The sequence below is a fragment of the Ochotona curzoniae genome, unplaced genomic scaffold, assembly GCF_017591425.1.
Source record: "Ochotona curzoniae isolate NIBS_2020 unplaced genomic scaffold, NIBS_Ocur_1.0 contig_3819, whole genome shotgun sequence".
NCBI classification, from domain to species: Eukaryota; Metazoa; Chordata; class Mammalia; order Lagomorpha; family Ochotonidae; genus Ochotona; species Ochotona curzoniae.
Window position 1 is genome coordinate 53,282,596 of NW_024466004.1, and position 72,089 is coordinate 53,354,684.

Sequence of the window (72,089 nt, forward strand, 5' to 3'; positions counted from 1 at the left end):
GTGCACATGTATGTGTGTTCTAAAATTATGAAAACTTTTGTGAAGATATACGCTGCTTTTTGAAGGTCAAAGGCTTCTACTTTCATTTAATTTCCAAGCTGCTCGGCATCTGTGATTCTCTGCCTGCTGGGCTTCCAGCTCACGAAGTGGTTTGTGCTCCTTTGTCGAGAGGAGTGGAGGGGCTGGACTCCCAGGTCCCCGTAACGGGAGGGGCAGAGCTACAAAGAGAGGATGATTCCACACTTGGGGAGCAGAGGCCATTTACAGGGGGCTTCGTTCCCACATGCTCTTATAGGGTGGTCCTTATTTTTACTGCTTTTCCAGCTTCCTTCACAAGTGTGGCCTCACCCTCCCTGACAAGCGTATTTCAAGGGCCACATGCCACCACCTTTGTGGGGATCAGCCTGTCACGTGGTCAAGCTCTTACAGTTCTGTTCCTGTTCTTCAAACCCTCTCATTCCTTCAGGAAGATAACTCTTTTAAATTAGTTTTCATGAGATAGTCCAGATATTAAGTTAGCTGGATTAGATGGTGGCTTCTGCCACTCTCACCCAAAGGAATCCATTTAACACAGTACAAGACTGTAATGGTGAACATCGTCAGTTTGCTCCAGATTTGGAAAGTTAGGAAAGCAGAGGAGCTCTGAAGTGAGACACTTCTGGAGAAGTTCTGGAGAAGATGTGTCGTGCCTCACTCTATTTCCTTCAGGGCAAAGGTCTCGTGTGTTAATACTCCGCACCCTTAAAGGGGAAACTTAGCGGATTGCTGGGGCTGTGTCAGTGTCGAGCGAAGTGGTTGGAAGTTACCCAGGAATGGCATCTGGTTCAACACCCTGTCACCAAGTAGGTTCACGCCTGAGCATCCCAGGTGGTAACTTCAAAACCTGCCCGAGAAGATCAGCAAGTTCTTAGGAATGTCACTGCAGTGTCTACATGTCCCATCACAACCCCCAAACAGTGTCCTCACCCACACCATATGTTCTGAAAACCTTCATAGTATTTATTAGAACCTATATAAAATACCACATGGACAACCTACAGTGTTTTCTAATAGTAAAACTGTATGTATATTTCTGGATGGATGATCCCTCTAACATTTTCTTCTGGTTTATGTAAAAGATGAACCAATATGACACAGCATAAACAGTGTGTTCTAATGTAGTCCATTGTACAATGGCCCTTTGGAAATGTAAGCTTTTCCTTTTGGTCAAGGTGAATGTCTGACTTCTAGATAATAGAAACAGTTCCTCAGAATGATGTGTGTCAGTTTCCTCGTGGCGCCGGCAGAGGGCACTCTTCACTTGCTCTCAGAAACTAATACCTCTTATTTAAAAGTTTTGACTAGAAAGCTATGTTAATATAAGCAGTGCTGGCATAGAATCTTACACAGAGCACAGGCTGCTGAAGGGATACTGTTACTGATTTCTTGTCTAAATCATCTTATAGTAAGAAACTTCAAAATTGTAAAATTCATCTCGTATGACGTACTCGTTTGCAGGGCTGCTCTACGCATTTCCTGGCCACCTTTCAAGCTATATAACAAGCACAGAACTTCTCAAAAGCTTGGTTGTGTTTTTCCTAGTGAAGATGGTAAGGTTGTTCTTTTCACTTAGATGTCCTCCTGGGTCGCTCATGCTCCGGTTGACAATACCTTGTTGAAATGTTAACACTATCATATCCCAGTGTGTACTCCTAGAGGCAAAGAAAATTAGTACAGGTTCCAGAAGCAATTTCATGTATAATTTAGTAAAGAGATATTTATGTGTACTAAGATAATATCTTTCACTCTTACAGTGAAATTTTGCAAAAAAAAAAAAAAAAATTGGTTTTGCAAGGCTCTCCTATGGTAAAAACAACAGATCACACCATCTCTCTCTTAGAAAGGAATTTGTGACCTGGATCATGGAGATTCCATTAACCGCTCGGGTCCCATAAACAGGCTTGGAGAAAGAAAACAACACCCCTGAATTCCGATTCTGATGTTCTCAGAGACACCACAACCAGGACATAATGATTTAGGCTCTGCAGGCAGCTAGAGAAACCCAAAGAAAGTGATCGACAGAGTTGAAGAACTCAAGATCTCACATCAGGGAAAAATGCTAACATTTGCTTTGATCTGAGTCTGTTCATGCTGTCCACTCTGCTCCTTCTGCAACCCAGCCTTGCACTGCCTCTGCCGCTCCTCCCCCACCCTCACACACACCTTTCCTTCTAAGGCAGAAAGCAAGACTAGGGCTGCCCCAGCCTGCCAAGGCCAGGGCTGCACCAGCTCCCCGGTAGCCACCGGACAGACATGCCCAAGGGAGGGTGTGTGGGACCTTCCCGCAGACCAGGGACTCTCAGAGGTGCTGGCTACTGGGATCTCCTGGGGAGCTTTGCAGTGCTGGTCCCCTGAATCTCTGATCAGGGTGCAGCCAAGGGCTAAGGATCACTATCAACAGCTCCTTGTGCCTGTGAGGCTGGGTTCATATGCTGTAATTGTAACTGGTTCCTGTGTAACTCTTATATTTTTTTTTAAAAAAAAGCTTGAGACCTGGAAATGCAGCTGACAAATGGAAGAAGGTTGGCAGTGAAAGCTGCTGAGCCGTGAACAAGTTCACTTGAGTTCTAGTTTCTCTTGACTTCCATTTTCTCCAACCAAAATGTCTTCGTTTGCCAGCTATGGGTGTTGAACCGACTGGCCAAGGCAACCTCAGCGTGCAACCATCTTAACATTAGCATTAGCATTATTTCAGGTCTATAGGCCCTACCCCAGAGGTTCTGAGTTCAGACTCAGTTTTAAAGAGTTTCTTGTAATTCTGGTGGACACTCAGATTTCGTGCTCTCTGGTCTAGTGTGGTCTCAGAAAGCCCATCGGTCATGTCTACCCCAGGGGAAAACATCAACAAACACCATTCTCTAAGGGTATTTTTAAGCAAGCTGACTGCTTCGAGCAAAACTCCAAATGCCCACAGCAGCCAAGACTGGACCAGGCTGAAGCTTGGAGCTGGGAATTCAAGCCAGACCTTGAACATGGAAAACGGGAGCTGTCCTTTGCTGTTCCCAGAGTCCGCATTAGCAGGAATCTGATTCAGGAGTCAAACTGGGACTCAAACCTAGTGACTCTGATGAAAGTCCTGAGCAGTGTCTTCACCACTGAGCCACAAGCCCACCCCAAGAGGATGACCCAAGAGGCCCTTTCCACAGCAGACAAGGAAGCACTGATGACTGACCGATGACAGGACCTGATTCAGTGCTTCGCCATGACAGTGAGAATGCTAGGATTCCAAATGAACACAGGACCACAATGGGACAGCTGTGATGGGATGGGCTAGCCAGAGGCGGTAACTCTGGTGACTATGGGTAACTTTGCCTAACAGCAGAATTTGTTCTCAAACACACAAAACAATCCTGACTTGAGCCACAAAGCACACACACAGCAAGGAGATCCCTTCCTAGCCCTACGGACCCACAGCCACAAGATCTCTCACCTGTGCTCACCTCCCCACATAGCTAAAGCTGTTGCTTAATGAATGAAAGGATTTGATGAGGCTAATCGAGTTCAGAATACAAGTCTCCTGAGGGGTTTTGAGACCTCCTTTCCCACACTTTTTGGGGTCTCCATCAACTTCTACCCTTCTCACCATCAAAGCATTGAGGTTGCATACAGGTCCATCCCAGCTGAGATGTGGCTGCCACAGGGAGATAAGTAACAGGACCAGATCACCAGAGACTGGCCCCAGGCTAACACAGCCTTCCGTCTCTCCACCTGGGAATCACCGTTTAGCCTAATGTCGCCTTTCTTTGCCCAAGGTTTTCTGGATCCGCTAGGCTAAGTCCTGATTGACTCTTTTTCTCTGTCCTTGACCCACCTGTCCAGAAGGGTTACAGCCTATGAGTGGAAGCAGGGGGGAGTCTTGGGAACATCTTCCTCCCTGCCCCCCAACATGTTCCTTATGACCCCACACTGACTCCGCAGGAGTTTTCCAAATACTGGGATCACCAGGATTCCAGAAGCCCGAGAGGATTGGGATGGGAACCCACAGGGGAGGAGGGCAAAGACGCACCTCGACCGTGTGCCAACCACATGCCAGGGAAAGTTTCAGTGCACAGCTGAGGGCCCAGAGGCGCTCAGAAGTTTAACACCTGCCTGAGACCACATCACAGGAGCCAGGGTTCAGACTGACCTCACGGCCTTGCCCACGGCAGTTCTGCCTGCTTCCTTCATGAGAACTCAACAGCTGCCGCACTAAGAGGGGCAGGCTGAGCTGAATGGTAGACCCCAGGAGAGTGTGATGGGTGGAGGATGAGTAGGACCCCACATTTTCACATGTGTAAATGTGCAAGCATTTCAGTATGGAAAGTTGAGAAGTGAAGCAGAGAAGCTGAGATGGAGGCCTATCCTGGGGGCTTCATAGCTGCCATCCCCAAGGCCCGTGCCACTCCTTTTTGACTAGCTTACTGTCTGGACAAAACCGGTCTGTTGGAGCTTCAGTTTCCTGATTTCTAAAAGGGCGATAATAACGCCCACCGTACAGGATTGCTGTGAAAACAAATCGTGTGCTTTAAACACAGCCTTCACTCAGCAGCAGTCATTCAGTAGATATTACCTGGCATGACAGCTCTTCTTAGCAACGTGTGGCAGCACTCAGGAGGTGAGGAAGTTCTGAGAGATCAGATGAGAACAACGAAAGCAATAGGAAGCACCCTGGAAGAGGGGTCCCCAACATGCCTGGAATTCTTTGAAGAGAAATGAATTCTGAGCAGATAGGTGGCATGGCAGCTCCGTGTGATGTGCAGTTGTCATTGATCTGCCCTTCTGAGTTTCCACCTCAGCCACCCTCATCACAGAGTGATTGGAAGTGGCTACCAATGAGACCTGGATGCGTCTATCCTTTGCAGGTAAACACCAAGAATTAAGGGGCTCCAGGTGTGGGCTTTTGACTATCACCAGAGCCTGGGCTTCTGTCCAGGCTCTACTCCTGAGTCCAGCTCCCTTCTGATATGGTCCCTGGATGGCAGCAGGTACTGTTGGTCCCCAGACCATGTGGGAAGCCCAAGTTGATTTCCTGTCTCCCACCTTTAGCTTGACCCAAGCCCTGGCTGTTACTGTCACTTGGTGGAGTGAATCAGTGGTTAGGAAATCTCTCAATCAATAAAATGAAAAAAAGAACTAAGAGGCTAAAAGTCATTTCCCTTCTAAAGGTATCCCTGCTTATGAGAGCAGTTTTAAGGTTATGGCATTCCCACTCATTGTGAGAGAGTTCAGCTTAAATCAAACCACATTTGGGTCTTTGGACTTGAAATTCCAAAAGCAGTGAAAGTAAATCATTTCACCATGGTACTCTGTAACCTGGGACTGGCCCAAGAGATGTACGTCCTTGTAGAAAAGGAGAAAGGCATGAATGCATGCTGCAAAGAGGCGAATTCTGTCATCATAGGACAAAGAAGGAAGCTGGGAGAATTTGACCGTCAGTGGGGAGGTATTTGCTCCCAGGAAGTAGCAAGTAAACAGCAGCAAGGCAAAACTTCATATAAGGTAGTAGTCCTCTACCTACTCAAGACTTTAATTCCTGAAATTTAAGTTACCTTTAGTCTGAAATATCGTGTATTGTTAATAATTCGTCTATTTTATTGATAGTCATTGTTGTTAATATGCTACTGTGCCTAATTTATGGATGAAACTTCATCCTAGGAGCTATGTATATATAGGAAAGTGTGGTACTCATAGGGGTCAGTACTGCCCGCAATAGCAGGCACCCACTGTGGTCTTAGAACAAATCCCCCAGCGTTAGAGATCCAGTGGTACAGAAACTAAGTGGAGGTTGATACAGACAATGCTGAAACTACCCGGTGCATCTGAAGCAGAAGGAGAACAAAGACTAAGTGGCAGGAGGAGAGTAAGAATGTGTTTCTCATGGTGAGATGCCCACATCAGAGTACTTGAGTTGGTTCCTGGCACTAACTCCCAGTTCCAGCTTCCTGCATTGTAGACCCTGGGAGGCAGCGGCACAGGCTCCAGTGATGGGGTCCCTGCTGCCCACAGGGGAGACCTGGATCAAGTTCCACTGCTGGCTCTGGCCTTTGCCCTGGTCATTGCAAACATCTGAGGACTCAATCAGGGAATGCAAAGTAGCTCTGCCTTCCTGCCTTTAAAAAAGAGAATGGAGAAGGAAAGGAGAGGGGAGGGGGAAGGGGAAAACATGCTTGAGAACGGGTGGGTTTCTCAGAGTTCTGGTGGAACTAGGAAAGTGCCCAGGTCCCCCACTTGGGTCCTCGTTTTGTCTCCTCTTGTCCATCACTAGGCCTGGCCACATATCCTGTTTGTACTACACTCTCCCTCTAAAAAAGGGACATACACCATGCATACCTAACCTGCCACCTTCACATTACTGTTTTCAAAAAACTGATGGTTAGAGAACTTTGCTAAATTCAGCAATGACCTGAAGGGACTTGGAGAATCTAAATCAACTCCCTTCCCTGGCTATGGTACCACCAGCTATGCAATGAACATAAACCTGTGGCAGTAGAGGGCAGTGTGTGAAAGAGCGTTGATGTCACAGAGGATTTGGCACCAAGGTATCTTGGGGGAAGATGCACGGGTAATGCAGGCAAACAGAGGCTCCGTGTGATGGATGCAGTTTGGTGAAGTCCCTGCCTTGGCTGAGGTGCAGGGAGAGGGACGACAGGCCACGGGCAGGGTTTCCTCTCTATTGGCCAGTTTTCAGATGACTGTCGTAGCTGCACTAAGATCGACTGGAAAACCCAAGGCTCCAGGTAGAGAAGCAAGTTGCAGTTGGTTTTACCTCAGGGATCGGGGGAAAGCTGCAGAGATCAGAAAGAGAGCGCAAGAGAATGACAATACTTACCATTCACTTGAAAATGTCACAATTATTTCATGCTAATGTAATTATTTCTCTTGAGGCATGAAAATCACTTTTTAAAAAAGTAAATGGAGTGACACTGTTTTGCATTTTTACAAGCCTTTGAAAGTTGAGCTTCTTAAAAGGCACGGCTGGGTTCTCACCTTTCTGTATTGAGAACGTTCCAATAATAATTTTGGTTGAAGCGTATGGAGGCATTCTGCCCCCTCCCACCCAGATTTGGTAAAAATGGAGTATTTGAATAGCCTTTTGACATAATTGTGATTATTCTTGATATTTCAAAACCTTACATGTAATAGTTTCTTAAAGGTTCGTTGAAATGTGGAATCTGCAACAATGTGAGTAATCTCTGGATCTTACATTTTGGATCAGATCCTTATACATGAAGCAATACGTGCTTGCCACTTTTAAAAACATACTGAGTTATGCACATCTCTCAGTTAGCACATTTTAAATTAAAATATAAAAAGTCACTCATTCATTGGAAGAAATTACAAAAAAAAAAAGGTATTAGCTGTCAAACTCACAGTCATCTTCAACTGAAAAATCTGTCTTCAGCTCACATTCTTCCATGGTTCCAGACTTAGGTACCTGATTGCCCACTTGGTTCTGTCTACTCTGGAAGACCCATTGAAGGCAGCTTGAAGAAAACATGACCAAGTTTTCCACTCCCACCTGGAGCTCCACTGCTTTCCAAAGCCAAGAATAATAGCAATAATGTGAACCAGAAGGCCCCCATGTGGCCAACAATGGAAACCAACGTCTAACAGAACAGGCTTGGCTACGGTGGGTTGTGGGGGCAGGGGGATTGCTCTGCTTAGGTATCAAGAATTTGCTACTAAAAGCCCAGGGAGGGGCTGTCAGGTTCCCATTCTGATACCTAGGACATGTGATAGGATGTGGGTTTCTTCGAGAACAGAAACCATTCCCCCTTGCCCACTATAGGACAAACCAGAGGCCAGGGCTAGTTTCTGACTTCTTCATGTGTCTCTTCATGTTGTTGAACCTCATGAATGACAGATGTTCAGCTGTGGTGAGAAAAAGAGCTGAAATCCCTGCATCCTTACAGTGAAACAGAAGGCTTCTCCATTACTGCACCCAGTCAGCACTGTCACACAGCTTGTGACCCCTTCTTGCCATGGCCAACAACAGCCAAAGTGGCAAACCAGGGCATTTGAAATCAAATGAAAGGGACCCAAGAGCACCACCTTGCCAGGCTGTTCAGATGACCTACTAAACCAGGATAATTCCAGTAACAACTGGGCATGGAGTGAGAGCAAACCAGTTACACAGAAGTGGAAAAACAATAGGCACACATTCACAAGTAAGAAGTTCATTTGATCAAATGGCAATATATATTTTAAACAGAAGGCTCTACTGAGTCATAATACATCTTTATTTTAGAGGAATTGGTATCAAGGTAAATGGCACCCTAAAACAGAATGTTTCCTATATCTTGTATGTTACATAAATCCTTATATATTTGAAAACTAGGTTACAAGTGTAACAGAAAAACCTGTTTTTATACTTCAAAGTGGTTTTCTTAGATTTATGACATCTACATGGTATCGTTATGCACAGCTACTGGGGGTGTGTGGTCATCAAAACAAGGCGACTATCAGTGAGAACAGTGTTGTCCCATGCCAGGTAGAATCAAAGCACTGATTATGCCTCAATGTCAAGTTCTACACACAACACCCCACATTTCAAACTCTTGGATCCCAAGAGTTGAATAGGTAGGAATTCTAAACCACTCCAGTGGAAAATAATTAGAAAAGTATGTTGGGAAACCAGGGATAGGAAGAGGGAAATGGAGAGGAGACCAAGGCATGGCAGGGTCAACCCAGCCACAGGGCAGCTTCAGACACGATCAAGAGAATATTTATTGAAACAACAAAGTTGATTTGTGGAGTTGTTCCCCAGCAGGGAGGAGAGCACCTGTCCCCAGAGTGGGGACTGACCTGCAGGACATGGCCACCGCTGGGAGCCACCACACACTAGCATGGCACTTTGCTGATGCGTAAGTGAGCACACAGGTGCAGAGGGAGAGGGCAGTGTGTAGGTTACTTTAGGTTGCTCAGCATCTCAGTGATTCTGTTTTTGGGGCTATAATGGGACTCAGGGGGCAGGGAGAGGGAAGGAATCGGCAGCTCAGACCATGAAATCAGTAAAGTGTCACCTGTGTGGAAGGAGAAGGCGATGATGTCTGTGCTCGTGGTTAGCAGCAAAGCACAGTGTCCCATGCTTACAGTGCAGCTGAGTGGTAAGGAGAAACAGAACATTCCAGGCTGCCAAGGATGGTAAATGAAAATTAGATAGCACCCATTCTTACTCATCTGATACATAAATATCAGTGAGGATTTACATTGTACTATTCTTCTTACAAATAAGTGGGCTTTCAAAATATTTTAAGAGACATAGCCATTCTGGTTTGAACACTGCATTTGGATTCATACAGCTGGGTGCATGTTCCATTTAGCACAAGTGATATGGGGCTCCATGTAGAATAATGTTGCAGGGCACTTTCTGAAGCTTGGTCACAGCACAATGAATGCCAGGGACAGAGGGGCAATCTTCTTGGGGCTGGGTGCAAAACATTTTCATCTTTGTGTGAATGTATTATACAAAGATAAACTTGTTCCTTTGTACAGATAGATCTCAGGTCATCCACTGGAGCTCTTACACCTTAAACTTGTTTTCTTCTTGGCTTCTTCACAAGCAAGCCTATGTGGGAAGCCTTTCAATGGTTCTCAGCTTCTTTTCTGAATCTCACTGTCTTTCTTAAAGGTTTCAAAAATAGGTTCAAGTTTCATATTGATGCTAAGTGCCTCTTAAAATTCCTAACCTTGAGATTATAATCTTCCAATGCACTGACATACATACACATGTTCTAATAAAAACAGATGTTCTTATATCACCTACACTTAGCAATGTGCTTTTAAAACAGGTTTTTTTCTCAGTGCTACAGAAATACCTCCAAACACAATCAGGTTGATTATTAGATATGATCTCCTAAGCTGAAAAAGTGAAATGAGCCTAAACATGAGATAGGGCAAAAATTCCATTGTTCCTTTTACTTTAAAAACATTTTAAAAAAAAGTATAGCGATAGCAGAACTCACAATGAGTTTCTGCTTAGGGAAGATTGCCCTAATTACTGTATAACATGACTCTGGGAATTAGTCTTATGTGTGTGTAACTGAATGGGCTGCCTGACCTTACCTGATGGCATTGCCTCATCACTGACGCGCGTGCCCTCCAGTAAACAGTGAGTCTTCGACTTCTTGGAGCCTTTCAGTTATAGGCAAGGCTAAGTCATTCCCCTTTGCTTCATTTCTCCCCATACGCTCCCACTGTTGCAAATGGAAGACAGCTGTGTGAGGAGTGATGCGACACTAGCCTTCTTCCCTGGGAGGTTTCATAAGCCAACTTCCCATTCCTAGGTGGTGGCAGCCATTTTCTTGATGAGTGAGTTAGAAAGTCTGTCTCGAGCAAGATCCCAAAAATAACTGGCTTTAAGAAATGGACTTAGGAAACTAAAGTGACCCCGGATTAGCATGTTTCCATATTTAACCAGACTAATCTCATAGCAGGAAGTTGAATCTTTAGGCTCTGTTCACCAGGAAATCCTTTCACTGGGAACTTGTTTTAGCTAGCTCACTCACTCATAGTTGGCTCTCAGGGATGAAAGAAAATCAATACAAATGAGGCATAACAAGCATGGTCAATGCGTGGGCTCCACCGCATTGCATGGCTGCCAGAGTGCTGGCCACCATGGCCAGAGACTGACAGTTCGAAGGAAACCTCTGCTCATTTCCTGCCAGCCAAGTATGACTGCCTCTGAAAAGCAGATCTGAGCAGCAGAGAGATAGGGAGACCCGGAGGCCACGCCCTGGGAACTACACCTATGCTGTCCGTTCCCAGCACAGTCTGAACTGAACATTCTGGCCACAGCCATGCTTGCATCCTCAGCTCTGGCCCTGGTGTCTGGCACCTCTGTTAAGGAGCCCCCTGTGACCATAGGAAAACAAGTCTGACATCCAGAACACGGCTCCCAAGATAGGAAGAAACCTTTCAGGTGTCTGCACAGTTACCTGAGTCCCTGAACTTTCACCCCTAGGATAAAGGGTTGTTCCCTACCGGGGGGAATGGGACAAGGTGATGCCAAACCACAGGCCTGCTCAATTTACCTAAAGGCTGACATCAAACTCAGAAATGCTCCTGCTCCGTTATCTTTGGGGCTTCAGGTTTCAGACCAACTTATAGATGGTGCAATGCAAGGGTCACATGGGCCAAGTCTGAGGAGCCTGGTTCATTATCAAGCCATCTATACAAAGCCCAGAGAAGGAAGGGGAGCTGATGGAGGAAATGGCACCAAAGAAAAAGGAAAGTGGTCAAATCACATCTTTTTCCTAACACCCTCCTCCCTCCCTCAAGTGAAGAAAATCTGTGATTCCTGGCTTTTTACTATCACCTTGCCCTCATTTCCATCAGAGATGTTTGTCTCAATGATCCATCGGCCAGCCCCATCGCCATGGCAGAGGGGAACAAAAAGCGTGAGGAAAAAGAATCGTACGTTGGAATAATAAGCATGAAGACATTTGCACTGACAGAGCCCCAAAGTTTTTTTAAGTTAAATAACAGATTTAGAAAATACTGTGAAATATGATCTCAAAATAGAATGAGGTCTGGTCGGAGGGCTCAGTAAATGAACTATTTGAAAAGCTGACCAAAGAAAAGATCAGGAGGATGACCTTCCCACCTCAACCCTTCCCTCCGTTCCTGCCCTCAGACCCTGCTAGTTTGGATGTGCTAAAACAGAATAACCTAAAAGCCCACGAGAAAGTGCTGGTATTTGTCATGATCTCTTCAAGCCCATTCCATCTCAGTCACTCCAATTGTCTCCCTGATCAAGGCAGCTGACGGGCTTTGAGTGTATTTGGAGACACAGATTCAAAGACCTCATCGTCATCTTCCACCCCTTCTTCTATTGGCTTCATCTTGGCTGAGGCGCGCTGGTGTGGGGAGGACATATCTGCAGAAAGACACAGGAAGAAAAACTGCTTAGCACAACCTGCCCTGATATTGGTGTGATGCTGAAACTCCCATAGGAACATACAACACTGTGGCCATCTGTTGCTTCAACCCAGAAAGGCAGTTGCCCTCAACATTGTCTTGCATCTCACTAAAACAAGAAATGCATCCCAACCCCTGTCTTGGATGACTTGAGCTTTGTCAACACTGACAGTTCTCACGAAGTCAGTGCAGCACCTGTTTAGGATTCAGAATGGGATGCCTACATTAACAGCGCACACGGTGATTTGAGTCCTATCTTGCCTTTGAAAACTGGTTTAACATGGACTGCCTTAAAGCATAATTCCATTTTAAGATTATGAGACTGAACACTAACACACCATCTAAAACCATCCCTTTTCCTCTGCTAGGTCAGCTGCTGCCTGGATTGATGGGAGAAGAATTCGAGAGGGAGAGAATGGGGGCTGTAGGAGGGAAGGGCCAAGTAGGAGGCAACAGTCCCAAGGAGCAGCAGGGAGAAGAACAGCCCAGGGCCTCTGACAGTCCTCCCAACCAAAGGAGCCAAGACAGGATTCACCCCATCACCCGTTTGTTCACCGAAGGGTCACCAGATGCATTTGTCACAAAAGTGAAGAGTAGGAGTTACTACAGACAGGTGCACAGACTTGGTTTTTTTTTTAAAAAAAGATTTATTTATTTATTTATTTTTATTGGAAAGACAGATTTACAGAGAGAAGGAAATACAGAGATCTGTCCTTTGGTTCATTCCCAGGTGACCACAACGACCAGAGCCCAGCCAGTCCGAAACCAGGAGTCAGGAGCCTCCTCCGGGTCTCTCAAATGGATGCAGGGTCCCAAAGATTTGGGCTGTCCTCCACTGTCCTCCCAGGCCACAAGCAGGGAGTTGGGTGGGAAGTGGAGCAGCTGGGACATGAACTGGTACCTGCATGAGATCCTGGCACCTGCAAGGTGAGGATTCATCCTTTGAGCCCTAGATGCATACACTCCTTAAGGAGTCTGGTGAGCAGGAGAACTGATAGTATAAACATTAGACTCCTCCCTCCATCCCAGTTATACATTCAGTGTTAGGATATGCTTCTTCAGTGTCTACACCTGCCCCACACGCACCTGTGCCCAACTGCAGGGTAAGGTGGAGTTTAGCCTGCCTGTCAAGGCTGGACATGGGCTGGGTGTCAGGCTTAGGGTAAAGCACAATGGGTGAAACATGACTCTTTAATGCTTGCTGACAGCAAGTAGATGGGGAAGGATCTGAAGATGTATCCCATACTGGCTACAAGATGACCACAGGTCAGTGGTCACTTGCTGGAAAGAGTCAGCTGGCACCGCCAGGATGCTGCCATCAGCAAGAAGGATAAGGCCACCAGACCATCAGAAGGCTGCTCCAAGAGGAGGGCTGGGGCGATGGAGCGGCTGAATCACTCCAGTGCCCCACCACAAATAGGCAGCCGTCCTTGCTTCCCCGAAAGCACATGTGTAGAGGTCAAGTGGGGGCAGCCTGTATAGCAGCCAAGACCAGGGGTTCCAGGAATGTTATCAGACTTAGATCCCTGTTCAGCTGCTTCTCAGCAGTGCAACCTATAACCGCTTACAAGGCTTCCCAGGGCCTCAGTTTCCCATGTGTAGAAAGGGGACATGTCCAAGTCCTGTGTTACAGGGTCGCTGGGAGGATTAAATAAACGATGCTTGGAATATATTTAGGACAATGCTGGACATGCAGAAAACGCCACACTTCCTGTCATTTCTTATTAACTGCACAGTCACTAGCCTGTATTTGAAAAAATGTTAACACCAATAGTGACATATTCTAACATAAAAAGAGTGTAATGATGCAGGGCTAGAGTTTGGTATAATAAATGTGTTCCTTGTACATACATGAAAATTGTTCACTTATAAGACACCTAGGACAAATAACAACTTAGTTTCTTGAAATATGACTATTGACACAAATTGTAGAAGAAAATAAGCTTCTAATAAGATAGTCCAAGAGGGCCCAGTGCTGCTGTATAGTTCTTTCTCCCTCTCTCTCTCTCTCATGTGTGTGTTTCTAATGGTTAAAAATTGAGAAAGGAAAATTTTAACGGAACTTGTGCTCAAACAAGGATTTATAATTCTCAATCTAAGTTGTTCTAAGTGTGGCCAAATGGCCTTTTTGTTAACATCAGCAATTGTAGTGGCTTCTATCATATTTCTAGTCTCAAGCTATGATTGAATGTCATAAAATATTAACTTAGGCTGAGTATTTGCGATCAGATAAAATCCTCAGAACAAACAAGACAGCATGTCTGAGAGCATTAAACCAAATCAATAATACATATCATTCAGACATAATTATATAATATACATAAAAGAAACATAGTCTGTTTTGACAGAGGAGGCAGGGACTAGTTGATCTCTAGTTTTCAAGCGCATCTTTCAAACCACAGCTTAACATTCCACAGTTTGCTGGTATCCCTGGTGGAGCCAAAAGCCTACCAGACCCTCACCCATCACTGCATTTCTTTTGGCAAGGAAAAAAAAATGTAACTTCCTGTTTTATGTTTCAATATCACTGCAGGAGACTGAATGAAACTTCCCAAGAACTTTTTCCAAAAGAATTTATTATGTTCCCGCTATGATTACCTGGGCAAACAGAAGAGTTGTGCTGTTTGCATAGAACTTTAAAAGATAAAGAAGAATTAGCCACAATCCTAGGGTGACATTCCTGGGTCCCCACATTGGGTGTCTTTCATCTTCTAGTCTAAATCCAACCATCCTCTTCCTCTTGGCTTTTCTCCCCTTCTCCTGAAGTAGTATCTCCAATCCCATCCCTACCTACCACACTTCCATCCATTCCTTAATGTGGGGCAAAAATTCTGAGCTCTTCCACAAGGCATCTGCCCTCATTCCTTCTCCAGGAAGGTCTGCCCTGACCTTGGCTCAGCAACCACAGGCTGCATGTGCTGTGCTGGCAGCACCTGCTCTCAGCATAGTGAGCAGCTGGAGGGAGGGACAGAACCTACAGCCTTGCAGAAGTGCCACCTGTAGACAGAGTTTGGCATATTTGCTCAGACTTATACCTGGTGATGGGAAAAATACCCCTCTGTGAAACTCACCTGGTGAGCTTCTGGAAACAGATTCTGAGGCTGTAGGAAAAACACATGGCCTCATGTTTGTGCTGCAAAGGGTCGGGCCTTGGATGGGGCACCACGCACTTTGCTCAAGCAGCCAGATCTCAGATAACGGTGAAACCTCACTAGGAAAGGGGGCTGGTTTCACTTTAACTCATCTCCATTTTTTTAAATTAATTAATTTATTTGTATTACAGGATTGGAGAGAGAAAGGCAGAGAAACAGGTCTTCCATCCATTGGTTCACTCCCGAAATGGCTGTAATGACTGCAACTGAGCCAGTCTGACGCCAGGAGACAGGAGCTTCTTTGGGGTCTTCCTCATGGGTTCAGTTGCCCAAGCACATGGGCCATCCTCCGCTGCTTTCCCAGGTTATTAGCAAGGAACTAGACTGGAAGTGGAGCAGCCAGGACAAGAATTGGCAGCCATATGGGATGCTGACACTGCAAGTAGAGGCATTACCTACCTTGCTACAGCATGAGCTCCCATCTCATAACTTTGATGTAACTGATTTGACACTGCTTGGAACATAAATGAAAATACTGTGCTTTCAAGCCAATGTTAATAAGGCTTAGTAGAGGTAAGTGTTTGACACTAAGTATCTGGGAGGCAGCAGGGGGAATGGCTCAAATACTCAAGCCCTACAAAGCAAGACATGGATTGAGAACTTCCGGTTTTGGCTCAGCCCAGCCACAGTTGTTGCAGGCATTTTGGGGAATGAACCAGAAGAAGGAAGACCTCCTTTTCTGTATGTTTCAATCCCCCTGTCCCCCTCCTACGCATACTCCAAGTCTCTGCTTCCCAATTAAATGCAAAATAAAAATGAAAAAGAAGGCCTCAGGGCCAGAGCTGTAGCATAGCAGGTAAGGCTGGCAACCCTTCTTGCTCCCTGCTAATGCACCTGGGAAAGCAGTTGAAGATCCAAGCAGTTGGGTCCCTGCAAGTGAGACCCAGATGAAACTCCTAAGCTCCTAACTCGTGGCTTCAGGTTGGCGCAGCACTAGCCAATTCAGCCATTTGGGGAGTGAAGCAGACGATGGAAGATCTGTGTTTCTCCCCGCCCCCTTCTTCCCTGTAACTCTGCTTTTCAAATAAATACATACATCTTATTTTTTTAAAGGCTGGCCTAATTGTAATGTCACCTGTTACACTATTTTAATGCAATCAGCAGAAGATGTAGGGGAAACTATAAGGTTATCAGTTGCAGTGTTAAACGTTGGGGAAATAAAAATGAATCATTAGTCTCTGATTCTATCTTTTCTGATTTCTCAGAAACTCAAAGTACTTTTTAGAACAATTCATTCTTACTATATTCATTCATTTTACTATATTCATACTTCAAAAAAAAGATTTATATTTATTGGAAAGTCAGATATATAGAGAGGAGGAGAGGCAGAGAGGAAAATCTTCTGTCCACTGATTCACTCCCCAAATGGCTGCAATAGCCAGGGCTGACCTGATCTAAAGCTGGGAGCCAGGAGCTTCTTCTGGGTCTCAAACATGGTTGCAGGGTCCCAAGGCTTTGGGCCATCTTCGACTGCTTTCCCAGGTCACAAGCAGAGAGCTAGAAGGGAAGCAGGGCCACTGAGACACAAACCAGCATCCATATGGGAGCCTGGTGCCAGGCCCTACACTTTTTTATGTTTAAAAAATTTTTTTCCTTCATACTCAGAAATAAAAGACAACCTGAGCAACTTGTGAAGTTGGTGAGGGGTGGGGGCTGGCATTGTGACACAGTGTGAAAAACTGCCACTTTCAACACCAGCATTCCTATGGCTGCTGGTTTGTAACCTGGCTGCCCCAAGTCTGATCCAGCTCCCTGATAACAGGCAGGGAAAAGCAGTGGAGGATGGCCCCTAAGTCCCTGGGCCTCTGCATCTATGTAGAGGACCTGGATGAAGGTCTAGGCTCCTGGCTTTGTCTCATTCTTGATCACTGCGCCTTCTGGGAAGTGAGTCAGCAGAAAATTTTGTCTGTCTCTGTCTCTCTCTGCAACTGACTTTGACATACAATGAAATAAATCTTTCTAAAAGAGAATGGTGGGCAGCTGCTGCTTGCAGTTAAGTCCATTTCTCACCCACAACTGAACCTCTGAGACAGAAACATATCCTTGTGGGACAAACCTGGCGACCCCGATAGGCTCGCAAGATTTGCTTCCTTTGAAAAATGCTTTTTCACCTTGAGAATACTCAGCTCATCTTCACAATAGGTTCCGGGTGTGAGTGAGGTCTCCAAGCTCAATTCCCGAAGCCACAGGGATTACAGCCATGTGTTTCATCACTCCTCCAGCAGAGCAGATGAGAGGAGTATGGCTTGCCTCAAACCTGCCAAAAGCCATCGGTGCCAGCTGCTGGCTCTTCACTAGGAAAGGATCCTAAAAGTGCCCATGCTGTACCCAACTCCATCAGTTGGGACCTCCCAACTGGAAGGTCCAAGGGTGACGTTCACATCCAGGAAAGTGAAAGAGTCCCTTGGTTCAACCTGGGAATCCAGGCCAGGAGAGAGAAGCTCAAGTGGCCCCTAGATAGTATTTCACCCAGCCTCCCCAGCAGTCCTGCTTACAGGGAGCCATCCCACACAGCTGGGAGGCTTTCCTCATCCCCTAATAAATTCAAACCCTTTCTGGAATATGAACAAAAGAGTGGGGAATGGCCCACTTTGGGGGAACTATCTTCCACCTCACAAGCTGAACACTAACAGTTTCTTGCTATTGGCTTCCCAGGTTTTCAGTAGTTTCCTGCACTGATGCATCATCAGAAATGTGCCCCAAGGTTCCAACCACCTTGCTTAGGTGCAACAGCGGGAGAAACAGAGCTGATCTACCGAGAAACACTTTCTCACATTTATACTGCCTTTCAAGGACATGACTGTGAACTTTGCAGACTGTTAACATGCATGGCTTTTCATTTATCCTTGGTTCTAAAAGAGCAAATGAATCTGTACTCATGCATTTCCCAGAAAACTGAATTTCATCATTCTGTTTAAACCACTTTTTATAGTTGAGAGACAGAGTGGATAAATAAATCCTGTGATATTTATTCTGACCAAGGAGACAGAATTATATTTTACACACACACACATTTGTAGCTATTTGCTATAATCACCTTTCAATTTTCTGGGTTCTCTAATAAATAATTAATACTGCTAATTTTAAAAGTATATTAAGCAAATCGTCTTAAACTGTACTGCCACCCAAGCTTAACAGGTGTGAGACTGTGAACAGGTATGTGAAGAGTTACTGTTGCTTGTGGGTGTTTCCTGTTATACCAAGTGGTAAAAAACAAACAGAAAGACTCTGCTAAAAGGAAATCCTTATACCTTTTCACAGATGTAAAATGCACCGGGAGCAGAATCTGGCCCAGAGCCTCAGTCACGTTCACAGCATGTCCAAGAACCGTAGCAGCAGGCAGCAATTCTGAAGACACAAAACCTCAGGCCACACAACTTGGACTCCAGGAGTCAGCAGTAAGAGTCCTGACCCGAACAATGTCTAGTTGGCTGGGGGCGACCCTTGCATGGCTATCCCTCCCAAGGGGATCTGGCTATGGCCAGCAATGCTTTCCTCAGCAGACCTTTTCTGATAGGGGCTCAGGCCAGGTCCTAGTCTAGAAGGACGGGAGCTTCCCATGAAGACCCACACTTTGTAGGCACGTGGGAACCAGCTACAGGCCTCCATGGAGGACAGACCCAGACCCTTTTTCTGTCTTCCTAAAGTCTTGGGTTAAAGACGCCCAGGAGAATTTGTTTTAATACATGAACCAGGGAGAGTTTACATGACAATCAAAATCCTGGTACTGTGGTAAATCTTCTGCCTGGTGTTTAAGAAGCCAGCCAAACTGCCCACCTCCCACACCGAGTGGTAAAGTGTAACGGCCTCCTCCAGTTGCTGACTCCAGCTCCCACCCACGCAGGTTCTGGGCGGCAGAGATAATTGTCTGAATGACTGACATTTTTGCCTCCCTTCCCAAGTAAGAGAACTCGATGGCACTCCCAGCTCCTAGCATTGGTCCAGACTGACCCTGGCCACTGCAGGAGTGAATCAGCAGATGGGAGAGGGGTGTGTGTGTGTAACAAAATACAAGTTAAAATCAAAACCAAAATACTCTTGTATAAAGAGTAGGAAAAAAAGATAAAATTCCCTTTACTAGAATTCCATGCCCAAGCTTGTTTCTATTTCAGTTGTCTTCCAATTCCATGAAGGCCCAAGGGCTTTCCCAGGAAGTAGCAACAAGCAGACACTCTCACACCTGTTGTTCTTGATCCTCAGCTAAGAGCCTACCTGTTCCAGAGGATGACTGAGCAACGTCACGCTTGACATTGCAGGAAGCAGAGCACCACGATGTGAAGCTAGTCTAGGGACCTTCCACTGTGCTTCAGAAACATCCTTTGTAAACTCCCCAGTCGTGGGCTCCAAGATGTTTTTCCCTCTTCCGTCAACTTTGATGGCATTTTCTTCATTCCTTTCAAAGTGTTATTATTTTTATTATGTTTAGCCATCTGGCCAACTGCTTTACCAAGTAATTAAAAACCTTACTGGGGTTTAGAATTTTAATTAGATTATACAATTTTTGATGAATGGTGATGGAGAAGGATTTAATGGTTTCATTGCTACAAAGAATTATCTACCCTTTCCATGCCTTTGTCTATTTATAGCATCCAACTTTTTAATTGAGGAATTCAGGTTTGAATTAAAGCTTGCTGAAAAATAATATTGAAAAGTAGCTGTGAATTTTTCAGTGAATCTTTCCTCAAAGGCACTCAGCATCAGCACTGAGAAACTCAGTCAGGAATTGGGCAAAATGAGGTAAAAGGGCAGGCTAGAGCAGGTTAGTAGCTCCGAAAGGGGCTTCGTCCTGCCCAGGGGTTCTTCTGCAGTAACTTTCTGCACAGCCTGAGGTGTGAGTATGCCGAAGTCCTGAGCACTTTCCTGCTCAGCCTGAGGAAGCTGGAAGGCTGAGGATGCGGTGGGCAGGGCCAGGAGGAGAGCGAAGGCTGAGGTAGCCAGGCACACTGGTCCATGATGTGGTGGGAGGAGGGAGGTAATGGGAGGAGGGCGACTCTGTGAGGAAGGTCTTTGAGATCAAAGCTCCCAGGGGATCCTAGATGGATGCACTAAGAACTGGGGCTGTTGGAACAGAAAAGGCAAGGATTCCCTGCAAGAAAGCCTCAGAAACAAAAAGCAGTGTGTGAGGCAGGGTTCAAAGGGAGGACAGCAACTCAGGGAACAGAGGAAGAAACACAATGTGTTTCAGCCACAGGACAGAGCATCTGGAGGATACCCAGTGGGGGATATTGGATTAAGGTGTTTCCTTGCAAACAAGTAAGGCATTATGGGGATGGAGGGAGAGGGCGTGGGCTGCGGCATCACAGGCAGGAGGATATGGAGAGAAGCACTGAGTTGTGATGCCCTACTGCAGTGAGGGTGAGAACAGTTAACCCATAACGTACATATTCCTAAACTCCAAGTGGATTTCAGATATTTTCGCCATTAAGAAATGATAGATGTGGAAGGTAATGGACATGCTCATTCCCCTGGCTGGACCCCTGTACGATGCATCCAGGTATCAAAACATCTAATTATGCCCCATAAATACACATCATTATTATGTCTCCATCAAAATAAGGCATTTAAAAAGTATCAAGATACTTTTCAAAAAGGTATCTGGTTTGCATAAGAGGTGAGGCTGGAGAGAGATCTGACCTAGCAATTGCAACTATCAGCGTGTACATAGGATGATATGGGTGACAGAATGAGCCAGACCCCATATTGGTGGGTGCACACAGAGTCACATCTGGGATCACCTCAGATGAGATTTCTTCAAGCATTTCCCCAACTAAACCGCTCACCTCAGGACTCCAGCCACGGGGAGAGTGGCAGGACCTGTGATCTGACAGTGGAGTGCATAAGTCAGAGCTGGGCCTCCTGTTGCTGAAGATGGTGCAGTGGACAGCATACCCAGATGCACTTGGAGGATTTGGCAATCTATTGGAGCCTATGGAGGACATCTGGCACCACAGCTGAGGAAGGAGGGTAGAACAAATTGTTCAACCATCCCAGCGAAGCTTGACAGCAAATTTCTGGGTGAATGGACACTCTAAGGGTACTATGTCAGCCAATGGACCTTGGAAGGATTTCCTCATCCTTGGATCTGCAAAAATGACAGCATGTTGGAACTACCAAAACCACATGAACGAAACCCTCAGAACATGCTCCAAACTAGGGACTTTGAGATGATGTCGTGTGGACGTTCCCCATCCCCAGGCACTGAGGCAGTTGGGAGGCTGGGTGCAGCTTCTCCCCTTGTCTCCCTGCTTTCTCCAGATACAGGACGAAGAAAAACAAAATGTGGAAATAATGGTCTTACCCACTTCCCCCTAATCCTCAACCCCTGTATCCTAATCAACTATGCAAAAATTATCAAAAACAAATTTTTAAAAAGGAAAAATCCTGCTATAAATTCTTACATTGTACACAAAGTGATTAGGATCTATTTGATCTTGGTATTAGGAACATTTTTTTTTGTCTTTTAGAGATTTATCTATATTCTTCAAAGGCAAAGTAACAAAGGGAGAAACAGAGAGAGAGAGAGAGAGAGAGAGAGAGAGAGATCTCCCATCTGCTAGTCACATCCCAAATGCCCACAATAGCTGGAGCTGGGCCCAGCTGAAGTAGGGAGCCAGGAACTCTATCTGGGTTTCCTCCCTGGGTGGCACACAAGCTGCACGGGAAATGGAGCAGCCAGGCCTTGAATCAATACTCCCTTTGGGATGTGAGTATCCCACATGGTGGTTTAAATTGCTCATCACAGCACCGACCCAAGAACAGTGACTTCTGAATAGAACAGAAATCATGATGTTGGAAGGAAAGACACACACATGCAGGCATCACTCACTACTTGGTTACACATAAAGCGTAATACTATACAGTATCATTTATCTGCTTTAAACTTTGTGTAATGATTCATGAGAAAGCAAGAACACCACAATGTTAGTTACAAGAGATGTAAAACAATTTTGGCAGTTTTGATAAGAGCATTATTTAATATTATAAGAATAAATCAAAAGAGAATTAAAAACGACTGATATCACTTTATTGAGCAGAAGTAGGAAGGGAAGTTAGCAGTGAGCTAAGTTAGTAAGGAAAGGGGATAAATCACACATTATTTATTCAGTATTTTTGGTGAAAAAATGTATCTAAGCGATATTCCTTGGGAACAAGACTACAATTACAATAGGAAGGAGTCAACTCAAGAGTTCTTTTGCTCATTTTACTTGATATCTACACATTTAAGTGAATAATGTAGAGTGCTCTGTTTAAAATGTACAAGTATACAAAATCCTTTCACAGATTAGCAAATGCAGTGGGAGGGTGAAGCTCACACTAAATGTGGAATGCTAAAGACAGGGGACCCTCCCGGCTGTGGCAGCAGGAATGCACAGGAGACAGATGTCAAATTCCTCAACCCAAAGGAGGGAGAAACGCAGCACCTGCCCCACAGGGTCCCTCTGAGGACATTATGAAAGGGGTCAGGCCATGTCAGCTGCCCAGGAGAAGGTTCGTCCTCTATGCAAATCAAGATCACACCATAAATTTCCCATGTCTTTGCTTCAGAGCTAGCTAAGCGACCTTGACCAGGTTATTTAATCTCCCTAGGCTACAGCTTAGTCAGCTATGAAATGGGGACACTGCTTTTCCCTTGCCTGATCACACTTTCTTCTCTGTATAATTCATGCAAAGCTTGTTTATAAGTCTACTGCTGTCCACAAGGGGAATGAAAGACAAATTGAGCTAAACAGATTATTTCATAAAACCAGCCTCACAACTAAGACGGCTGCATGGGCTTTTTGTATCTGTCCATGTAAACAAATCCAGAGGAGATCTGAGAGAAGCTCATTATGTCAGACATGCCGCTCGTCTTTGCAGACAAGAATATTGACCAGATGCAAGCTAACTGGGCTGGAGCCTATTTGTAGAAATTAGTCAACTGGCTTTAGTACCATCTTGACAAAACAAAAACACCCAGGTTTTTTTTTCCACTCAGTAAAAAATATATCTCTAAGTATTTCATAGTATCTTTAATAATGTCAAATTTTAATTACCAGGCTATCCATCAAAAGCATTCTCCTGGTTTAATAAACTTAAAGATGAATTCCAACTAGACTGTAACGTCTACTACAGTGGCTCATGAATTAAAAAAAACACACAAACAACCCAAACGATAGATTATTTTAACTCCCATGGACTAAAATAAAATCCTACAACTTTCAAGGAAACATAACATACCCTTCCTGTTGCCACGGCAATGCTTAGCTCTGCATCACTTATTATGATGGGACTGCCAAGAACAAACTGTGTGTGAGACAGTGGATATGTGTGTGAGTGTGGCTACGTATGTGTGTGGCTGTGTATTTTATGTACTACATGCAGTGAGCCAAACCTTACAAGAAGAGAAGATGATATGAAGATGAGAAGGTACCCTGATAAGCAAGTACCCTCACAGATGTAAGATGGCATTCAAATCTTCTCTCATGACTTGGAGATCCTGGCCAGCTCTCTGCCTCTCCCTGTCTCACAGTCCTACATACAGCCCTGAACCCAGGAAATGAAGCAATGGGTGGGTGCAAAGAGTTAATTAATTGGATTATGAGCTACTGCATAAACAGAAATGGATTTTTCACAGGCTGGCTCATTGTATTCTTTCCTTCAAATGGCAGTTGGAAAAGCAATACAGCATCTGTGTAGCAAAGAGTAGAGATCTTGATATGGAGGGGGAATTGTGCAATGTGGGTAAAAATACTGTGCAATACAAGAAGGGGAGTGGCGAAGAGTTCATTGAAATAGTTCACTTTAAGTTTTCTTCACCTGCTTGTGAACTATATTTTTTTTAGCTAAACATTTGCTGCAGAATGTCATGAAATATGAGAGGAGTCAAAAAATGTTTCTGGAAAAAGTGAGTCATAATTTTATTTTTGCAACAAAACAAATATTTAATTCCATTTTCTACAAACTCTTTGATGTCCTCTCATGTGTTTCTGGCATTAATTTCCCAGGTCAGGGAGCCACTGGCATAATTACAGGGTGCAGAGAATTCCACAGCCTTCCTACCCATAGTGCAGCTCTCCAATCAGGCACCTTGGCATCCCATGGGAACCGATTAAGCCCATGGGCTCCCAAGTCCTACTCAATCCAGGATCTTTAATAAAGATCACCCAGTAATTTACATTCAAGAACCAATGTTGTATAGGACAGAGAAACACCAAACAAAGCAAAATGCAGAAATACAAAGAGACAGAGGAAGAGATGGAATGGGAGCCAATATGTTGAAATAAACTTGAGAAATGCCAACCCAGTACAATATGTATAGGTTGTTCAAAATTTGAATCGAGCCATAATGAGAAATAATGACCTGTACATTTATGCTTAAGCTGATTTGTATATGTGCATTAATGGCCAGTTGGAATAATGTGAAAAAATAATTCACTAAGAAAATATACAACTTAATTTTATAAAATTGCATTGTTTGTAATTCCATAATTACACAACAACGTAAAAGATAACCGAAAGTTAAATGACTGTGGATCATTTTAGCTGCTCCTGTGCAGAGGCAGGCATTAGGGGAGGAGGTCAGAGGACACTTGGATGACTCCATCCTTTTTGAGTGTCTAGGCTTGGATCCTGGCTCTGTTTAGATTACAGCTTACTAATCATGTGACCCCAAGGAGGCAGGAGGTGATAGCTCAAGTACTAGGACTTGAGTCCTGGGCTCCTGGCTTCAGCACTGGCATTTGGGAAGTAGACTAATCTCTCTCCTTGCCTTTCAAATGAATATAATTTTTCAAAGATACTCCACACTATCTTTTCATGTAGAACTCAAATACAAAGAATGAGCCAAGTTTACTTTGAAATGGATCGCCTTAAGCAGTCTGAAAACCAAGTAGTACAGCACTGCTCGGCCATAATGAAACACTCAGGCTATGGCAAGATGCTATGACATGGCAGGCTAGAGTGGAAGGCAGCAATCCTGGACAAACTACCAGCTTCTCATGGAGTCATCTTCAAAGGCACAAAGGCTAACAGCTGCTGGCAGTGTATAAGCTTGTCAGATTTGATATCTAATACTGGGGATAAAAAGTACCAGCCAAACGCCACCTGCATTTTCCTTTTTAAAACAGAGCCAATGAAAGCAGGAGCTTTGCAATTAGGATCCCTACATTTGGATTCCAGCACCAATCTCTTTGAAACTAAAACAAGTGAAGAGTAGCCCATGTTTTGAGTTCCTTCCTCTATACAATGAAATAAAACCCACTGTGGTGGGTTACATTACTGCCAACCTATCTGGTTCTAATCCTGCCTCATGCACCAACTTTGGCACATTCCCCCTTTCCATTTTCCCTTTCATGTGGCTGTTTCAAATGCCACAGATCATCTTTTTGAAATGATCAGCCCTTCTTCTTCTTCCAGTAATAGTTATTAACTAAGGGTAAGGCCTTAACTCTCATCTCAATTTTTACTCAGTTTAACTTGCTACTTGAAAATACTTTGTTGTAAAGTCACTGCTCACCTAAATTCTTCATATTAAATTAGAAATACGGGCATATTAATCTACTCGGGCTAAGACTGCAGATCAACACCTAACTGCTGTTAATATTACATGTTCTCTGCCCTGCCCTCCTCCTTTGCTTTCTCTCACTAGGCCCTTTTTGCAGTGCAGTATTAAATGAGCCATCCATCGAATGATGTCAGTTCAGGTCAGGTGACTGCTCTGACCCAGCAAGTATGAATGGAAGTGGTCAGAGCCCTTCAGAGCAGGATCTTTATGAGCTACTGTGTGACTCTGCCACCACTGCCTTCTCCCTGCCATGACCATGGCAACAGCCCTGCTGCTCCTTAGTCTGGGTCCCAGAGTGAGGAGGACAGGCCAAGGCAACCATAACCCCTTTAAGTCACAGTCCACATCTTCAAAAAGCTACTATGGAATAAAGCAGAACCATTTTTAAGATTTATTTATTTTTATTGGAAAGGCATTTTTTACAGAGAAAGAGAGAGCGTGAAAGATCCTCCATCCACTGGTTCACTCCCTAAATGCCTGCAATGGCCAGAGCTGCACTGACCTGAAGCCAGGAGTGAAGAATTTCTTCTAGTTCTTCTATGTGGGTGTAGGGTCCCAAGGCTTTGGGCCATTCTCCGCTGCTTTCCCAAGCCACAAGCAGGGAGCTGTATGGGAAGTTGAGTAGCAGACATTCAAACTAGCACCCATATGGGATCCTGGTGCATGCAAGGGGAGGATTAGCCAATCGAGCCATCCTGCTGAGCCCAAAACACAATTTTCAACTTCATATTTGTGTGGCTGTTAAAATCCTCTTAGATCGGGCCCGGTGTGATGGTGCAGTGGTTAAGGTCCTTGCCTTGCACGTGCCAGGATCCCATATGGGCGCCGGTTCTAATCCCGGCGGCCCCTCTTCCCATCCAGCTCCCTGCTTGTGGCCCGGGAAAGCAGTCAAGGACAGCCCAAAGCTTTGGGACCCTGCACCCACCCATGTGGAGATCCGAAAGAGGCTCCTGGTTTCGGATCGGCATAGCATCGGCCGTTGCGCTCACTTGGGGAGTGAATCATTGGACGGAAGATCTTCCTCTCTGTCTCTCCTCTCTGTATATCCGCCTTTCCAATAAAAATAAAATAAATCTTTAAAAAAAATCCTTTTAGATCCATAGTGAATTTCTCTGCCTGTGCTGGAATATTTTGGAATCTTCCATGGGAAGGAGTTAAAATTCGGCTGCTATGGTATATTGACTATTTTGAGTTAAGAGAAGAAGGAGGAGAAGGAGAGAAAAAAATGGAGAAGGGAGAAGGAGAAAAAGAAGAAGGAGGAAGAGAAGGGATGGAGCTGGTGCTGTGCACTGAGGCTTGGCAACCTAACGCTGCCGCCTAGGAAGCCAGCATCCCATAGGGGTGCTGGTTCCAGTTCTGGCTGCTCTACTTCTGATCCACTTACCTGTTAATACACCTGGGAAAGCAGCAGAGGACAGCTCATGTATTTGTGAGAGACCCAGATGGAGTTCCTGGCTCCAGGCTTTTATAACCATTTAGGGAGTGAACCAGTGGGTGGATGTTACAAAGAGGGGGGGAGGGAGGGAAGGAGGAAAGGGGGAGACAAAGAACATGTTTGTGTGTGTGTGTGTGTGTGTGTGTGTGTGTGTGTGTGTGTGTGTAAAAGAGAGAGAGAGAGAGAAAGAGAGAGGTTAGTTCATTCCCAAATGGGCATAATGGCTTGAGCTGATCTGGTCTGAAGCCAGGAGCCAGGAACATTTTTATCATTAAGGTCAGAAATCTGAGATGGAGAGAATTGTGAATATAGCTTATCAAAATAACTTCTTTGGACTAATCTTCTGCCTGCGGCACTGCCATCCTGTAATGGCACCCTGGTTACTATCTATAATGGCATCCTATAACGGTTACTACCCTGGCTGCTCCACTTCCCATCCAGCTCCCTGCTTGTGGCCTGGGAAAGCAGAGCAGGACATCCCAAGGCTTACGACCCTGCATCCATTGGAAGAAGATCCTGGTTCCTGGCTTCAGATCAGCTCAACTCTGATCATTGTGGACATTTGGGGAATGAATCAGTGGATGAAAGATATCGCTCTCTGTAAATCTGCCTTTCCTACAGAGATAAATAATTCTTTACAAAAAATCAAACTCTTGAAATATTTTCACAAAATTCAGTTGCTTTCTCAGAACTAAATTTTCTTTGTTCAGTTTAGTAATAAAAGCTTGACTCTGTTTCCTTCGGTATTCACTTCCTATGAGGACTTGTAAAACTTGAATGCAATGTGTATAATTTTTTCCTATTGATATTTCTTTTTTTTAAGTTTTTAAAAAATATGTATTGGATAGGCAGATGTACAGAGAGAAGGAGAGACAGAGGAAGGTCTTCCATCTGCTGATTCACTCCCCAAGTGGCCGCAATGGCCGGTGCTGCACCAATCTGAAGCCAGGAGCCAGGAACTTCTTTCCAGGTCTCCCACAATGGGTGCAGGTTCCAAGGCTTTGGGCTGTCCTCAACTGCTTTCTGAGGCCACAAGCAGGGAGCTGGATGGGAAGTGGAGCTGCCAGGATTATAAACAGTGCCCATATGTGATCCCGGCACTTTAAAGGCCAGGACCTTAACCACTACGCTATCATGCCGGGCCCAACTATTAATATTTCTTATGTCAATTTAGCTCTGAGACCAGGCAAGAAAAAGAAGAAAAAGAAGGAGAGAAAAAGAAGTAAAGTTTTACATAGTTGGCATCAATCATGTGGTCTTGAAAGCTCAAGCCTCTCCCAACTCTTAAAAGTCCTTAATCTGATTTATGTGAAGCATACGAAGCTCCAGGACCATTTACATAAACACTTAGGACTGTTGAATGTGCATTTACATTTGTGAAAAGCTATTTGGTTTAAAACACCTTTGGAAATGTGAACAATTTTTAGTTTACATAAGTTGTCTGCCTTTTTACGATTTCACATGAATTTGTTCTAAGTACATATGCTCTCTTTCTTAGAAGAATTCTTAAAATAATTTTATTTCTCTCATTGTACTTACTAATCTTCAACATGTGTCATCAGTGCTATTTTTATGCATAGAAATAATCTGGGGGCTGCTGCAAGGCACAGTAGGCAAAGTACCATGTGGGATGCTCTCACCCCCCAGCAGGGTACCTGTGTTTGAGTCCCCACTTGGTTTATGATTCAGCTCTACCTGTCAAATGAGAAAAATAAGTACACCTAAAAAAAAAACTTGCAGAATCTCAAAAAATCTGCCTGTTGGTGGGACTGTGAGTGAGGGAACTTCTAGCAGTATTGAGTTGTCACCTTTGTTCTTTAGGAAAGTCCTGCCACCCCATCACTTTTCAACTTCTAGTGCTCACACTGGGATGGCAGCTAACAGGCAACAACCAGTAGTTGTTTTCCTTTATTTCCCTCCTACCTTCTTCCCTCACTCCCTCCCTCATTTCCATCCTTCTTTTCTTTCTCCCATCCTTTCAACATGTTGCTGGGTTAAGGCTTTTCTTCTAACTAAAAACCTGAAAACAAGAATGTCAAAAGGGAGATCAAGATGATGGAACAGGGTAAGGACAGGTTTAAACAGATGGGGAAATATTAGCCAGTATGAAGCAGAAAGGGTACATTCCAGGGAACAGGAGAGAACAGAACAACAACAGAAAGGTACCTAGAAACTGACAGACACAGAAAAGCAGCGAAAACAATGGTGTGGTGATGCAGTGACTGACCCCAGTGGCATTCAGCGAATGGCAATTTGAACTCCACCTGCAGCCAAAACTCCACCAGCAACAAGGTAGGAAGGGACATTTACCGGGAGCTCCAGAGGTGAACCCAATGAACTGCCCATCAAACTGGTCTGCTTTACTTGACCAGGAGCAGAGACAGAGCAGCAGGTCCCAGAAGGGCAGTACGGGAACAGGGTGGATTTCACAGCCCAGTACTGCTCTTCGAGCCAAATTAGGTGCTATTTTGTTTAAGCAGGCAAGGGCTATAGGGCAGGAATGCACATGCACTGAGCTGGGAGAGAACTCATTTCTAGCTCAGTGAACTGCAACAACATGGCACCCTACAGGTTCCACCCAAGATAGGTCCAGGTAGCCCTCAGACCTGACAGCCAGCAGATCAAAAACTCTAGTAGTGGCACATCAGGCACCATTTTGTACAGTGTGGCAAAGAATTTAAGACTGTAGGGACAACAGTGAGCTGCACGTGTGCTGAGCTGGGAGCGAACTGACTGAGGTGAGTGCATTGCACTGGTCCCATAGGAAAATAATACCAACTATAGCTTTCTACGGGTAAAATAGGTCCGTGTGGCCCTCAGACCTATCAGCCAACAGGTTCCTGCAAGATCAGCACCACCGATAATCTAGTTATATTAGGACACCTGGTGTCTCTCTAATCCTGGCACCGGCTCTAACTGGAAATGGGAGAAAGGTTTCACAGACATTGTTGCAGCCTCAGCATGGTATCACAGGAGGTAGACACTGGTGAGCCAGGAGCTGGGGCTACTGAGATCGTGGTGGAAATCTAACATAAGAACCAAGATCTGGAACCTGCTAGAGGGAGTGGCACAAGTAACTGCAAACAAAGAGCTATGTACCAACTGCAATAAGTAAAAGCAAATAATAGACCTGTGGGTGACAGAGCTTAGAAACCTGCCCCAAGAAAAAGAATCTGATAACCAGAAGTACAAAAACAAAGAGCAAAAAGAGACAGAGGCATAATGAATATTACTGAAGACTCCCCTGCAAAGGAGCAAAAGCCTTTGCCAAACTCAGAGTTCACTGAGGAAGGCATTGAGAAAATGGGGGACACACAATTCAGACGAGATTGGGCACGTTCAGGGTGGTATGGGATACACAATTCAAAACACTTGTTATAAAACGTCCTATCAACAATAAGAAGTACATAGCGCAGGCATTCAAGGAATTCAAGGAATTTGTCACACTGGAAATGAATCAAATGAAAGTGATATACCTGAAATGAAGAATACAGTGGTACAATTTAAAAGTACAGAAAGTGTCTCCAAAATAGAATGAAGGAGGCAGAAGAAAGAATGTCAGAACTGGAAGATACTTTCTGTCACCAGGGGGAAACAAACAAAAAGCTAGACGCAGAGTTGGGTCAAGCTAAAAAAAGAATTGAAAGACACTATTAACAGCGCAAATATAAGAACTATAGGAGTCTCAGAAGGTACAGAAAGAGAAACTGGGTTTAAAAATGTATTTAATGAAATAATAAGGGAAAATTTTCCCTAATCTAGAGAAAGAATTGGGAAACAACATCCAGGAGGGCACAGAACTCTCAGCAGAGCTGACCAAAAGTGATCTTAACCATGACACATGATAATCAAGCTCTCTTCAATCAAACATGAGGAAAAGATCCCTAAATGTGCACATGAAAAAAAAAATCAATTGACATATAAAGGAATACCAATTGAATTTACAGTAGACCTCTCACATGAAACTACAGGCAAGAAGAGAATGGAGTAACATATTCCAGATTCTAAAAGCAAAAAGTTGTCAGCCCAGGATAACCTACCCAACAAAACTTTCCTTTGAAAATGAAATAAAATTCTTCCACAGTAAAGAAAAGTTAAAAGAATTCGCCTCTTCCAAACCTGCCCTACAATGATACTTAAAGATGTTCTCTAACAGAGAAAAGGAATAGCACCAAAGAAAACTACAGGCAAATGCAAAGAACATCCCAGTAAAATAACAACAGAAGACTAAATCAATGAACAACCCATTGCTAAAACTACAGAACCAAATTACCACCTATTTGTATTAATCCTGAATGCAAATGGCTTAAACTCATCAATCAAACATCACAGATTGATTAGTAGACTCGATTATACAACAAAACCCATCTATTTGTTGCCTACAGGAGACACGCTTCACCAACAAACCGTATCTCATGAATTTTGCTTTTTTTGTTAGTTTCATCTCTTCAAAAATTTTTCTTCTGATTAAATTCTTTAATGACTCATAGATCAATCATAAGCATCATTTTCTTCAAGAAGGTTCCTGATTTCCTTTTTCATTTCTTCAGCGACACATTAGTCATTCAATAGCATGTTATTTAACTTCATGATGTTGTTAATTTCTTTTTTTTTCTTCCTGTTGATTTTGTTGTGTGACTTTTCATTTAAGAGGAAGTATAGTAACTGTGTAATGGAGACTATCATATCCAGATATGAGGATACAATGCAGCATGCACCTCTACTTCCAGATAAAGTTGGACTCCCAATGAAACTGTTTACTGTATCTTGACGACAGGATGCTGGACTCTCTGCCATTGTCCATGCCTGCAATAATGGACATATGACTGTGTGTGAAGAACTATGCTACAGTAATGATATGGGGAATCCAGTGAGAGGGGAGGCAATTGGTGATAGGATAAGGGAAATCCCAGGGCCTATGGAACTGTATCATAAAATGATAGTAATAAAAAGTAAAATTAAAAAAGAAAAACTATGCAAATATTAAAATAAAAACAAGAATGTCAAAGAGCCTCCCGATGATGTGGAAACCTTTCCACTAATCCAGTGAACCAGTGTTTAAGCTGAGTAGTTGGCAAAAACAAGCAAACAAACTCATGTGCAACACAGACAACAAAGCTTGAAAAAGACTACTTCTATTGCTACTCTTAAATTATGAAGTATTTTGTTGCTGGGTCACAGCTGTCATCTGCCTGTTCTCAGGGATTCTCCCAGCAGACCCTGTGCTGGTGTTCACTCAGAGGCCACTTACGAAGTGAGGATCCGCTGGAGGAGCCCCGCAGAAACTGATGCAAGCCGTCTTCACTGTCGCTGGAGCTGGCGATGCTGTTCCTCATCTCTAGCATGGAGATCTGAGTGCAGAGGCTGAGCTGCTGCTCCAGTTTCTTGGCCTTCTACAATGCAAAGTGTTAAGATTTCTGAGAACTAGGGACCCGAACCATACAATCCCGTTAGCAGTCTGCGCTTGTACGTGAAACAAGTTAGGATTTAAAAAGGAGTACCTGGCACATGTGAAGTGCACACCATATTTAACAAAATTTTTATTACTACTGCAAATATATTACAAAACGAATGTACTCAAACACCTCTTTGTTAATGTGAAATAATGAATATCAACTTCATCGGACGCACGGCCTGGATAGGACACACACTCAGGCTCATTGTTCCTGGAGAAACCCGCAAAAATATTTTGCAAGTTGTTTTCTGCAATCATCTTAATTTCCTTCTGAACAACTGGGTGGAGAGGGGATGAAGATGAAAGTGTGAGCTGTAATCCCACACTTTTTTTTGTCACCTATGTGCTGCCTGGCAGGAAGTCTGAGGAACAGGAGGCCCAAGGCTGGAAGAACTCCGGGTTAAAATGGGACTTCTCTGCTAGTTGGGGTCAGTCACATTTTGTCTGCATCCTCCCCACTGACCTGTCTTCCTGGCCTCCCTCAGCCCCACTCCCGCCTCTTCCCATCCTGCCTCCCTGAGGTCACCGGAACGGCTCTCTGGAAGAAGACAGCTCTCACCAGCATCTGTGCTGACTGCTGACACTCAGACACTTCCTGACCCTCATTCACAAAAGAATTCCCTGAAGGATCTTCATTAAGGGCCCCAACTACACTTGACATATAACTAACTGGTTAATGAATATTCATGGAAACATTGCTTCAGGTAAAATACAGTATAGCTCATTATGCACATTTATTGAACAAAATCGACAAAAGAAACACACTTACTTTATCATTTAAGGTGGGATCATTCAGTGAGTAGAGTTTATTTGTAATGTCTTTGCCTATAAGATACCTAAATATTTCATATAAGAAAGGTTCCGATTCCAGAAAGTAGGTTAATCTTTCTCTTGACCAGCATAAAAATCTGCAGTTATCATCTGCAACAATGGTTACCTATAGAAGACAAACATACGAAGAAAAAACTACATTGATGTCTATTAATTTTTTTAAGATAATTTTTAAGAAGATTTATTTCTCTTTTTGAGAGGGGCAACAGAGAAAGGAGGGAGGGAAGGTAAGAGAAACTAACAGACCTTCCATTTGGTGGCTCTGGCCCAGGAACACGGACCTGCTCCCTGACAGGAGTATCAGGGACCCAAGCACTTGGGCAATGTTCTGCTGACTCCCCAGATGTATTGGCAGGAAACTGGGTAGGAAATGGAGTAGCCACGACTTGAATCAGTACTCCAGTATGAGCTGCCAGCATATCAAGTGGTGGATTAACCTGCTGTACAACAATGCCAGCTTCCTATGAACTGACTATAGTAATTTGGAGTAGAGAGAGTAGAACAACGTAGTGGGCATTATCATAGTCATGACTTATTAAATTTCTTAAAATTAAATCCAATGTATCTCAGCTTCTATAATTATGCATAAAATTACGCCTGAAAACATGGTGTCTGCAGAGTGAACAAAAGCCAATTCTGTAAGTTTTGTGGGATTCGACTCTGTGAGGCCTGCTGAATGGCCACCATGTGAATACCGCTGCAGCACAGTAGATGAGACTGAGGTTGCAAGTGGAACCATGACTTATTAAAGACTCTTTCACCAATGTTGGGGAACCTTTGCTCTGCCAAGGACCTTTTCAATATTTATAACATTATTATCAACCTAAAAACTAGCCTATATAGAGTTACTGGTTTTCTTTCTTTTTTTTTTAAGATTATTTGTTTATTTATATTTAGAGAGAGGAATCAATTGCGATATCTTCCATTCACTGATTCACTTCCTAGATGGACACAATGGCCAATGTTGGGCGAGGCTGAAGTTAGAAACAGGAGCTTCACAGAGCAGGGTCACCCACATGGGGAGCACTGGTCCAAAAACTTGAGCCATCTTCTGCTGCCCTCCCAGCCATTAACAGGGTGCTGGATCACAAGCTGAGCAGCAGGGGCACCAACCAAACCACTCATATGAGATGCTGTTGTCATTTCAAATTCCACCTGTGGTTTCCCTAGCAGGGCCAAACTAAATGATTCTGCTGATCTTACATGGCTTATGGGTCAGACCTTCCCCAATCTTGATATTCTCTTGATTACTATGGAGCTTAAGAACACAGATTCAAGCCAACGAACTGAGTTCAGAACTGTGAGGTCTGTTGCAGAAGAAACACCTCTGCTGACCAGTGCCATAGTACACATTCGAGATGGGCACCTCCAGGGCCCAGGCCCTTATTGACGAAATTGGTGGCTGAGATACTTCTGTCCTGTTTTCCTTGACTTGGATTTTTTAACATTGGCTCCATGGTAGCATATTAGACAGGATCCCTCCAATTAGTTCAGATCTGGCACAGATCTCTTTGCTTATGTATTGTTAAGTGGGAAAGCAAGAGGATACTGTTAACTATACCACAACTCAGGTGTTCCTCAAATAAATCCCTCCTCCAGACGGTGGGCCATGCCCTCAGGGTTCAAGGCCCAGAAACCCTTCCTCCCTTACTAGGCCTCTTCCAACAGTTCTTTCTCCTCCCCACCTCACTGGAGCACTCATTACCACATCCCGACTCATCCGTTGACAATCTGCGTCTCCTGAGCTCTCTGACTATGGCTCTTCCTGTTTGTCCAGCTTCCAACATACAGTGGTGCTCACTGTCTACTGAACAAAGGAACTAACACATGAACACAAATGTGTTTTTTGTATTTTTAACCTTCTACTAGATGCTTATGCTAGCAGGAGATTAATAAAGATTTTTGAACTTGACATGAAGTTCTATCTGGGGCCCTCAGCAAATGTTTTCTTTTCTTTTCTTTTCTTTTCTTTTCTTTTCTTTTCTTTTCTTTTCTTTCTTTAAAAAATTTATTTTTTATTGCAAAGTCATATATACAGGGAGAAGAGAAACAGAGAGGAAGATCTTTCATCTGATGATTCAACTCCACTGCTTTCCCAGGCCACAAGCAGGGAGCTGGATGGAAAGTGGAGCTGCCAGGATTAGAACTGCTGCCCACATGGGATCCCAGCGTGTTCAAGGTGAGGACTTTAGCTGCTACGTCACTGCGCCAGACCCCAGCAAATGTTTTCAAAGGAGCTCTCTTCCCTTTGTTAGTCACAAAAGTTATCATATTTCAGAGGACAAAAGGTCCAACTAGAGAAAAAAATGAAAAACCCAGGACCAACAGGCTGAAATCAAAACCAATCAGACACACTGGCTATATCAAAAGATCAATATTCTCCAGAAAACCAAAGTTTGCACTTATTTGTGATATGAAAACTAAAAATCCATAAAAGCAATAAATGTGCCAACAGTTCTAAGACTTCATAAAGCATGAAGTTGGGTTCACTTTTCCAATATGTATTATTGGGTATGCACTTTATGGCAAAAACTACTCAAAGCACAGAGGTTTCAATGAGGAACAAGACAGACAAGCTCTTTGTCCTGGGAAGTGTAGCAGAGCGGTTGATGATACAGAATAGAGAAAAGACAATCTCAGATAGAAATATCCTGAAAAATACAGAAGAGAATCAAGTGGTAGAGAGTAACTATGATGTGAATACCACACTGGATGCCACTCTGTGTGGATTGTGCTTTTTAACAATTAACAGGTTCTTTTACTTCAATTGTGTTAGTTTATCCTCCAAAGTACATTTTAAAGATTTATTTGTTTAAAATTCAGGGTTATACAGAAAGTGGGAAAGAGAGAATGACTGATTTTCCATCTACTGCTTCACTTTACAGATGCCCAAAATGTCCAGGGCTAGTCCAAGGTGAAATCATCCCAGTGTCCCTTGGGTCATTTTCTGCTGCTTCCCCAGGCCATTAGCAAGGAGCTGGAGCTGAAGCAGAGCAGCCAAACATGAACCAGTGTCCATACGGCATGCCGATGTTGCAGGTGACAGCTTTACCGAGTATATAATAATACTAATCTCCAAAAGTGTGTCTTAGATTCCGCTCCACTTTTCTGATGTCACGTGGGAAATACCATAAGACTTATTGACTAATACATATTAACGAATGGCAGGGAGTCCTTTTGACTTCCAGCCTAGACATATTTTCCCACCAGGCCAAACGCTACTCAATGCTTCCCAAATTCTTCAAAACCATCACATTGAACATACTTTAGCCAAGTGAGTATAAGATTGACTACAAAATCCACCAAGAGCTCCTCCTACAGAGGACAAATGTCACAAAGTTGACATTCTAATGGAGAAAGCCAAAAATAATTTTTAATTGATGAAGAGGAGGAGAGAGGGGAGGGCAAGAGAAGCATGGGGAGGAGGAGGAAGTGGGGGAGAAACAATAGGAGGGAGGGAAGAAGAGCAGGAGTAGAAGAAGAAGAAACAACATATAAGATTTTTAGCAATTGAAATAAAAGGTCAAACCAGGCTTGGACAATTCCCAGAAGCAGGAGGATATGGATAAGAAGGTAGAAGTAATAACAGAGTAATAACAGAGGGTGAAAACTGGCTACTCATCATGGCTCATGTTGTCATGTGCTCAGCCCAGTTCCAGCCAGTATGACCATTAGGGGAGTGAATCAGGAGATAGAACACATCTCCCCGTCTCCTCTTCTCTCTTTGTAAAAGCTCTTTCAATTAAAAATAAATATATCTTTAGAAGATGATGAAAATGTCTTAAAAGTGGTCTGTTCAACTAACACATATGTAGTATCGAGTTCTTGTAAGCACTAAAATATTAGAGAGTCAAAACTGATTAAATGTTTTCAGAGCTTCATTATAATACTTGCTTTATATTAGCATAATGATAACTTTAAAGATTTATTTTAGTTACACTGCTTCATTCCCCAAACAGCCTTAACATCCAGGGCTGGGCCAGGCTGAAACCAGGATCCAGGAATTCCACTCTGGTCTCCCACACGAGCGGCAGGATCCCAAGCACTTGAGCCCTCTCACACTGCTTTCCCAGGCACAGTAACAGGAAGTTGGCTCAACCAGTGCTCATACGGGATGCTGGCATCAGGGGTGATCCTTTTCATTTTTTCTTTTTAAAAAGATTTATTTTATTTACTTGTGAGGCAGATTTGAGGGAGGGAGGAAGGAGGAAGAAAAGGAGAGAAAGAGAGAAAGGAGTGAGAATGTTAACTTTATGAGACTGACGTGCTACCTACTGTGCTAATGAGGCACCTGAGAATGTTAAGTTTAAATACCAGCTAAAACTTAATGTTCATTTATTCTACAAGAACGTGATATCTATAAGAACCTTCCCCTAAAGTCAATAACACTTTGATCTTCAGGCTTTTCAGCACCAGGATAGGGCTAACAGTGGGTAACAGCATGAGACAAAATAATAATAATAAAAAGTACAAAGGGGAAAGTTTCCTTGATATAATACTGCACAAAGAAGAAGTAGAACACAAAACTCTACTCCTATGTTTTGTAAATACAATGCTCAAGATTCTACCAATGCTAACTAAGGGATGCAGTTTTCCAAGTACCCAAACAATTGTACACACTTACAGAGGATACACTGTAAGTTCAGAAATTTCTCAGCACCAGCCATATGCCTATTCTCATTATCATAACTACACCTTTAGTTGTGCAATCTCAAGAAACAGTCATTGAGTTCTTTCATCTTTCTTTTCCTCCTTTTCATCTTACTATACAATTGATTAGCATCCCAGCCTCAGAAAGAATTTTAAAAGTAAAAATTTATGGGTCTGGTGTAATGGCTCAATTGGCTAATCCTCTCCTTGCAAGCACTAAAATCTCATATTGATACCAGTTCGTGTCCCAGATGCCCCACTTTCCATCCAGCTCCCTGCTTATGGCCTGGGAAACGAGAGGAGGATGACCCAAAGTCTCAGGATCCTGCACCCAAAAGAAGCTCCTGGCTCCAGATCATCTTAGCTCTGGCAGTATTGACCATTTGGGGAGTAAACCAGCGGATGGAGGACCTTTCTCTCTGTCTCTCTTTGCTTTTTCAATAAAGATAAATAAATCTTATAAAAGAAGAAGAAGAAGTAAAACTTCACAAGAAGTGCTTCCCTATGGAAGCCTTGCAACAGGGCAGAGTTGGGGAACACAAGATTCACAGATAAAAAGCCTGTGCCAGGAGAAGTCTGACCACTGCCATCTGGCTCAGGTAGTAAAATGCTGGCTGTGGAAACATGTGGTATTTTTTATCTGGGAACCTGCTTCTGGAAGAAGCAATAAATATATTACTCTTACACAGCTATTTTTTACTCTGGCCTGTCTTGCCAAGAGGAACATTTTGTAAACAATCAAAGCACAATTTCTCCCAAGAGTTTTCTCCAATGAATTTGGCCCCCAGTGCATGGGACACAGGCTTGCTGATACTAGGGCAATTTTTAATCCACTGACCAATCCTGAAATGCCACCCCAGTATCTACACAGAGGAAAGCTGGATTATCTTGGAGAGCGTTGTTTTTTTCATCCAGCTATGGAGTCCCAGATTGGGCATGGTTTCCAAATCTTCCCTAATAGTCATCAGCAATAATTCTTACCTACCAAAGTTCAATTTTCAGTTCTCAAGAAAAAAGAGAGCTGTAGCTAGCAGTGGAAATTCCCTTTTGGATCACCGCACTATAAATATACTTGGAAGTCCAATGGAAAACACAGTACATATTAGAAACTCTGCCACCTGGGGCAACATGGTTCTGGAGGCAAAGGAGGTTTTCTCCCTATCCTTCGATTCCAGTCTTTTCAGGATAATATGAGACTGAGTTAGCATATTAAAAGTGACCTCCCATCATACACAGAAAAACCAATGCAACAGATAAATGTGAGGCTTTGAAGAAGAAAACAGAAGATGGTCAAAGGAAAGGAGAGAAGAAAGAAGTAGCCTTGTACCAGTTCATAGAGGGCAGTGATGCAAAAATACAATTCAGAGCCTAAATTAAAGGGTGCAGCTGACCCTCAGGATGGCAGAGTGCAGCCTGTAGGCTGCAGGAAACAGGAATTTAGCTTTCTCCTTCTGTACCTTCAACCCAGCCATTTTGGGAGCCATGTCCCACTACCAGTGACCCCACATGAAACCACATAGTCAATACATAGAACTTTAACTAGTTTTACTCAGGCAAGAGTGAGAGCAGGGCATGGCAGTAACCAGCGTCAGCAGAATCAACTGAATTGTATGACCATAAATATTTCACTTTTATCTTCACTCTGAGGCTTCCCAAACTGTACTAGATCTCAGAATGAGACTCTAAAATAAGATTCTGCCACCAAAACCCATTGACGCTGCTCACCCTCGGTGCCAACTCTTCCTTCGGTCCCATTTCCTACCTAAACAGATTGCCCTCTTGCTTATAAGTAGGCCCGCTCTCAGGATATTTATGTGCTGTTTATCCAGAGGCTAGGATTAAAGGAAATCTGCACATCTCGGTTACTGTCCTACAAACACACAAGATGAGTAAAATGGACGGGCTGGGCCGGCGAGAATCAGGACAAAGAATCAAGTAACAAACAACTGTTTTTTAAAATATAGACAGAATCACATTGAGCATTCCATGTTTAAATGAGTACTGCTAGAAGAATTCATTCCTTTCCCTTAAATTCTTTTAATATAAGAGTAAAGGGACTCCTTTGTTCCTCAATAAAAGGATTCGCAAAATAACTCTTCTAGCACAAAATCAGCTACATGTATTAGGAATACTGATTATCTGTAACTGACATTTTTCTTGTTTCTCACAAGAAAAAAATGCATATGTTTCCTATGGCAAAATTTAAATAAGCAAAATGAAAGTAAAAAAGCTGTCAAGGTCACAATCAGAAATAACAGAATTAATATTATGGCCAAATTAGGATATACGTATTTTTCCAGACCTCTTTTTGTGCACTACACACTATTTTAAGATTTTTGAAAAGTGAGGTCATGAATACATACCATATAATACATACCATATGGTAAAGCTCTTTTTTATTCAGTAAACAATGGCCAATTTACTATTAATATCACTTGGATTTTGAATGAGCCATATAACTAGTTTCAATCTTCTTAAAAATCATGTGAAAGCATACCTGGAATTTTTCACCTTTGTGCATCTGAGTTGATCTAAATTCTGGAGAATCTATAAAGGCACAGGGGTAAATGTTATGCAGAAAATGTCCTCGATAGGAGACCTTCATTCTGTACAGAAATCATTAATGTTAGTAATTACATCATATGGCACAAATAATATCACATTCCCCAACATCATTGTAATCTTATGGGCTTGCACTTTCTTTTTCCTTACTGATAAGCTTACAGCATTCAGCATTGTACTTTCCACAGTACTGAAAGCTTCAAAGATGCCACAGATGAAGGGCATAATTAAAAGCACTTTCAGAAAATAACCTAAGAACAAGAAAACCTTGCATTCCTTAATGAACCAAACATGTGCCTTCTGATGAGCGTCATTCCTCATACAAATGGAGTGACCATGCAATCTGTTACTCAAACTGGGAGATTTTTGAGAAAGTGAAACTATTAATAGTTTGGCTAGCACAGTATCTACTGGCTCTCTCCCCAGGGGTCTGATACTCCTAGAAATTATGTTTTTGTGATACTCAAAAAATAAACTAATTGCTACTGAAGTATGCATAAGCTTCTTGAATATGAATGCCTGACTTAAACCTATTTCAACTTTTTCTCATTAACTTGAAATAAAAGATCCAAACTAAACAATTTACAATGAAAAATTCTGATATCAACAAGATTCAGAGCAGTAAATTCTATCTAACTTGTTTCTCTCTTGCATTCCAAACCAGAGCTGTAAAGTGAAAGTTCGCTAATAATACATTCTGTGACTGCTTCTTCCATGGGTTGGAAACATTTCCTCCCACTGGGTTCCATCCTGCAGGCCACAAGAGAATTCAAGGCAAACTAGGAAATTTCTTATTATCACAGAGCACTTACTTTCCCTTCAGGAGAATACTCAGACGGTCATCAACCGAGGTTTTATCCTCTGCAGCGTAGGTCTGGCCCTTTTTCAATGTCTGAATCATGCAAAACTGTCCGGTTAATCTTCTGAACAAATCTGGAGGCACCCGGAGTGGTTCAAACAATCGCCGGTAGATGCCATGGAGCTCCTTGTTGATCTTCACCTGAAAGACAGTGATGACCTGATATAGCAGCCCCAACAAACTAGCTTCTGTGGTTAAATACAGTTTTGAGAATAAGTAATGAATCCATGCCACATAACCATCACTCTGCTGTGGTTAGGTTAATGGAATTTTCCAGCGAGAGTCAATGGTAATGTCAGTTTATACTGTAGATGCTAAAAGGGCACCTTTGTAGTTAAATTGAATTCTCGAGAGCATAAGGGGAAGATGTGCACTATTGATTACATCTCCTTCTATGGGCTATAAAGCAACTGCTGAGGTTTAGAATGTTGTTATAACTTCACCTTCCCAATCAAAGCACCTTCTATAAATAGCACAAAACCTTTTGTTCCACAGAAAGGAATGACATTGATATGTTATGGCGGCAAGAAAATAAACATAAAAGTAGGGCTTCATGTAAAACAGAACTGATAATATTGTACATATAATTTTAATGCGCCAATGGGTAAGAAAGCAAGTATCTCCAGCTACCATCACTGCTTCGCATGTACGCATTCTCAAGCACTGTGAAGAAACGGGAAAGGGTATGACAGTGTCTCGGCGTAGCAGTTTCATGCTAAGCTGAAATAAACCTGATGCCACAGAGAAGCTGCTGGTAAAGAAGACTGGCTGGTGGACACAGAGGAAAGCTAACTAGCTTAATGGTCTCTGTTGTCACAGTCTCCAAAGCCCAGGTCACGCCCCAGTGGCCCTAGGCCCAGCTTTTGCTTCTGGAAGTCACACTAATTGGGCAGATAGAGAGCTGTTCTGTGCTGCCCACAAACCCTGTCCCGGTGAACTCCTCAGCAGATGCCCCTGCTCTCGCGGCCCTGGATCATGAGAGCAGCTCCTCCCAGACGTCACTCCAGCATGCTCCTGCTCATCTTGCTGTTTCATTCTGATGGAGAAGCCTCATTTATATTTTCCCAAAGAGCAGGTTTTTACAGCCCAAGAAGAAACAAAAGCACAGACCCAAAGTGCTTTATCCACTTTACTAGGATCACATCAGCCACTCTGGAGCCTTGTGTTTCAGAAGCTCAGTAGGCTCTGCTATTCAGGAACTATAATCCTTACTCTTCCTATCATCAATACCCCCATTCCAGAGCTCTAGTACTGTGTATATAAAATCATTCCTTCACAAACACTTGCTGCTGCTCGTGGGCCTACCAGCTACCATAGCACAGTCACAGAAGACCATCTGCTGGCCCATCTTCACAACTGCTCACCCTGCAACTCTCACTTCATGCCCAGTTTCCTCACGAAGCCCTGCTGATTCATCTCCTCTTTGAAAAAAATTCACTCATCAAAAGTTTGTATGCACCCCCACTCTGTGCCAATCACGGTGATAGGAACAAAGGGCAATAACAGTGTCAAAGGGACTGAAGGTGCTAGACATTCATTCTGGACGAAGCAGTTGTTAGAAATTTTCAGCTTTGAAAAAAAAAAAAGAAATTTTCAGCTTTGAAATTACTTCTTTACGCATTTTTGATATTTACCGGTCTTTTCTTATATAAAAGATAGGAAAGATGTAACATGTTGACACCCAAAAACACTGAGTTCCAGATCATGATATCCAAGGCACATCGGAAGAGAGTGGCCCAGACGATATAAAGGGTGCACCCTGTTGGAGAGCAGAGTTATTATGTTAGATATCTAGAATAGCTTCAGCAGGTAGTTCAGTAAATATTTTATTCTCAGCATTTAAGTCACATCTGAGGAATTTCTCAAATATAACACTGAAGTGTGATTTTGTCTGGGTATTAAAATAATACATGCTTTGTAGCAGAAAATTTGCATAGAAAATATTTTTCAAAGAGGGGGAAAAAATCCCTTAATTTTACCACTGAAAGGAGACCTCTATTGATATTTTAATGCCATCTTACAGTTTTTGTGTCAGTTTTAGCATATGGTATGATTGTACATATGATTAAATGCCCTGTTTTTGCGCCCAGTGTGGTAGCCTAGTGGCTAAAGCCCTTGCCTTTGCACACACCAGGATCCCATATGGGTGCAGGTTTGTCCCACCTGCTCCACTTCCCTTCCAGTGCCCTGCTTGTGGCCTGACAAAGCAGTCAAGCATGGTCCAGGAGGATGTAAGACCTTTCTGTATCTCCTTTTCTCTGTAAATCTGACTTCCTCCACCCGCCCCCAAAAATCTTTTTAAAATAAGCTCTGATTTTTAATTTATTGTAATGGCTTTCTCATTTTATTAAAACTCTGTGTAAGCATAGCTTGTAATTATTGTAATTGATCAAACCATAAAATATTTAGCCAGTTCCCTTTTTCTGGAGTTTTTGGTTATAATTTTTGAGAAGTAGCATAAACATCTTTGTGTGTAAAAAATTTTGTTCATTTGCCCTGGGCTACTGAAAGGGAATCAAAGGAATTAACTGTGGAGCTTTTAATAATGCTGAAAAACTTTTCTAAAAAGTCTGTCCAAATCTGCAGTATTATTGTTTGAGAATACTAATATTAAGTTGCCAATATTATAAAATTAGAAAGCTTCATTTGACAGTGAGGAACTCTGTATTTTATTTTGCATTTCCGTGGCTGTTGGTGGGCCAAAACTGGACCAAAATCTTTTAGCTATCCAAACTTTTGCTTGATGACTTTTCATTCAGATATGAGAATCTTCCCGTTTTCCTTTACCAATTCTCTTACCTTCCATACAATATCTCTAGTTGCCTTTGTGTCGATTTTATTGCCTAAGAGTTAACATTTACTCTAATTTTAACAAAATGATCACTAAGGTACAAATATCTCAAAAAATATGCGTACAAAAAACCAACCTCCCATGTAAATTTTGAATTGTTTATTTAAGAGGCAAGCAGGCACACATACAGGATGGACAGAAAGTTTCCATGCCCTGGTTCACTCCTTCAGGATGTTTTTGACTGCTAGGGCTGAGACTGGGGACTGGGCACTCAGGTTTCCTACAAGGGAGGCAGGAACCCAACTCTTGGAACCACCACCACTCATTTGTGAGGTTTTTATTTCACCAGAATGATTTGCAGCATCTGAATAAAGTCCAAAATGTAAAAACGTGTTTTTAAATAAGGTTTCATAAAAATTATAGACGTAATTTAAAATATTATAACTTAAAAGGGAGAGGGTGACATAATTGAATGACTAAAAGAAGCAGGATTTTTAAGTCCTGGGGTGGCCAATTGTTTTCTCCATTTTAATATTTAGTAGATCATTATACATGTTTAGGCCTCACTTTTTGCATATATAGAATAGAGAGTTAGCTTAGGCTATCGTTTTGGTATATTTCTCCTCTAAAGCAATGTCCTGAAATTCATGATTGGGACAGGCATTTTGCTTAGTGGCTAAGTTGTTTCTTGGGATGGCCACATGTTGGTCCTGGTTCCATTCTGCTTGCTTTCAGCTCCTACAGGTGTCAAGGATGGAGACTGCTTTCTTCCGTCTTTGTCTAACACACTACAGGGGTACAAAAATGTATCCAGTAAATGGGTCAAGAATGAAATAATCAGAGCAATCTCACGAGAATTACTGGCTGTAACAACAGACTCAGTCATTTTAGTATTTTGATGTGAATCAATTTAACTTTTTTCATTAAGGTGACTGGGGCCAAAAATAGTGTTTTGCTTGAACTACTGTGCATGGGAATTATTTTGCTTCCCCATGTTCCTTACTGCCCACAGCAGTACTGGCCTTTCAAATTAATAGTTAGGTCAATTTAGTGCTTATTGTGTGCCAGATACTGTTCTAAATTAGATCTCTCTCTCTCTCTTTCTCTCTCTCCCCCTCTCTCTCTCACACACACACATTTAATCATCACAACAGCACTACGAGATCCTATTATTTACCCCTTCTCTGACATGTGTGGAATACAAAGGTAGAAACTTTAAATCCCTTGCCCAAGTTACACAGTTAGGTAAGGAGAAGAATGAGGATTCAAACCACAAAGTCTGGCTTTGAAAGTCCTCACTCTTGCACCCAGATCTTTTGATATGTGGGAAATCTGAACCACATATGAAAACACATAACATTTCACCTAACAAAAGCAAACAAGAAACAGGATCTAAGTCACTAGGTAGACTGCCAACACAGTGACAAGGCCATGTTTTGTTTTTTTGATATGCGATAGGCCTGAAGGCCTGGCACGAAGCCCATCCACTGCCAGTTCCAGAAGGTATCTTACCTATGGTCATCATTCCCCTAAGAAGTATCATATGAAGGTGAAGTGTGGTTGGAATAACCAATCCAATTGCAAAACAGATGTTTGCTACATGAAAAACCAGATGATGTATCTCTCTCCAGTTTTCACAAGTGGTGATATTGGAAGGCACGGGTATGATATTTTCAAACTCAGATGTAAAACCTTCTGTAGCCCATTCTGCCAATGGGCTGGACTCTGTATAGTTCATCTTGACAAGTCCTTTTTAAAAACAAATCAACAAAAGAACAGTTATAAAAATGGCAACTGTGTCTTCTTACCTCTATTGGTTTTACACCAAAATCATTCTTGTACATTAAGTGCTCATAAATAGACTTCTTTAGCACATAGAAATTAAGTATATTTGGTGTCACATCCCAGCTCTGCAGATATTAAATGTACTCATTTCCTTATCTATTTAATAATGGTAATACTTCATCGACCTTACAACCAAATGATATTAAATATAAGGCAAAAGATTTGTATGATCTGAAGCGAAACCAGAGTACATAATCAAATGATATTAGATATATAAAAAGCACTTAGCATAGTACAATTGTTCCCTGACATAAATATGTATATATAAGAGCACGAAGGCACAGAAATGAAATGAAAATAAAATTGTTTGGATGCAAAATATATTTTTACTAATCTGCGTTTTTATGAATTTTTTGAAGATCTCACACATACATAAATTTCGAAAATTTTTCCACCAAAATAGACTTATCTTCTAATAATATTTTCCATAAAGTGATTGAAGTTCTACAGACTTGGATGTGGTAGACAGGAAGAGGTAATTAATTCGTCTAAAAGGCAGTCAGTAACAATGGGTTATCAATCAAAAGCACAGCAATCGCCAAGTTAGCATAGTCTTCCATCATATTCCTACTGGCAACCGCTGGATTGGAGCATAAGAATAATTACTGGAAAAGTGAAGTTTTGAATACTTCCAAAGAAATTCATACTCTAGTAGTTACTATTTAAAAATGTTAAGCTATTTATTTGTTAATTTACTGGAATGGCAGAATGACAAAGAGGGAGAAAGAATTTCTATGTTGTGGTTCACTCCTCAAACGCTTGCAAAGGCCAGTATTGGCCAGCTTGATGCCAGGAGCCTTGAACTCAAGCCAGAGCTCCTGCGTGGGTGGCAGGAACCCACAGCAAGCACATTTCATAGATCACTGCTTCTTACACTTGCTTACGTAAAACCTGCAGCAAGAAGCCTTGTTTTCTATCTATACTGCCTGTCGTCAAGTTCCAGTCCCTAAAAAAGGTCTTCCTACTTTTGATTATATAAATTGGATCTTTGGTGGAAACACTGTAGATTTACAGAGTATGCCAGTTATTCTGTTTCAGAAGAAATGTCACAAATGAAGATTCAAAATGTTTTGAAATTTAATTTAGAAACCGTTTCTTATTTCAATAAGAAAATAAGCTTATTTTAATTAAACTTATTTCAAAGTAAGTTTAGGCAATTGACCTTACTTTACTGTTCATTGTGTTCAACATGGGAATGGTTTTAGATTATAGAATAATTGGTGCAGGGTACACATTTTGAAAGGCTGTTATCAAATATGCAAGGATTTCCCTTCTCTTCAGATCACAAAAATACACAAATTCAACAAAATACAAATGCAATGACCAAGTCAATTAAAGACCTCTTTACAGAATTCTAAAAGAACCGCAAAGTGTAACAGTAATGGTTGATTTATATATTGTTTTGCTGCAAAAAGGAAAGAAGCATAAACATTCAACTGCTGTTCAAATGTTTGAATCCACAAACTTACTGGGATGGGAGGAACCATTATTTTAATAACTCCATTTGAGGTCAAACCCAAATTACCCTCTCCCCCCACCCTTCCCATTTCTGCAAGATGCAGAAAGCTAATGAGCATCCTTGGTCTCTTTAAATCAATGTCAGCTACCCATAGCATCCCCTAAAACCTCTGCGGCTCTTGGGGTCTGCCTGCACTTGGGCTCTCCTTATTTAAGAGGCAGGCACACACATTATTCACCTGTGTACTTCCAAGCCGCCCCTGAGGCAGAGAAGGCAGTCATAGGACACGGATACAAGCTTGACAGCAGCTGGCAAAGCACTTTCCAGACCCCAAGGGCAAACACAGGAGGACCTGGCCACACCGAGCCAGAGTCTAGCTCTTTATCACAAGTCACCAGGGAGCCACATTAGCCTGGCAAAGTCACTTCTCCCCAGGCCTGATTTTGTCTTGGAACAGAAGTAGCTGGACTACAGGGTCTTAAAATCTGCCCAAGTTTTCACGGCCTTAGTACGTGTTTACATAGTGACTGCTCGATGCATCTCACCTCCTATCCCACTGATGACACCTGCGCTGTCTGCTAAACGCTGCAGCTCACTTCCAGGTTTACAGAAGTTGTTTAAGATGCCATTAAAAGTAACACATTTTGGTCCAAGGGGGTGGGAGGGAAGATAGGAAAAATTAACCATCTGCTAATCTAAGTGGCAGAAAATAGTAATAAAAAGATGCGATTATATTATGGCAATACACCTTAATATATGTAATTATATATTATATACATAATTGGCAATACATATTGGTCAAATTTAACCAGTTTTAACTGATTAGCAAAAGGATTTCTGTGGTTCACACTGAATTACCCTTCTGCAGAGAATGATTGTATCTAAGGAAAGTTAAACTTCAGTAAATCAGTAAACTTTCAGATGAATTTTTACCAAACCAAGAGAAATTTTCTCAGCAGATCCTCAAGGCCTGGTTCCTTAAATTACGTGTTCTAGTGCAATCCTGTTAGGTGTTGCTGAGCTAAACAGCTAAATGGTGAAAGTAACACCAAACACCAAGTCACCAAGTCACAAACAAGAAGCTAACACATCCAGGAGTAAAAACTCGTGCTCGCAGACTTAATTCATCCCGCAATCTTGCACATCGGTAAATGGCATTATGTGAGTCTTTTCGCACTTACGCTATGAAGTAGGCCATTTCTGGGCTCGTCTGGCCAAACATGAGACTCAGGAAGGAGGGCTCCAGTGGGGGGCGAGGACTAGAAGTACCCAGCCCTCTGCGCGTTCCCCCAGCCCCAGAGGTCCCGCTCACCTTGCTCCCAGTCAGTGGCTCTCCTTGACAGGAGCCCTCACATGCAGTGAGCACTGAGGGATCTGACCTGTACAGGGCTGAGCCCCACCTCGGACCCGGGGGCGGACGACACGGGGTGCCCCGCCGTGCGCACCCGGTGCGGGACACGCCTGCACTTTGGGGACCGGGAGTCGCGGTGGCCCGAAGCCCGGCAGACAGGAGAGCGGAGCTCATCAAAGAGCTTGCCCAGCGTACAGCGCGGGAGCCGGGGGCACTCGGTGAGGACGAGCTCCCGAGGACACCGGCACTGTCCGACACCGTAGGGTCTGCAGCCGCGGAGCCCGGGGAGCCGGGGCAAGGGCGGCTTCCAAGGACAGGGCGCCCACCGAGGGCGCGGCCGGCGAGCAAGGGCAGAGCGCGGAGACGAGGCCGCTGCGAGCGGGGCCGCCAAAGTTGCTCCAGCGGAGCCAGATCCAACTTTCGCTTCCCGATTTATCCCTGGGAGGCTGCGAGGAGCCCGGGGCGCGGGCAGGAGCAGCACAAGGCAGCTGCGCCTCGAGCTCCTTACCTGGCTTGTTCCCGGCACCGAGCCTGGGCTCAAATGGCCAAAGTTTGAAGCGCCCGCGGCGGGGCACGAGCCACCGGGGCTACGGGCGCCGCGGCTCGACGGGCACAGCGGCTCGACGGGCGCCCGACGCGCGATCCTCGGGCGGCGGGCGGGTCCGGAGGCTCGGCGGCCGGGGCTGGGTCCTTGCGTCCTCAGCGGCTTTGACTAAAATAGGCATCGCCGCGGCGGCGGCGGCCGGGCAGGGGCCGCACCGCGCACGCGCCCGCCGCCCCGGCGCCCCCCGGAGGGCGGAGCCCGCTCCTCCCGCGGCGCCTCAGCACACCCCGGCGGGCAGTTCGAAACGCCCGCTGATTTTTTTTTTTTTAATTTTTCTTTTTTTTTTTTTTTTTGCCCCGGTTCCTCAGCGCCTCTGGAGTCTGCCCTTGTTTGGGCATGACTGGAGGGCGGGAGGCCTGGTGGGGCCTGCGGCGTTGGTCGCACGCCCCTCAGCGTGAAGGCGACGAGCACCAGCGGCCTCCTGCTGCGCTCCCCTCAGCCGTGAGCGGCTAAGGCGACCCGGCCCCTCGGAGGGAAGGGCGCGGAGAGCGCGCCACTCCCGAGTCCGGGCCCGGCTGCCCAGGCCGGACGTTGGGTCCGCTGGGGACGCGGGACGCCGCCGTCGGGGAGCCGCCAGGGGCCGGTCCTGCCGCTGCTGCCGCCTTGCGGGACAGGCCTGACCAAACGCCACTGTTTCAAAGCCGGGCGCTAAACAGGGATGAACGCTCCCTGTATAGTCACTGGAATGTGCCGCTTTAATTCGGTACACAGGGACTCTAAATTCTAAGGGAAAAAAAAAAGATACATGAGGAAGGCAGTTGTCAGACAAAGGAGTTTGTTTTATTAGAGAGAGCTTCGGCACGCCCCCCCTCCACCAGCCCCACGCAGAAGAGGGGTACGTTTAGGTGGGTATCCAGTTTCCACCGTGGCATCTCATTTGCTATGAGTACTATAGGATGAGGTTGTTCCTGACTGCCCGAAGGGATGTAAGCAGAAAGACTCCCACGGAGAGTATAAAGGTACATCATGAAGTCAGTACCTGCAGGTGCACAGACCAAGTTTATCCAGTGGGTGTACGCGGCAGCCTGGCGGGTGCACCGTGAGTGCCGCAGAACACAGATCCTGCCCCGCCAGCTTGCTATGTGATGTGGGGGAGTTCCTGATTCTTGCTGTAGCTTTGTAGCATAAAGATGTTGATCGCCTCTGTATCGCATGGGATTGTTTTGTGGACTAAATGGTGATAATACCCGTTAAGGACTTAGCATGGTGCTTGAGGCACTATTCTGTGTGTGGGAATGTGTATTATATTTTGCAAATCTCTACCTCTTCTCAAAGTTGCTAAGATTGCTAAGATTAGTTTTCAGGGCCACTTTTTCAGACCCCGTTTCTTTCTAGAAAGCCTGCTGAACATTTTGGTGGCTACCACAACATATGTTTTAAGGTGTAGGTTTAAGAGACAGAAAGATTTTTGAAAAGTTCATGGAGGGGCCAGTGCTGTGTGAGCATTAAGGCTGCAGGTGCGGTGCTTGTGCCTTAATGGGTCCAGTCCTAGCTATGCTACGGATCAACTTCCCTGCTAATGTGCCTGGGAAAGCAGTAACCAACTGCCTGGGTCCTCTGTTCCCTCATGGGTGGACTCAGCTCCAGCTGTTTGGGGCCATTTGAACAGTGAACCAGTGAGTGGAAGATTTCTCTCTCTCTCTCTCTCTCTCTCCTTCCTTCTCTGTGTAACTCTGCCTTTCAAAGAAATGAATAAGTATAACTTTTTTTTCATAGAAAATGCATACTATGAAAAAATCATTCACAGATTTATGCACCAAGATAAACTTACCTTTTCATTCCAATTCTGCAAGCTTTTTCAGAACACTGTTCTTGTTCCTAAACGATCACAGAGAACTCGTTGCATGATTGTTCATTGGAAAGTGACAAAACAAACCCTGGAAGTAATCTTGAGTTCTTACCCGGTGTATCCCATCTTGTTTTAAGGCGCCATTACAGATAACTTTTTCAAAGACCGTGGAATTATAATATCTGTTGGTTTTTTCCTATAGGAAAAAGGTCAGCAAACTGTAATCCTAAGGCCTATTTTTTTCAATACAGCCTGAGAGATTTTGCATTAACAGTTGAAAAAATCAGAACAATATTTCATGATATGTGAAAATTACATGGAATTCAAATGTAGTGCTTCACAAAGTTTTATTGGAACCCAGGAATAGTCATTTTTTTTTTTTGCTGTTGTTGTATTAAAGATTTATTTATTTTTATTTGAAAAGCAGATTTAGAGAGAGGAGAGACAGAAAGATCTGCCGTCCTCTGGTTCACTCCCCATATGACTGCAATGGCTGAAGCTGAGCCCATGCAAAGCCAGGATTCAGGGGCTGCTTCCAGGTCTCTCACAAAGGTGCAGTTTCCCAAGGCTTTGGGCCATCCTCCTCTGCTTTCCCAGGCCATAAGCAGGGAGCTAGATGGAGGAAGTGGAGCAGCTGGGACACAAACTAGCGCCAATGTGGGGTCCTGGTGCTTGCAAGGCAAGAATTTAGCCATTGAACCATGGCGCTGAGCCTTTGGGACTGCTTTTGTGATACAAAGGCAGCAGTGACAGAACTAAGAGGCCTAAATATTCGCCATCAGGGTTTTTGCAGAATGAATTTACTGACCCCAACACTGAGTATATTTTGAGCCTTAAAACAGACTGTTTTAAATGACGTGGTGGCATGAAGTTATTGAATCCTCACAAGGGATCTATGAAGAAGTATTTAATTATTACTACCTCTTTTATAGATGAGGAACTGAAACAACAGAGAGGTTGTGCAATCTGTCCCAGAGTCACACAGCAAGGGAGAAGCTGACCTGGAAGAAGAACCATGCAGTCTGGTTCCAGAAACTTCTCCCTCATCCGCCAGAAGCCTGAACGTTGCCATCTTTTCCTTGCACCTCCTGCCTCCATGTTGTCTCCAAAAGTAAGCTGCAAAAAATGTGGTGGTGAGTGTAGTATTTGTTTGCCTTCTTTTGCCTTCTTCCTGCTTCTTTTTAATTAGCTTATTAATTAGGTTGCTTCCTGTTTCTTCTAACTTTTGATCATCCTCCTCGTTTTGCTGCTAATTTCTCTACAACAGCTATAATAACTTCTATAATTTGAAAATATATTTGTGACAGAGTAGTACCAGCCCGTGGCTTTGGTGGACTAGAAAGTGAACCTGCAAAGGTGTGGTTATATAGCTACATTGATTCCTCACATCTCAGGATATGTTCTCTGTGGGCATTTGCACATCATATACACATTGCATGACTTTATGAAAAGAGAACTGACTTAGATATCATAAGACTTGGGTTCTAAAGTCTTTATTTATTTGCTTAAGTTTTTTTGAAAGGCAGATTTAACACAGAGAGTAGAGACAAAGGAAGAGATCTTCTATCTGCTGGTTCACTTCTCCAAATGGCTAATTCTCCAACTTTAAGCCTCAGCATCCCATAGAGGTGGCAGTTCCTGAACTGGCAGCTCCACTTCCCATCCAGCTCCCTGCTTGTGGCCTGGGAAAGCAGTGGAGAATGACTGAAGTCCTTGGGATCCTGCACCCACATGGGAGACCTGGAGGAAACTCCTGGTTTTGGAATAGGTCAGCTACAGCCATTGTGGGCATGCTCTCTCCTTTTCTCTGTGAATCTGCTTTTCAAATAAAAATAAATAAATCCTTTTAAAAAGGAGGTCCTGAAAAAAAAATTAAAAAGGAGGTCCTGGAGGTAGAGCAGCTAGGACCCAAATGGCACTCTTATGAAAGCTGGTGCTGCAGGTGGACAATTAGTTACTATCCCACCACACCTGGCCCCTAAAATCATAAATTATAAAGCCTATTTTTGTGTATTTTACCACAAAATACATGATTAGTAACTCTAGAATTTGAAATAAGAACGACTAGACACAATCCCTAGAGTTTGGGAATGTTTTTGGCTCTCCAGTGCCCACCTGCTGTCCTGAGGGAAGACTGAGATTCTGAAGAATGTGTAAAAATCAGGGTGAAACAGACAGGTGGTTGTACAGAGAGAGTGTGAAGGGTGCAAGGCCTGAGTAACACAATATACGGCAGCCTGTCTTTTCTGGAAAACACTCTGCCTGTTACAGCTCAGACTGACCTAAACCTCTTTCTGCCTTTTACTTCTCTATGGGCATTTTTACTTGCTTTTCGTAGTTGGATAAAATCTTGATGATGCTTCAAAGCTCAGAAAGAGTAGATTCTGTGAAAATAAAATGAGATTGGAAAAATCATTGGTTTAAAAATACTTACGGCATGTTAAGTAGAATTATCTTTCTTATCTGTAATTGTACATGATTTACATCAGTGCAGGCTTTTTAAAAAAAACACATCAGTATAGACTTTATTTCCATTGTCACTCTTAATTGCAGGGGGACCATATACTGTCTCATAGCACACAGTTCTGATCAAAGATGGATTAGTAAATGATTTTATTGGACTCTTTGTTCATCTAAATTCTTCTCTTAAGTACCTAATTCACTTTTTATTGTCTGATTTGACAACCAGCTTTACTGACTTTAAATTTGTTTACTTTTATTAAAAATATTAATAGACATTTTGTAAAGCTGGTTAGGTGTACAGATTGAATAGATAGTACAGAAAATTTCCATATACTCTCTCCTTTCCCTGCTAAGTGTTCTCATGTTATTAACATCCTACATTAGTGTGATATATTTGTCAAAATTGGAGAACCAATATTGGTATATCATTATTAACATAAGTGCATTGTCGGGCCTGGCAATGATAATCTAGTGGCTAAAGTCTTTGCACTAGGATCCTATGTGGGCACCAGTTCGTTTCCCAGCTGGTCTACTTCCCATTCAGCTCTCTGCTTGTGGCCTGGGAAATCAGTCCAGGACAGCCCAAAGCCTTGGGTCCTTGCAACTGCATGGGAGACTTGGAGGAAGCTCCTGGGGTCAGATCAGCTTTGCTCTGGTCATTGTGGCCACCTGCGAAATGGGCCAGTGGATGGAAGATCTTTCTCTCTGTATCTGCCTTTCCAATAAAAATCAATATTTTAAGTGAACCATTTACACTAGGATTCATTATTTTATTATCTAGTTTTGTTATTTTATTTTATTTATGTATTTGAAAGTCAGTGAGATAGTGAGACAGTGAGAAAGATTCTCCACTCTTTGGCTTGTTCCCCAAATGTCTACAAGAGCCAAGGCAGAGTCAGGCTGAAGTCCCAGATCTGGAACTCTGTTCAGGTGGTCTGCAGTGTTTTGGGTGCTGCTGACCTGAGTCCTTGAGTCATCCCATTGGCTCCCGGTATCTGCATTGGCAAAGCTACCAGAAGGAGCAGACCTGGCACTGAAACATGGTTACTCTGTTAGAGGGTGTAGGCATCCCCAGCAGTAGCTCAACAATTGTGCCAAATGCCCACCCCTGAGTTTTGTTAGATGTATAAAGTTCAGTATCCACCATTATAGAACCATAAAGAACAATTTTGATCCCATGTAGTTTACCTCTTCACCCTTTTATGTAACCCTTCTCAAATTCCCCGAAACTGGAGGTCTTTTCACAATTTTGCTTTTCCAAAGTGTTGCATAGTTGACGATGTTGTCTTTTTGTAGTGATTCCTTTTACTAAGCAGTGTGTGATAAGTTCCTCCATGTCTTTTCTTTTGTGAGACATTTGATATAAGTATATATTGTGACATGATTAACACAATCAAATAAGACCACTTATTACCTCATATTACTTTTTTCTGTATATATCATGAGAATGTTTAAGGTCTACTTTCTCAGCAAATTTCAGGCATGGAGTATCATATAGTTTAGACCATAGTCGCCATGCTATTCCACATATCCCAGGAATGTTGGTCTCAAGCTGAAGGTTGTGCCTTTGACCAGCTTTTCTTGTTTCCCCTACTTCCTCTACTCCTTACTCTTGCTGCTGAAAATCACCATACTAGTCTTTGTGTCTGAGAGTTGTTTGGCTTTTTAATTGCAAATATAAGTGAGATTTTACATATGTTTTCTTACTCATTTTCCATCAGTGGACACTTAGGTTGTGTCCGTGTCTGATCTATTGCAAATATCGCTACAGTGAACGTGGGAGTGCAGATGTCTCTTGAAGATAGACTTGCTTCCTTCAGATACACATCCAGACATGGAAAAGCACCACCTTTCCTAATTTTGAACTGCATTTACAAAGCTGTGGTATTCAAAACAGTGTAAAAACCCAGATGCTTAGACCCCAGGGAGCAGAACTGAGAGCCTAGAAATAAACCTACTAATATTTGCTGGGACACCATGAATACACAGTGGGGAAATGGCAGTCATTTCAGCAAACAGTATTGGCAAAACCGGGTATCCACATGCAAAAGAATGAAATTGGACCTTTTCCATATACCACTCACAAAAATATACTAAACAGAACGAAAACTAGAATGTAAAACCTGAAAGTGTAATACTCTGAGAAAAGGAAATAAGTAGATAGCGTCTTGACACTAGTCTTGGCACTGATATTTTGCAGAGCTCCAAAAGCACAGGCAACAAAAGTAGAAATAAATTGGTAAAAGAAACCACAAAGTGAAAAGGCAACCTATGAAATAAGAAAATATTTATAAGTCATATTTTAAAAAATATTTATTTTTATTGGAAAGAAATTTACAGAGAGAAGTAGAGACAGAAAGAAAAATCTGCCATCTGCTGGTTTACTCCTCAGATGGCCACAATGGCCAGAGATGAGCTGATCTGAAGCCAGGAGTCAGGAACTTCTTATCGCTCTCCCACATGTGTGCAGGTTTTCAAGGCTTTGAGCCATCCTCCACTACTTTCTCAGGCCAAAAGCTGGAAGATTGTGGAGCAGCTGGGACACAAACCAGTGCCTATATGGGATCCCAGTACTTGCAAGAGGAAGATTAGCCAGTTGAGCCGTTGTGATGGGCCCAAAAGTCATATATATTTTTTAAGGTCTATTTATTTTTATTGCAAAGTCAGATATATAGAGAGACAGAGAGAGACAGAGAAGAAGATCTTCCATTTGATGATTTACTGCCCAAGTGACCACAACGGCCAGAACTGAGTTGATCCGAAGCCCAGAGCCAGGAACTCTTCCGGGACTCCCACACAGGTATAGGGTCCCAAGACTCTGGGCAGTGCTTGACCGCCTTCCCAGGCCATAAGCAGGGAGCTGCATGGGAAACGGCACTTTCGGGATTAGAACCAGCACCCACATGGGATTCCGCTGCATTCAAGGCGAGGACTTTAGCCGCTAGGCCACGGTGCGGGGCCTGTAAGTCATATTTCTGACAAAGTGTTAGCATCCAAAGGTAAAGGAATTCACACAAAAATTAAAAACAAGTTTAAAAATGGGAAAAGAAGCTAATAAGCATCTTCTGAAAGTGGCAAGTATGGCATAAAATGTCTAATATTATAAGTCATCAGGGACATACAAGTCAAAACCACAGGGAAAGATCTACCTTATACCTGTTGGGGAGTCTGTTCACAAAAAGATAAAAAAAAAAAAACTGTCATTAGCCAGAATGTGAAAAAAAGGAATATTTTAAAATGGTTTATTTATTTGAAAGAGTTAGAAAGAGAGAGGAAGAGAAAGACGCAGAGAGAAACTGATCTTCCTTCCACTGGTTTACTCCCCAGATGGCCATAATGGCTGAAGCTGGGCTGGGTCAAAGCCAGGCACTAGGAGCTTCTAACAGATCTCTCAGGGCACAGGGTCCAAGCATTTAATCTGCTGCTTTCCCAGGCACATTAGCAGGGAGCTAGATGGGAAGTGAAGCAGACAAGTCTTGAACTGAAACCCATATGGGATGTTGGCATTGCAGGTGGAGGCTTTACTCACTACTTGAGAACACTGGCTCTGAAAAGAGGAATTTTTAAAAATTTATTTTATATTTACTGGAAACTCAGATATGCAGAGAGGAGGAGAGACAGAGAGGAAGATCTTCCATCCAGTAATTCACTCCTCAAGTGGCCACAATGGCCAGAACTGAGCTGAGCTGATTGCAAGCCAGGAGCCTCTTGTGGGTCTCCCACGCAGGTTCACGGCCTCAAGGCTTTGGGCCATCGTCTACTGCTTTCCCAGGCCACAGAGAGCTGGATGGGAAGTGGGGCTGCTGGGATTAGAACCCATACCACATGGAACCCTGGTGTGTGCAGGGCAAGGACTTTAGCTGCAAGGCTACCGCACTGGGCCAGGCCCGAAAAGAGAATTTTTATATGCTGTTGGTGCAAATGTTAATTGGAATGGCCACTATGGAAAGTAATGTGGAAGTTCCTCAAAAATTTTTCAAACAGAACTACCATGTGATTCTGCATGTCATCTGCAAATACACAATTTGCTTCTTCCTTTTGATTTAGTATTCTGGATGCCTCTTATTTCACGTTTTAGATATTGAATAGAAGTGTTATATGTAGGCACACTGCTACTGTCCCTGATCTTGGAGGAAATATTGATATTTTTCACTCTTGAGAATGATTTTTCAGTGTGTATGGCCTTTGTTATATTGAAGCACATTCCTATTGTATCTAATTTGTTGAGAGTTTTTATAAGGATGTTGAATTTTGCCATATGCTTTTTCTGAAACTATTGAGATTTTTTTGGTACTTCATTCTACTAATGTGGTGTGCCTTATTTATTGATTTGAATCATCTTAACCCACCTTTGTATTCCTGAGATGAGTACCACTTGATCAAGGTGAAAAATCTTTTAATATGCTGTTGGATTTGAATTTGATTTACTAGCATTTTGTTGAGCACTTTGGTACCTGTGTTTATAAGGAATGCTGACTTTTATTTTTAAAAGATCTATTACTTAGTTGAAAGGCAGAGTTACATATAGAGAGGAATGTATAATATATAATATACTTATACATTATATATTAATACATATGCATATATAATGAATATTATATTATGTATGTGCTGTATAATATGCTATATTATAATGTGTACTATATACACGCATCTATATGTATAGATGCATATGTATGTGTGCATATGTTTAGATACACATATATGAATATATACACATGTATACTTATATATACTTACATATAGAGAAATGTACGTACACATGCATATAAATAGACTTGGTTTGCATATATACATGCACATTTTATTTCTGTATATGCACATATAGATGTGTATGTATAAATATATACCTTTATGCACATAAACATACATGTACATATACATATAGGTAATCTACTGGTTCATTCCCCAAATGGATGCAGCGGCTAGAGCTGGGCCAGTCTGAAGCCAGAATCTTTTTTACGGTCTTCTATGTTTATGCAAGGGCCCAAGAACTAGGACCATCTTTTACTGTTTTCCCAGGCACATTAACAGAAAGCTAAATTGGAAATGGACTAGAACTGGTACCCATATGGAATACCAACACAACATGTGTGGTCTGTTTTGCCACACTGCCAGCCTTAGGGGTGTTGATTTTTAATTTCCTTTTCTTAGAGTGTCTTCATCTTGCTTTGGTATTTGGAAAATGCTGGTTGGATCAAGTTGATTAGGAAATGTTTCCTCCTTTAGTATTTTTGAAAATTTTGAGAAAAATTTATGTTAAGTTAGAATTTACAAGTGATCCTGGGCTTTTTTTTTTTCTGGGGGAGGTTTTTTTATATATGTGTAAGTTTTATATATAAGTATATTACTTTTTATTCCTCTGAGAGGGAGATAGGGCTAGGGACATAAATAGGGCTATCTGTATAGGGACAGGGACAAAGAGAGTAGAGACAAAGATGGAATGTACTCCCATCCAGTGGTTCACTCCTTAAATGCCCAGAACCATTGAGATCGGCTTGAGGCCTGAGCCAGGAACTGAACACACAATCTGCATCCCCCATGTGGGTGTCCAGATTCTGGTTACTGAAAGCATCGCTAGTGCCTCCCGGAGTCTTAATCCCATGGGTGGGAAAGGAACCAGAGCCAGGGAGTGAACTCAGGCACTCCCTCCTGAGACGGAAGCCCTAGACTCAACACTTGCTCCATGTCGCGTGATTTCTGATGATTCATTCAGTATCCTTGTTTTTATTGACGTGTTCAGATTTTCAATTTCTTCATGACTCAGTCTGGATGGGTTGCATGTTTCTAGCAATTTATTTAATCTAAATTACCCAATGTATTCATGATAGTTTTCCATGATCCTTTTTGTGGCATCAGTAGTAGTCTCTATGTCTTTTTATGTCTTGATAGTCCATTTCTTTTCATCGCTGAGTAATTATTGGAATGTGCACAGTTTTTTTTTACTCATCACCATTTCAAGGACATCTAGGTTTCTTTCAGTTTTTTTTTTCAGTTATGAATGAACTAATATAAACATTTATCCTAAAAGCTGTGTGTGAATATATTTTTGACTTTATACAGTAGTAAGTTAATGCATTCTTTCTGCAGTAAGACTGTCAAACTGTCTTCCAAAGTGAGTGAACCATAATGCAGTTCCAGTAGTGATGATTTAGAATTCCTCTTATTCCACTTCTTTATTAGCATTTGATATTGTCTAATCTGGGGACTATTGTGATAGTTGTATCTTTTCCTTTTTTAACTGACTGAAGCAATTAGCTTGTTTAAAATCACCAAGCAGCCTTCTGGTGGTGTGGTAGTTTCAGATCTTATTAGACCTTTGATCTATTTTAAGTTGATTTTTCCATAGAATGTAAGGTGGGGGATCTTGTTTCAAACTTCTACATGTGGAAATGAAAAATCTCTCAATATGATTGGTTGCACAAATTGTCCTTCCTCTAGGAAATGATTTTATTTCATTTGCCAAAGTTTAGTTGATTATAGATGCATGGGATTATTTCTGGCATTTTTATTCTGTTCTGTTGAGCTGTATGTCTATTTTTATGCCAGTATCATGCTATTTTGATTATAACAATCTTGAAGTATGTCTTGAAATTTAATATTGTGATGCCTCAGGATTTGTTTTTATTTTTTAAGTTTGCTTTGGGGGGTAGGGGAGTCTTATGTTTCAGATGAATTTTAAGATTTTCTCTAGTTCTATATAGGTAGTCCTTGGAATTTTGGTGACGATTGAATTGAGTGTATAAGTTGATTTGGGTAGTATAGACATTTTGACAATATTCTAATTCATGAACGTGAAAGATTGCTCCATTGTTTTATATCTTCTACTTCTTTCATTAATGTTTTATAATTTCAATAATAGAGATTTTTCACATTCTTGATTAAATTTGTTCCCAGGTATTTAATTTACTTTTTGTAGCTATGCTGAATGGGACTAATCTTATAAATTCTCAATCAAATCATTGTTGATGTACAACATTATAATTCATTTTGTGTGTGTGTGAAGTTATATTCTGAAGCGTTGCTGAATCACTTCTGGTTGTCTCTTAGTGGAGTCTTTTGGTTCTCCTATATAGAGAATAATACAATCTGCAAATAAGGGTAACTTGACTCCCACTTTTCAATTTGAGTTCATTTGATTTCTTTTTCTTGCCTAATGGCTCTGGCTAAAACTTTCAGAACTAAGTTGAAAAATAACGGTCAGAATGGATATCTTTGTCTTGTTCTGGATCTAGATTGGAGCTGCTTACTACTTTAACACATTCAGCATGGTGTTAGCTATGGGTTTGTCAAAGATTGTCTTTATTTGATTGAAGTATGTTCCTTTTATGCCCAATTTTTTAAGGTGTCTATCATGAAAGGATGTTGTATTTTATCAAATGCTTTCACAACATCTGTTGAGATTATCATATGGTTTTAATGTTTTATTTTTGCTGATGTGGTATTGATTGGCATGTGTTGAACCATCTATGCATATCTGGAATAAATCTACCTTGGTCAAGGTAGACTACTCTTTGAATGTGTTGTTGTATTTGTTAGTATTTTGTTGAGCTTTGCATCTATGAAAATCAAGGATATTGGTCTGCACATTTCATTTTTCTTTTATTTTTGCCTACTTTTAGAATTAATATAATGATGATATCATTAAATTCTTTAATGACTCATACAGTAGTATCTTCAAGAATGTTTTTGATTTTCTTTTTCATTTCTTCAGTGACACATTAGTAATTAAGTAGCATGGTATTTAACCTAGTGGTGTTATAAATTTCTTTTTATTCCTTCCTATTTTTGATTTTGTTTTGTGGCTTTTCATTTAAGGGATGTATAATAACCACAGTTATGGAGACTATCATATCCAGTGGCATGTTGTCTAACTTCATGGAATTGTAAACTTCTATTTTTCTTCATGTTGTTGATTTTGTTGTGGCCTTTCAATTGGAGGGATTTGCTGGGGTCCGTGCGGTAGGTGTGGATGGCATGAAGGTGTGAAGAGAACAGCTCCCCTGCTTGGCAGGGCCCGGCGTATTTCTTTCTGACCACCCTGACGCTGTTTCACCCCCTGGCTGCATGGACACTCAAGCACTCCACTAAGAATTCTGTATCCTTTTGAGGCATTGTTGTTTGTCCCTATGAGACAGTTTTTGCAGGTTTTTGCAACTGATGTGAGCTTGAGAGTTAATGTCACTGATAATGTCTTGGTGAGTGGGCCTTTGACAATTTACACACAGGAGCACAATTAAGCCCATGCCATTTTTGGACACCTTATTGGGTGCTTCATTGTCTTAAAATTTGGCCCAGACATGTAGCACACCTTCTGGGAAGGGGTTTGAAAATATCCTAAATATTAATGCAAGTGATGGGAGTGAGAGCTGAAACTGCTATGGCAATAAATATAGTTATTGTTATCTCAAAGGCTAGCCTGCCTTTGCAATTTTTTTGAGCATTGAAAATGTAATTGTTTTAGCTGCTTTTATAATTTTTAGCTAGAGGAATAAGGATGTTTTATTAACAAAAAAGCTTTTGATTATTGCTTTATTGCTTATGGGGTTGTAGGAGTCTATAGTTGTAGGGGGATTTAACATTTGAAGTTTCTGTTTTAAATTTTAGGTTTTTCCCTCATAACCTATTTTCCCATTAAGTGATGGGAAAATTGTAGAAGCAGAAATGTGGTGGAAAAGTACCACTAATTAGCAGGTAATCGCATGTGCCTTGGACTTGGAGTCCTGGCTGTTGCTCCATGGCTGCTGTTGTAGAATAAACAATAGCTTGCTTTGAAGAATATGAATACAGTATTTTGCAAAATTATCTTTAGGAGCACCTGCCTAGCCTTGAAGTGCAGACGGAGTGACCAAATATCTGTACTTGCCCCCTTAATTTTGAAAAGAAAAAAATAGAATAGTTGCTTGTGCAGAAGCTTGAGAAGGGTTTTGAGTAAATAAAAAGGACAGCTTTTTCCTGAGTGTTGTGAGAACGCACCAAACGTCTGTGTCTGTGTCTTTCTTTATCGCCGACTCCATGCACCCTTCCCGAGCTCCGAATTCGGCTGAGGCTGGTCTCCGGCAGGGATTTGTGGCGACTTTGTAGTGGAGATTGATATGTCTAGGTGTGAGGATACAATGTAGTATGCTTCTTTTCTTCTGGATCAAGGATGAAGTCCCAGTGAAACTATTGGATATGTCTTGACAATGGGATGCTGGACTCTGCCGTTATCCATGCCTGCAATGATGGACATAAGACTGTTTATGAGGAACCATGCTGTTGTAATGATATGGGAGAAACCAGTGTGTGTGTGTATGTGTATGTGTAGGGGGTTGGAGGTTTGGGCACAGGGTAGGGGGTAGGGAAACTCCCAGGGCCTATGGAGCCATGTCATAAAATGATAATAAATTAAATAAATAAATGAATGAATAAATAAATAAATGAATAAATAGAATTCTTGGGTCACAGAATAAGTTTGGAAGGGTTTCCTCCCTTTCAATTTTTTTGAATAGTTTGAGAAAAAATAGTTTTTCCTTTAAAGCTTGTTAGAACTCAGCAGTGAAGTCATCTGGTTCTGGGCTTTTCTTTGTTTTTTCGTTGTTTTCCTGGGCTTTGTCTCTGTTACTGATTCAGTCTCAGCCTTGACTATTCAGGTATTCTATGTCTTCCTACCTCAGCATTGGACAATTATTTGTGATGAGTTGATCTCTTTTTTTTTTAATTTTATTTTTTTAATTTTGACAATCCTTACAAATTTAATTGGGGTAAAAAAGGTTCAAGGCCTAAAGGGGGATATAGAGGAAGAAGTCCCACCCAGTTTCCCACCCACCCTAAGTCCTGGATGTGGGGCATGCTCTGAGATACTCGATCAAGTGGTTCCAATAGTTCACCATTCATGGGTCACTGCCAGTCTCGCCACTCCAAGCACGATGTGGTCGTTGAAGAGTCCATTGATTGACACAGTCCCTTCTAGAGTCTCCATTTGCCCAGTATTTTGCTGCCAACAGATAGCTGAGATTGTTGCTTGACTTGTTCTGTCTTTCCTTGGTTAGGACTCTGAGTCCGGTGTCTCGAATGGGGAGATCCTCGAAGAAATTTTGAGGTATTCCCAGTCCAGATTCCTGCATGTTCTAGTAGCATAGGGTCCGGCACAGTCCATTGCCCCGATCAGCTGGTGCTTGCAGTTGCTGGGTCTGTTCTGTCTCCACCCGTGTCCTCTTGCAGTCCCGCCTGGTTCCGCCCTGGACGCGCTTGTCCCTCGCACGTACCAGTAGGAGTTGCAGCCCAGTCAGGGCGGCCCACAGTAACCCCAACCAGGCCCACCCCCTACCCTGGCTTGCCAGTATGTATGGCATACTAGCCCAGTCTGTCCCAAATACCCTTCTGATCATATACTTGCCAACAGGTGTTGCAACCTACTTCCATCCAACCATCTCCTCCTACCGTCCCTAACGGATGTTGTTGGGTGTCTAGCCACCCCAGCCCCTGTCCTAGTTCCCATGCCCTCCCGTGGAAGGTGATGACCCACGAGGGAGGAGCCCACTATTTCCCTCCCAGGTTGCTCCCATTCCAGTTGTGCCCTCTCCAGTTGGCCCTGTGGTTCAACTCAACGTGTCTAACCCTTCGTACCAGCTTCCGCCAGCTGGTGCTACAACTAAGCCCCAACAACCCTCACCAACTCTGATTGTAGCTTGCACCAGTGGGAATAGTCAGCCCAGCCTAGTTTTCACCCAATCTGGTCCACATGAGGTGCACAGGTGCTATGTCCCTGCCTGGTCTGGTCTATCCCCTACCCAGCTCACACTCCTCAATGTAAGTTGCTGTTCAGCTAGGGAACCTCCCCTTATTCCCCTGTCAGCACTGCCTCCTCCTTTCCTGGTTCTCACGTGTGTTGGTTGGGTGCTGCGGCTGCATCCGGCTCAGGCTACCTCACCTTGGCATTCCAACTTGTGTGTTGCTTTTGTCATGACCAGACCTGGTTCGACCCACACTCTGTTCTGGCGATCAGATTTACCAGTGGATGACATGAACAGATTCAGCCTGGTCTGCCCCCGACCCATGCCAAATGCATGCCAGTGGGACACTTTCTATGACCTCTTGGCTGTTACCTTCCATGTTCCTTGCGCTGACCTGCAGGGTCTGTGTCCTACCAGAGGAGTTGCCTGAGCTCCTCCATCAGAACCCCTCCATGTGCCAGGTTTCGCGCATATCAATGGGTCCATGTGCCAGTTCGCCTCTTGTCCTAGCAGGAACAGTGGCCTTTCCTAACTGGCCATCATCCCGTTCTGGTTCTTGCTGTAGAGTGTTTCAGCCCAGCCATGGTCGTCCATGCCCCCATATAGCTCGTATATGGCTCAGTTGAGGTTGGGACCTAGCCTAGTCCGTCCCACATCCACCCTGGTACTCCAAAGCACCAGAAGGTGTTACGGTCTGGCCGGGCCCGGTATGTCTTTTCCCAATCCACATTTGTGCCAAGGGAGACAACAACTGTATCCAGACCCTGCCGCAGCCCCATCCACCTGTCATGACCCCTGCCTTAGACACCGTGGCTCAGCTCTGTGCTTAATGTGGACCAGTTGGAGCCAAAACCAAGCTGGGAATGTCCTGTGCTGCACCCTGTGTTCCAGTCATGTTTGTGGACTAAGGTTTGCTTAGTCCGAACATTCAGCTCTCAGTCCCGCACATACATTAAGGTTTCATGTCACAGTTCCTGGGAATCACCAGAAATTAGTGTCTCACCTACGCTAACACTGGTCTTACTTTTGGGTGTCCCAAAGCAGCTATTTCATAGCATCAAAAACCCCAGAGCTCGCTGCTGGGCCGCCAGCAGGCAGAGCCTGGCACCACTTGGTGCACTGGCCGCCCAAGGCCTGGGCCTCTGCCCCCGTCTTGCGATGGGGGTTGTGGCTGAGACCCCGGCAGAGGCGCCCCCATCAATTGCCACCTTGATAGGGGGTTAAACCCGCCCCTTGTCCTGAGACTAGACCCGCCCTACCTGTCCTACCGCCAGCTATTGGCTGGTGGGGACAGGGGAGAGCCAGGATTTTACCCCCAGCTCCCAGCCATCCCCCGCGGGTACTTACCCACGAGGGGGCTTTAGGTGCTCCTGGGCCAGGAGAAGGCCTGGGCCTCTGTCCCTGTCTTGCGACAAGGGTTGTGGTGAGTTGATCTCTTAATCTTCACATACTGGCCTTATCTTTTATGATAACTTTCATCTTAAAGTCTGTTTTGTCCGATGTGAGTATAGGTACTCATGCTCACATTTGATTTCCACTGGCATGAAATCTTTCCATCCTTTCACTTTGAATCTATGTGTGGTTTTTTAGACATGATCCAATTCTAAATATTTCTTTACTTATTTATTTGAAAGGCACAGTTACAGAGAGAAAGAGAGAGAGAAGGGGAGGCAGAGGGGAAGATCTTTCATCAATTAGTTCACTTCTCAGTGGTTGTAATGGCCACAGTTGTGCCAGGTCAAAGACAGGAGCCCAGACACAGGAGCCAAGGTTTCTCACATGGGTACAGGTACCCCAAACACTAGAACAATATCCTGCTACCTTCCCAGACACATCAGCAGAAAGCTGGTTTGGTAATAGAATAGTTGTGACTCCAACTGGTGCCCATATGGGATGCCAGAGCTGCAGGTAGTTATGCAGTCAGGCATTGTTATGCAGTCAGGCACCTGTGTATCTCTATTAATGAAATGTGTTTCTTATTGGCACCATAAGATCAAATTTTAACCAGATGAATCTTTCAGCCAACCTCTATCTTTTAATTGAAGAAGGTACCTTCTTCAATTAAAAATTTATACTGAGATGTTATGGATATGTAATGACTTGGTCCTGCTGTTTCCTTGTAACTTTTTGTACTCTCTCTCTCTTTTTTAAACCTCCTTTATTTTCTTACCAGGTGTTTTTTTTTTTTTGCCTTCATGTTATTTTATGATGCTGATTGCCTTTCTCTGTTCTATATGTGGTGTATATTCTTAAATATCACTTTCTAAAAAATGTATTTAGAATTTTTTATATTGATTACATAATTGAGAGGGATGCATACCCATGTGGGCCTCTGACTAAGGTAGGGAGGGTTATGATGTGGAAGAAGATTGGTAAGCTAAATGTTTCAGTTTTTTTTCCTCCCTCCAATGTCCACCATAGTGGTGACGGGCGAGGAGGTGCAGGGCAAGGTTGAGAAAAATAAGTGGGCTGTTCCTTGCTGTCAAGTTGAGGAAAGGAGGAGGGCTGCTCCTTGCTGTCAAGCTACATCAATACCCCTTAAATATAATTTTGAATAATGGCAAGGATGTGATGAATTTTTAAAAAATTTGCTTGTTTAAACAGCAAGGTCTTTATTTCACCTTTCTTTATGAATATATATTCTGGGTAGTAGGTTTTTGTTTTTTTGTTTGTTTTAATTTCAGGACTTGGGTTGTTTCTATTTGCTCCTGTCCTGTTGGGTTTCTGCTGAGAAATCTGTGTTCAATCTGATGGGAGTTCCTTTAAAAGTGACCTGACGTTTATCTTCAGTAAATTTTAAAATACTATGTTTTTGTTTTACTTTAAAAAGCTTGACTGTAGTGTGTTCAAGTGAGAATCCTTTTTGATCATGTCTGTTTGGAGTTCTATGTGATTCTTGTTTTTAGATGTCCATATTGTTCTCCAAACTGGAGAAATTTTCAGCTATTATTTCACTTAAAAGGTTTCTAAGTCATTCTTTTTTCGCCCACTTTCAGGACTCCTAACACTCATATATTTCATTTGTATTGATATCCCAGAGACCCTAAACAGTGTTTTTGTTCTTTCTAATCTGTCTAATAATATTCCTTCTCCTGCCTCATCTATTCAGTTGCCAAGCCTTTCCACTGTTGTTTTTGTCTTATTGAGTACTTCATTTATGATGTTTCTGTGATTCTTTTTCAGTATCTCTTTCTCTTTGATAAATTTCTCATCCATGTCATGTACTGATTTTCTAATTTCATTTAATTATTTCTCTATATTTTATTAACCTTACGGCTGTTTTCAATTATTTTTCAGGCATTTCGTCAATCTTTCTTCATAGTATAATGTTAATGTACTGTTATGTTCTCTTCGAGGAGTCCATATTGCCTTGCTTATTTATATTTCTTGTGTTTCTACATTGATTATTGCACAATTGGGGATCTCTTTTTTTTTTTAAAGATTTATTTTTATTATTTTTTCATTGGAAAGGCGGATATACAGAGAGGAGAGACAGAGAGGAAGGTCTTCCGTCCGATGATTCACTCCCCAAGTGAGCGCAACGGGCCGATACTATGCCGATCCGAAGCCAGGAGCCTCTTCCGGGTCTCGCACTCGGGTGCAGGTTCCCAAAGCTTTGGGCCGTCCTCGACTGCTTTCCCAGGCCACAGGCAGGGAGCTGGAAGGGAAGCGGGGCTGCCGGGATTAGAACCGGCGCCCATATGGGATCCCGGGCGTGCAAGGCGAGGACCTTTAACCACTTGCGCCACCAAGCCGGGCCCTGGGGATCTCTTGATTCTGTTACTTTTAGAATATTTATTTCTTGCTTAAAGACTGTATCCCTGCTGAGGCCTTGTTGGGGCTTTTAACTGACCGGATCTTTACTCTGTTAGACCTATCTTCAGACCATAGAAGGTCCCCCCAAGAGGCCACTGAACTTATCTGGACAATAAGACGCTGAACTTTATGCTAGGCATGTGTTTGCAAGCAATGAATCTCAACTGAACTTGAACTATGGTTATGCAACAAGGTGGAGGAATCCACCATGGGGGGAGGGGTATGGGAGGGGTGGGGGGAATCCCCAGCGCCTATAAAACTGTACTACATAATACAGTGTAAGCAACAATAAAAAAAAAAAAAAGACTGTATCCCTGGAGATGTCCCTCTTGGTATTGATTTGGTAGAGTGCTTTAGATTCAGCTCTGGTCAGATTTTGCAAGATAGCCTCCTCATATCTTTGTTTTGTGTGGTTGATGGTAGCTTAAACTATATATTTTCTGTAGTTGAGAGTTTGTTGCTGAGGCTCAAACTGAGATTTTTGTTCACTGAGATTTTTGTTCCACATGTTTTCAGCAGTCTCTCAAGGGAGGGACTAGTGTCATGAGCTTCTCGGTTGTAGGAAGAGGCCTTGCTGGTGTTGTGATTGTGTCTGGTTCATGGATTCCTAGTCAGTGTTGATGTCAGGTCCTGGAGTTAAGAGATCAGTGTTGACTTTGGGAGCTGATCCGTTTTAGACTCCTGGCCACTACCCAGATCCAGAGCTCTTAGGGTTCTGCTAATCCTGCTGAGGGGCTGAGGCAGAACACACAGATGTTGTCTGAGAGAGTAGCTGTCTGTGGCAGTAGCTTTAGCTCTGTAATGGTCAGATAAGCTGTCTGGGGCCTCTCTCAGTGTACTGCCTACAGGGTTGGATTGGGTATAACTACCTCAGGCTTAAATACCTAGTGAGTAGGTATACTCCAACTCAGGCAGCTTCCATGGGAGGGGCTGGCACCCAGATCCATGAGCCCCACTCTGGGGCTGGGCAGAGCGTAGATCTCAGCACAGTGTCATATTCTGCTACGCAAAGCTGAGCACAGAGAGCCTGATTGTGTGTGCCAGTGAGCAGGTTATTGTTGGCCTAGGTAAAGTGCATACAACTTTCACTAGAGCTCCAGGCCCATGCCCTCAATGAGGCCTGAAAGTTCTGGCCACTGTTCACGGGAGGAGCAAGAGTTCAGAGTGAAATCTAAAAAGGGCATGGCACAGCCCACCTTGGCTACTGTTAGTGTGGCTGGAAGTGTGAAATTCATCTGCTGTGTTCAAACTCCCAGTCATTTATGATGCCAGGGTGAACCAGCTGATTTCCTGCTGAGAGAGAATACACAGTGCTAACACCTTCACCTATGCAGACATGCACTTCATCCAGAGCACTGACACACTGTGATTCGCTCCTCAACCCCACTGTGAGGCCTGTTCCCTGTGTGCAGGAAGCTCTGAGCTCTAAAGCAGAATGGGTGGGTACGTGGGAACCTGCAGTTCTTCAAGTGGTCAGAAAAGAGAGGAGTGGGAAGAAGATGATCTCCAATTCTGGTGGCACAGTGTGTCCTAGGTGCTGCCTATCCCAGCTGCTCTGCCCCACCACCTGCTGCGGTGCAGAGTGCTGTGTGAGCCATTGCCTTGCTGGGCCTGGTCACACAGGGGTCCAGGTTTGGGGAGTGTCGGTATTCCATCTGCCTCATGACAATGCAGAAATTTCTTTGGAGCCCCTGGGAAGACAGGCATGGGCTTCCACCTCCCAGCCCAGTATGGGCTGACAGTGACTTCCTTCTCAAAAGGACCTCCCAGCTCTGAAGGGAGGAACTGCAGATTTCTTCTCTGAATTCTGGGAGACCTGAGTTCTCCAGCAAGTACTTCTTACTGAGCTGCTGGTCTGTGGCAGTTGATTTCCTCTCTGGGGAGGATCACCTGGGTGAGAGGTTTGCATAGATGGGTTCCACTTAACGCTGTCTTCCTCACCCTTTCCTCTGCAACAGCAAATCCCCAGCCCTGAGGCCTGGGTTTCCAACACCACCAATCTTGGTTTTGTTGTTCTTTCTTCTCTAAGCTCCAGCTGTTTCAGGTGCTCTTCCTCTGGCACTCATTTCCAAGTGCAAGTGAGATCTCCATGGAAGAGGAGGTGAACTTTGGACTATACCAGCATCTTGAACTCCCTTTAATGCGTTTTAAATACCAAGCTAAGTGCTTATCCCCTTTTAAAAAGTACTAGTTCTTGCTTATTTGAGAGGCAGAGTAAACAGTAGCTTCATGAGGAATAAGCTGGGTGAATTAAAATAATTTATTAAACATTCCTAGTTTCAGTTTTCTTGTCTTCAAACCCAGAAAAATAGCATTTTTGCCTATAGAAGCCATGTTTTTAAAAACATCTACCATTGAGGTGGTTAATTATCTATCTCAGTAAGACTGCATATGATATACAATCAATAAAAATTATTTGAATTTTGGTTGACTTTTTAAATTGAGATCAATTTCAATTATCAAAATTCTTTAGTGAGAAGAAATAATTGAATCATCTTATGAACACAAAAGAAATGGCTAAAATGTAGTTTCATTGTCTAAGTATTTACCTGTTTTAAATATTTGGAATATGGTATATCCAAGATATTTCAAACTTGTTTATAAATTTTAAGACTTCTATGCATGTTAATATTTTCAGTGGTTTGAGAGTTCTCTGGAGTAGCCCAGAAATGAGATATCCGCTTCAAAAGCAAACTCATGAAATATGCAACAATACAGATTCTAGAAACTGGGCGGTTGGCAAAGTTAAGTTACAGTAATTCACCATCCTGGGATTGGCAGAAATGTGTGCATAGTGACCAGAGGCCTGATATTCTGTCTCCTCTTTCTACCATTGCTTTCCTTCTAAAAGAGAAGAATTCATTTGTGAATTATTTGTTCTAAATATTAATAATACCAAAGATAGCATTTAGTAGTATTTGAGAGAGAAGGAATTTATTGTAAGTAACCAAGTATAACAGAAATATACTTTTTTAAAAATCAGTTTGGAAAGAAGATCAAAGACATGACCGAATATTCTGTGTTCTTTTTGCAATGTGGCCTTGAAGTCAAGGAGGACAGGATGAATCCTCTGAATAAAACTGGGGGTGGGTGTTGGACCTAAGTGTGACACCTGCATCCCAAGTCAAAGAGCTAAGGTTTAGATCCTGGCTCTGACCCCAATTCCAGCTTCCTGCTACCGCAGAGTCCCAGCCACCCACCTGCGGTACCTGGATAGAGTTCCTGTGCAGGCTTCAGCCTTGCCCAACTGCATGTGTGGGCATTTGAGGAGTGAACCAGGGGGTGGGCACTTCTACCTGTCAGTCTATAGCTCTGCCTGCTAGTTAAATAACACTTTAAAAGCAACAAAGCAAAACTGGATCTTAGGTCCAGATAAATACCTCATTCAAGGGCAAATTGAAAGCTTTTGTCTTTCTGTTTTTTGCCTAAGAGGAATTTCTAGGAATTTGAAGATCCCTGAATACCACATGTGAACGCCAAGTTAAGCACTTTGTGAGAGAAGAAATGCAAGAAGCATAGAGACCCCTCATAATGGCACTTTTATTTATTTATTTACTTGTTTTTATTGTAGAAATTACTTATTTGCATGAGCTAATAGTGATAAGAAGGGAAGATTTAGCAATACAAGAAAAATGCCCTTTGGCCGTTTTTTTTTTTTTTTAAGATTTTTATTTTATGCATTGAGGGGTAGAGTTAGAGAGTTAGAAAAAGGGAGTGACAGAAAGAGAAAGAGAGACATTGTCCATCTGCATCTGCCAGTTCACTCCTTAAATTGCCACAAAGGCCAGGGCTGAGTCAGACTGAAACCAGGAACTTCTTCCAGGTCTCCCAT

The 72,089-nt window shown here is 43.0% G+C and overlaps 1 protein-coding gene across 1 annotated transcript; it reads right to left on the reverse strand.

Moving 5' to 3' along the window:
* Positions 1-11,516: 11,516 nt before the first annotated feature.
* On the reverse strand, positions 11,517-45,961 carry BVES (blood vessel epicardial substance). The gene is made up of 7 exons (XM_040983116.1): positions 45,728-45,961; positions 43,059-43,183; positions 41,378-41,565; positions 40,501-40,609; positions 33,292-33,459; positions 32,319-32,460; positions 11,517-11,896 (listed from the first exon to the last, which is right to left on the reverse strand). The coding sequence occupies exons 1-7, from the start codon at positions 45,951-45,953 to the stop codon at positions 11,772-11,774; spliced, it is 1,083 nt and encodes a 360-aa protein (XP_040839050.1). The 5' UTR covers positions 45,954-45,961; the 3' UTR covers positions 11,517-11,771.
* Positions 45,962-72,089: the final 26,128 nt, after the last annotated feature.

Excerpts from the sequence above, each read along its gene's own strand:
- BVES (XM_040983116.1), bottom strand. The coding sequence starts at position 45,953 with ATGAACTATACAGAGTCCAGCCCATTGGCAGAATGGGCTACAGAAGGT. Across the intron at positions 43,184-45,727 it reads TAGGGGAATGATGACCATAG|GGTGCACCCTTTATATCGTC; the intron begins GTAAGATACCTT and ends GCTCTCCAACAG. Across the intron at positions 11,897-32,318 it reads CTCCAGCGGATCCTCACTTC|ATATGTCCTCCCCACACCAG; the intron begins GTAAGTGGCCTC and ends GTCTTTCTGCAG.